Source organism: Perognathus longimembris, chromosome 13 (genome assembly GCF_023159225.1).
Source record: "Perognathus longimembris pacificus isolate PPM17 chromosome 13, ASM2315922v1, whole genome shotgun sequence".
In the NCBI taxonomy this organism is placed as follows: domain Eukaryota; kingdom Metazoa; phylum Chordata; class Mammalia; order Rodentia; family Heteromyidae; genus Perognathus; species Perognathus longimembris.
The window spans coordinates 28,729,216-28,801,304 of NC_063173.1; the positions used below are offsets into that span (position 1 = coordinate 28,729,216).

General features: G+C 36.4%; 1 protein-coding gene across 4 annotated transcripts; it reads left to right on the plus strand.

Annotated features, from left to right (window-relative positions):
* The first annotated feature begins 3,299 nt into the window (after positions 1-3,299).
* Positions 3,300-42,673, plus strand: Slc17a6 (solute carrier family 17 member 6). 4 transcript variants are annotated; one of them, XM_048359876.1, is made up of 13 exons: positions 3,648-3,733; positions 4,598-4,600; positions 6,339-6,591; positions 8,071-8,189; positions 24,664-24,778; positions 25,908-25,995; positions 27,894-27,980; positions 30,488-30,630; positions 33,625-33,774; positions 39,662-39,794; positions 40,494-40,604; positions 40,992-41,119; positions 42,220-42,673. In XM_048359876.1, the coding sequence occupies exons 1-13, from the start codon at positions 3,648-3,650 to the stop codon at positions 42,553-42,555; spliced, it is 1,752 nt and encodes a 583-aa protein (XP_048215833.1). In that variant the 3' UTR covers positions 42,556-42,673. The 4 variants fall into 4 exon arrangements, with proteins under 4 accessions (XP_048215831.1, XP_048215832.1, XP_048215834.1 ...); XM_048359874.1 differs by lacking the exon at positions 4,598-4,600 and having other exon boundaries at positions 3,300-3,733; XM_048359875.1 differs by lacking the exon at positions 4,598-4,600 and having other exon boundaries at positions 3,627-3,733; positions 27,894-27,984; positions 30,492-30,630.
* Positions 42,674-72,089: the final 29,416 nt, after the last annotated feature.

Genomic DNA, 72,089 nt, shown 5'->3' on the forward strand with positions numbered 1-72,089 from the left:
AAAACAAAAAAATGCATTTGTTCCTTTCATAAGATTAAACTTTCTAAAGGGAGCACATTTTCTCATATTTTTGTTTTTTTCAGTTTACTATTAGTCACTGAACTTAAGTAGGGTTGGAAAAAAAAATCTCAGAATTGGAGGAGAAAAGAATCTTGTGTCACTGAATAATTCATGAAAGTGTTACAAAAAATTGCAACCAAAGGCACAAGTGTGATTACTTACTTACAATCAGTCTTCATTTGTGCAAATTACAAATACTGAAGTGTATTTATATTAAATGGTTGATTAAAAGTTACAGGAAAGATAATCAGCAGTATGTGGACCCCAAACCAAAACAGCTGGGATCAAATTCTGTACTTGCAGTGGTTGATGGTGAATGTGTGATTTGATCAGACTTTGGCTTCCATCCTAGACACATTGAATTTTACAAGATCTTAAAGTGTAAGAAGCTGAACAGAGCCATGCTGTTTCTTCATCTTCATCACCAAAATCATGACTTTAGAAAATTCTTCTATTCAAATTTGCTGCCCCATGAAATAAGGATAAATTAAAAGTTATGAACTCATCTTGTAAACGAATCCACTCATAAATTGTAATCTATAATGTTAGTTCTACCCAATGAAACCTTGAACTGGGATCATTATTTCAGAGGGAACTTATCTAATGATGGAACTTAAGTGACTGTTAAAACTTGATGTAAGAGATTTGAATTAAATATGAGTGTCCAGAAGAAGCCAGGAGTTAAAAAAAAATGCACCCAGGGCAAATATCTAATTATGAGCTTTCTTTACCTAAAGTTAAATTTAGTATGCTTAAGATGGTCATAAAAAAAAGTCCATTATTTAGAATTTGAGACCAGACAAAGAAATTCTGTTGGATTAGTAAATGGTCTTTTGTATTGAGCTGCTTTAAAAATTAGATATTTATATTTAATAATTTTTACAATTTTTCCACACACAACATTTCCTCTTGTTCATGCCTTTGCTAACAATGTTTCCCTTGGCTTAATGGTGACTCTTCTCATCTCTACTGGGATGCCATCTTTTGCATAGGTCTACATTTCTTTTAAAGAATTGAGAAAGGTAATTAAATGATACCTCATATCTTTATACACACAAAAACTGGGCTATGTTTGACTTGGCTAATTTTACAATTATTTATTTATAATTGTAGTTATGTGTTTATCTCTCATGGAGCTTGTGAGATATTTCCTGAACATTCCAGACCTAGTAAAATTCTTGGCATTCAATGAACAATTTTAGAATGAATAAATCAATATTAGCACGTATTCTGATTCAAACCAACTCTATTAAGAGTGCAGAGGAGAGAGCCAGATGGCATTTTTGGTAAAAAATGAATGTGATTCTGTGATTGGAAAATTTTATTTTCATGCTAGATAGAGATATGAGTGAGTGAGTGAGTGGTGGACATGACCATAAGATGGTGGGTAGTTTTGATTTCTAAACAATTGGGGGAGAAACATAAGCAGGATTGCTTAGGAGAATCAGTTTTCCATTGCCATCTCAGATTCACAAACACATATTATGTTTTTTTTTTGAAATTTAATTCAAATGTCTAGAACTTAAAGTCAAGAATAATTCCCAGTGAATTAGGGCTAGTTAATTGAGTCACTAAACATTCAGAAAGTACAGATTGTTTTTGACAAGCATCTCTATGAGTCTTGAGTAGCTGGAACCTTATTTAAAAGGAAATGGCCTAATGAGTGCTTTTATTTTCAATTTCCTCATATCTGAGCTGGTTGTGTTCAAGGCATTTCAGAATCATTCATAAAAACATTCTTCTGAGATACTGTACTTAGATCCATGCTCCTGAGATTTAGTCCCATAGTCCCAACATACCATCTATTCACCTTTTTGGCTCAAATAACATCCAAGCTTTTGACCTTGGGAATGTGGTTCAAGGCCAAACTTGTTTTATAAGCATTTTCCTGAATGAGGTGAGTGTTGTAATTCATGGGAAAGACATTAATAATTAACATTAATTTAGCAGAGCTTGTTTCACAAAATGAAATAAATCCATTGAGGATATTCCTACATGGGTAAAACCACTTTTTTTTTTTGCATGACTCTCAAAATTCTGTCTTAGGAGAACAGAGCACAGAGAAGAAAAATAAGACTTTAATGAATTTATAAGAACATTTACATAAATATTTTAAAAAACATAAATTTTAAATTAATGACTAGTTCAACCTTGGAGACACTCATTTATTTGGTACATTGATATTTTCATATTGTAATTTGACTAAGTACAAAAGCTTAAAATCCTAAGGAGTTTAAGTTCAATGGTCAATCTCTTATTCTGGCATGACAGCTGTTCTTTTTGTTTTCTTCTCCTTTTCTTTTCTCTCCCCACCTCTTTAATTAGTCTCCCTTTGTTTTTACCTACCTATCTTCCTTCCTACTCTAGGTTAAATCAAACACAGGAACAATGTAATTATGCTATACATGCACCTACATTTTATATTCTAGAAGCTTCTCAGATTTAGTGAAATATGTTCCAATGTTCTTTCCCTGCAAAACTGTCAGAACTGGAACCGCCATGCTGGGCAAAACGTAGCGAAGTGGAAGAAACTTGTCAATTTTTAATGAAGTCCTCCTTGGCGAAGCACAGTACAGCGTAAACCTTGAGAGGATGACATCTTCCCACTTGGTTCCCATAGCATACATCCGTTCCTGAAGAGCCCCAGGACGATATTTGCACGGAGCTATCTGCCCAGCTCCCCTGGTGGGCAGAAAGTTGGCCACCGGGCTAGCCAAAAGCAGCATCCTGTTTTTCCTGACAGTCACGCTGTCCGTGGTGCTGAACCATTACCCTGAGACTAGCCCAGAAGGGCGCGGTCAGCGTTTCTGAAAATTCTTCCTTGAGGCTTCCCAAATTAAAACTGTGCATCTGTTAGTTACTCACGTCCTCAAGGAACAACTAACCTTCTCCATCTTAATTTGACTCTACCGCAGAGCTGAATTGCGCCGGCGTGATGGGAGGAGAGCAACAGTCAAGGAGGAAAAACTAACAGCGGCATGGCTCACCTGAGACTAGAGGTGCTCCCTTGAGTTTTGAAGGCGCTTAGCTGCTCACAGCAATGAAACCATTTTAAAAAGCAATATTATTTTGCTTTTGCCCCTACTAAAGGGTTCTGCAACATTTCTGGTTCCTCGGATTAAAAGCAAAAAAAAAAAAAAAAAAAGGTTGAGTTGCAATTAGTCTTTTTTTTTTTTAAATCGGGAAATTTGTTGTTCCTGGCCTTCCCCCCACCCCACCCCCCCCCCCGCGCCACCTCATGAATTGACTTCCAGGACAAGGAGTCCTCCGCACCCGCCCAAATACCATGGCATTGCGTGCGCCCTGAGCCACCGGATCCTCCCCCTTCCAATGAGACTTTCTGATTGTGTCTACCAACTCTCCTATTAGGAAATCCGTGGGTTGTATGCAGCTATTCCGTTGTATTCTCATCCTCACGCTCCCTCCCCGCTCTCACTCTCACTCTCGCTGGAGGCACACCAGTACCATTCCTCTGAGAAGAAAAGGCTCACATCTACCTTAAGCGAGTAAGACAATATGCGCAAGCCTCCTCTTTCTTAGCAATCATTATTTAAGACTGGCAGGACCGGACACCACTCTTTGCAAGAATGGAGTCGGTAAAACAAAGAATTTTGGCCCCAGGAACAGAGGGGCTAAAGAATATTGCTGGAAAATCCCTCGGCCAGATCTACAGGTAAGAGAAAGCAAACCATGCTTACCTGGGGCTCACCAGGAAAAAAATCTTCAGGGCCATTTCCGTAAAATCTTGGTTGCTTAGAGAGATTGTAATATGATCGGTAGGTCTTTTTTGCTGCTCTTTGCTGGAAGAAGGCTGCTCTAGAAACCTGCTTATTTATGCAGGAATGCTACACAAAATGAACCCATCTGCTTGGTGTATGTGTTTGTGTGTATGTGTGAATTTTATTTTGGTACCTAAGATTCCCATTTTTTCCCACCTAGGGCATAACCTCCTTGAAATTAAGAAATGACTAGCACCTGTTCAAGGAGTTTGTGTATGTGTGTTTGTTGATTCTTAAATCAAATAACTATCACAAGCCAACCCTTTCAACGTGAACAAGGAATCAGCTTCAAACAATAGTAGAGAATTAGCCATGCAATCTTCCTTTGCTTGTACTAAATGAAAAGGGATCAAAATATATTAATAATTGACAGCTAAAGTAGTTCCTGTCTCAGAAGCTAAATCAATACACATATATTTTTTATTTATTTAGTGTCTACTAGAAGTCTCTTTCATGCTTGGGAAATGTAACCATGCTGTTAAAAAAAACAACTGACATAATAATAAGTGGTTAAAAAACCATTCTGAAGGTACCAGAAATTATTTTTAAATATTATTCCTCTTTTAATGATGGCGCTATGTTATGCTTGAAATTGAATACATATCTTTTCCGATTTGTTCTAATAACACATTTTTTTGTTAAGAACAGGGATAAAATCAACAAGAAAGTTCATATAGAAAAGGATAAACGATTCCCAAAGAGCACTAATTTTCACATTTGGGAAATCGAAGCCTTTGTACATTTTCAGGCATGTAGAGGAGGTGATCAGTGCAATCCCCCGGCTTCCAAATCTCTGCATTTTGGTGGGCTTCACAGAAGCACCATCATCCACTTATGCCGCAGTCCATACCGCAGGGGCCCTGCAGTCCCAAAGCCACCCGCAAAGGGCGTCTCTTTCCCAGCCCAACTGCTATCAGGTGGCAGCTCAGGTGCAGAGTCCCGCTTTGCATCTATAGGTATACAAAGCCAATGGGAAAATATCAAGATAGTTATTATTTCTCCTTTCACAACACAAACAATTTAATGATTTTTAAGGCTGGAACTGAACTTCAGCAATATACCTTCAACGTAGCTGCAAATACCTTTATGGGATATTCCCCAGGTGATATTTTCTAGAATTTGGAAGTGCTTTAAGGAAGCCTCAGATTTCTTGGCAGCAACAGTACACGGAGCTGTTCAGCCTTGATCTGAAAATTTCATTTGCTTCACTATTGTGTGTGAGAAAGCAACTATGTGCGTGCAATATTTAAAAGGGCACACTTTTAAAAACAATTCTGTGGTGTATTTGGGGAAATATTTTCATATTGTAAGCTGAGAGGTGGATCAAATATTAAAGGAATCAATCTCCGGGTGCTATGGAGCTGTTATTTTTCACATTTTTTAAAGACTAGAAAATTCAGGATAGATTATGGATCATAGCAACAAAACCTTTTTTTATAAAGCCATTCCATCATTCTGCTTTTTCCTTCCTTTTCTCCTCTTCCCCCAATTATCAAAGCTCAAAAAGAATTGAAACAGAGTGGAATCATGTGAAATACTATAGTAATTTTTAAAAAGTGAAATCTTCTATCTCAGGGTGGCACATATTAACACCCCTTGCAGGGGTGGTGGTGGGGTGTCTCTCCTCTGTGTCTTTGGAAATAAGCACATGAGATTTTTCTGTGTTTATAATCCAGATAGTAATGACGCAAGATTGTGGATAATTAATTATTCATGTTCTAGCAGTAGAAAGCTGAGGTGTTGGCCATATGCTGCGGAGGCCTTTGTTTCCAACTGGAGTAAAAGAAAAAAAGAACTAAAAAGATGTGTAATGGGGAAATCAACCTTGATCCGGCACCCTGGGGCTAGAGAAAAAGGAAGTCGAGTGCTTGACCCTCCTAGAGAGATCCCTCGGCCCTTCCCGGCTTGACCACAGGCTAAGATAGGACTTCCCCCCCCCCCCCCCCCAGGGGAGTGAGGTGGGGGAGCGCGGGCTCCTCGGAGGGATGGATCTCCGCATTCTCACCCCCCACCCCGCTAAAGCTTCAGCTTGGTTGAGAAGGAAGGGGCAGCGCTGCCTGCCAGCCAGAGGCTGTGTGGGGTGGGAAAGACCCGGAGCCATTGCCAAAGTAAAGTGCCCCAGAGCCTGAGGATGGGAGCTCGGGAGGCCCGCCGTGCTAACCTCTTCCCTAACACAATGTAGACCTCGAAAGTTAGATCAAAGTGGCCAGTATCTAAATGGAGACCCTGGAGCTTGCATCCCAAGATAATAGGGATTAGATGCCTTAGCCTCGAGATCTTGGAGGCTATGGTGCTGGGGGAGGGGGGAAAGTTGAGGCAGGCAGAGCCCCCGGACCTTGCTGATGGGGGTAGGAGGGGGTTGAGAGGTTTCACCACTACCACTCCTCAGGCAGAGGCGGGGTCAGCCAAATTCTGGTCAGCCTCGCCCGGTCTCGGAAACAAGTGTTAGGGGGTGCCTAACCTTGGGTGCCTTTGCCTCCTCCTTACTCCGACGCTCAGGGTACTGGAGAAGAAGCAGGAGGGCGGAGAGACCATTGAGCTGACGGAGGATGGGAAGCCCCTGGAGGTGTCGGAGAAGAAGGCCCCCCTGTGCGACTGCACCTGCTTTGGTCTGCCCCGCCGCTACATCATCGCTATCATGAGCGGCCTGGGCTTCTGCATCTCCTTTGGAATTCGCTGCAACCTGGGCGTGGCCATCGTGGACATGGTCAACAACAGCACGATCCACCGCGGGGGCAAAGTCATCAAGGAGGTGGGCGACCACGGCCTTGCCCAGACACCCCCAGCATCGGTGGCCTCGCAGGAGGCATTCCCGGTTTGCACCGGGCTTATGCACGTGGCACGAGAAGCCCTGGGTTCTCTCTAGGCCAGTTTCTAGCCTAGCTTTCCCTTCCTCTTCTAGGAAGAGGAAATGAGCTCACTGCTTGCTGTATATAATGTTCTAGAAGCTGATGAGTGATAATGTCAATTAGATCTAAGTAGAAAGTTCTTTTTCTCTGTTAGTAGGAGATATAGAGTAACAATTAGTAGCATATCAGTTATTCTTCTCCACGACTTCCTCCAGATCCACCCATATTGAATAATCAAACAAACTGGAAATAGAAAGGGCTGCTGCGCGCTTGTTTGAGCAAGGCCTTTGAAAGGGTCCACCTCGCCTACCCCGCCGGGAATGCCCGGGTTCATAAGGCATAGACTCCACAATCTTACAGTGTTTGTATCGGGCAGTGGTGCCCAGTGTGGAGGTCACTTCAAAGTCACCGAAATCCGTGGGTTCTTTTGTTTAGGAACATTGGATCCTCCGTCCCAGTAAAACCCCGTTAGAAAACGGCTGGGAAGACAAATTCGGAATTACAAATTGGGAATTGAGAAGCTTGAGCACCATTAGGCTCTGGGGGAGCCTAATGGGGGCACTGGGGGAGAAGGGGCACCTTTGGTCTTAAAATTTATTGAAAAGGAGAGAAAAAATGGTACCAGTTCGTTTCTTCTGCAAGATAAACGATTGCCCCGTTCGGATGCGGATATTTTGGCCCCGTTTCTTTCCGGGTTCACTCCGCAGTGCTGTTTGGACTCCCTAGAGTTAGGTTTGACCTCCAGACATAGCCCTCACCCACAATCCTCTTCCTTAACTCCCCCAAATCCACCAAGCAACTGATCCCAACTCATTTTTGCTCAAACCCATCCCCGACGTTATAGACACGGAGTCTGTCGGGCCTGCCAGCCCACACTTTCCTTTCCCCAAATTAGGCCACACGGGGTGAATTTCTTTCTGCGAGCCACACCTGCTCAAATGTGCTGCTCAAGGTTTGCCTTGGTCAAATGGGTTCTGGGGGATCCAACAGGAGGCTTTACCCTGACCTGGCTAAGGGACATCTTCCCAACAAGTCTGAATTTCAAGGAAAAAGGTCCCAAAGAGTCCTCTTGTACTGATGCTACCTGCAGGGCAGGAATTGGAAAGCGAATCTAGGACCGCTGGCATAGTATTTCGTCATAAAACATTTCCTTCATGAATACAGCTTTTTTTGAGTTACGACGTTTTTGTTAGGAAACGAAAAATTAAGCCACAGGCATCCCCTCAAGCGCGCCCACCCCCCACTCCCGGGAAAGCAAGAAATGCCTGCATTTTTAGAGTTCTCTTTCGGGCTGAGGGCTCGACGCGAATCCTCGAATCTGACTCAGCTCTCCTCACACCACCTTATTGTTTTGTTTTCTTTATTTTTCTCTCACGTCGTAGAAAGCCAAGTTCAACTGGGACCCAGAAACCGTGGGGATGATCCACGGTTCTTTCTTTTGGGGCTACATTATCACTCAGATTCCAGGTGGATACATCGCATCTCGCCTGGCAGCCAACAGGTAAATGTTGAGGCGGGGGACAAGGAGTTGAAGGCTGGGGATTGGTGTTTGTAGCCATCAAAGACCGCTCCTCAGGGTTTGGGAAATCCTGGAAGAAATCCTGCAGTCCAGGATACACCACAAAGATTTAGGCTGGGTGAGTTTCCCACTTGCCTGTGAAATGCAGTAAACAAGTTCTCAAGAGATAGATGGTCGATTTGCTATAAAACAGGGTGGGAGCTGAGGCCAGATCTGGAAGTTCGCAGCAAAGACATGCTGTTGGGGTCGGGACAAAGTGGGATCGGAGGGTCGCCGCGTACAGCACCGCCACTGGCGCCTCTCTTTGACGCCCCTGCTCTCCTTTGTGCTGAATCCCTAGCAGGGCGCCAGGAATGCCCAGCCAAGAAGCCCGCCCAGATGGTGCTCCGAGTCTAAAGGATTTGTTTCTATGGTGGCAGGCGGGATCGCAGGCTCCCAGGGTGCGATTCCACCTGTTAATGAGCTCTGCTGCTTCGAGGCCTGGGCGGTGGAGAGGCGTTTCCGATGCGCCCCAGGTCCTCGCGCCTGGGGTGTAGTGGTCGCTGCCTAGGTCCTAGAGCCAGTTTCCCGGCAGCACCTGCCCCGCCCCCCAGCAGCGACACCTCTGAGCTTGAGCCAAGGATCCTTAAGTGGCTGTCACAGCAGCGAAGCCTGGCTATTGGATGGTGAGGGGCAGCTTTTCCCCCTTCGATGGGCATATTTTGATTAAAAAGAAAAACCCACCTAAACCATAGTTTTTCAGTCTGAAGTGTGGAACTCACAGTGTACATTCACTCTCCCGGCCCAGGTCTTGTTGATTAGAGACCTCAGACTAGGAGACAGTTTTCCGACTTCAAGCTGGCATTGTAGTGGGCGGAGGCTCTGAGCACTGGCTGTCTGGTAGTGTCTTTCTTTAAAGGATCTTCCCGCCCCCCTCCCGCCCGCCCCCCAGGCTAACTAACAGGCAGCTCCCAGCTCCATCCCCAGAGTCCTGCAGCCAGAGCCCTCTTCTCAGAGGCAGCAGGTCTTCTAGTCCAAAGCTCTGAGTCCCTAATCCCACGCAGGAATTCAAGGGAATTTATTTGACAGTTTTGGTGTTGTTTTTTTAATGCCAGAGGGCAGTGTATTCTAAATGTCCAGAGAACAGTGTTGGGTTAGCAATAATACCTTTTGAATATCATCCTTACCTGGCAATTTGAGCTGGTTCACACTTTGCTGGAGATAAACATTTGAATCAACTTAAGATGAAATGACTAACCATCTAGAGTCCAGTTTTATGACTCTGATAAAGAAAAATTGACAATAGGAGAAAAATATTAATTCTGTTTATTTTAATAATTTTGAACAGCTAAATTTTCATATTCAAACTCCTATTATAATTATTTCTATCTTAGTATTCCTAACACTTAGTGCCTAAAACACAATAAAGTGTCCAGGAAGATAATTCAAATGTACATATTGGAAATATCATTAATTGAAAGAGATAAAAATAATTCAACATAGATTTCACCCCAGACAACAAAAAATAAAATGATATAAAAATGCCATGTGCTGTAATATGTATTAATAATGGTGGTACCTTTAAGACCTGTTTCAGAGCCAGAGTCTTCAGCTTGCCAAATGCTAAAATGCTAACACGTTCCTGCCAGGAAAACTCACCAGGGATGTTTCCATCTTTTCCTCTGTGACTCTGGGGGGTGCGGTCAATAGACAGATTTTCCTCTTTTAAACAAATGCAAGCTTGTGATTATCTTTATTTCACATCCAGCACTGAAAATAAAAATGGCAAGTTAGGTTTTCATTTATTTAGTTTTATTCTCCTCGAAAAAAAGAGCATATGCATTTTCATATTTTTATTTGGGTCCAAATTCATTTTACTTTTCAATGAATATTCAAAGGAGAGGGATTTTCTATCTTCATGAACTGTATATGGTGTTCTCCATATCTGAGAAAGTTAAAATGTTGTGGTAATATGTTATTTATCATATAAAAATCCCATGGACATGTACCTAAGAATTTTGATGTAGTCTCTCTTCTTAAAAAATAATAGTAGACTATTACAAATACATTTGAAGCTTACTGGGAAAATTAGTATTAAACACATGTAACATGTTTTCTGACTTTGAAAGTAAGAAAAGTACATTAATCATATGGCTGTATATGGTGACTCACACCTGCAATTGCAGATACTTCAGAGGCAGAAGTCAAGGGATTATGGTTCAAGAGAAGCCCTTATCTTTTCCAACAACATCCCTATCTCTTTCAAGTAAAGTTTCAAATGGTTGGGCCCTTGCCTAACAAGTAATTGTAAAGCCCTTAGTTCAATCTCCAATATCATCTGAAAAAAAACAAAACATAAAGGGCTGGGGATATGGCCTAGTGGCAAGAGTGCTTGCCTCATATACATGAGGCCCTGGGTTCTATTCCCCAGCACCACATATACAGAAAATGGCCAGAAGTGGCGCTGTGGCTCAAGTGGCAGAGTGCTAGCCTTGAGTAAGAAGAAGCCAGGGACAGTGCTCAGGCCCTGAGTCCAAGCCCCAGGACTGGCCAAAAAAATAAAATAAAATAAACATAAACATAAATAAAATAATCATCCAGCTAAACCTATTATTAACATGTTGTAGATCTACAATGGATCCTAGAAAATTTTTTTATTAGAAAAACTAGGGAAATTTTGCATTAGAAAGCTTTCTATATGAAAATATGATACATATACAAAATTGATTTAAAACACACATTTCCTGTTGTGATGAATTTTTATTCCAAAATAGTAAAACAACAACAACAACAAAACTAGCAAAACCAACCTTCCACCTACAAGCATTGCCTGGCTATTCATATAAACTTCTCCATAGCAGCCATTTAGGAATAGAAAGCAATTGCCCCTGGGCAGATTCTTTTCCCTGTAGTTGAAAAATAAACTCACTTGGGAAACTGTTTGCCATCATTGCTATGGACACAAAGTAACTTGAGTTGTATGGAGAAAGTTCCTCAGGAGAGGCAGGCTCCTGATTATACTTCCTGAGAAATTTCTCAATGAAAAAGAAGCAGCCATGACTTGGCTTTTCCACATTTATTAAGCACAAAGAGCCCCTACTCTATGTCAGAATACAGATTCTAAGTCTTCTTACTGTCAAAGTCTGAGTCCTTTGGCTTTCTGGCTCACTGAGGGGAAGAGTTGGGGGAGGGGAGCAAAGAAGATGTTTCCCATCCTTTGTCCTTTGTCTTTCCTTAAGAGCTCCTGCATGTCTTAGGAGGAGAATTTAAGTCACTCCTTGGAAGGCCTTATAATAGGAAGACAAAAGAAGATTCCTTTTTAGCAATCTACAATGTTTTAAAATGAGAGAATATTTAATGTTAAAATGAAAAGACCATAATTAAATTTCTTTATAAATAATAGGAGATGGGGAGTTCATTGTAATTCAAATATTTGCAAATATGGAATTCCTCAGGACTGTTTGCCATGGTTTTAAGCCCTTGCAATGAAACCAAGCAAGCATTTGATAATAAGAAAAACATTTATTATGCATTTATCTATTATTTATTTATTATTTTGCCAAGGGCATAATAAATGGACAGATATACCAAAGGAAAGTTGATGAACACTATGGTTTTAATCTATAACAGTATAACTTGGTAATATTGCCTACACTCTATGCAAACTTTCTTGCCTAATCTGTTCCTGTCATGCTTTATTTGTGCTGTTTGAATTTTTAAATGGCACTTATCACCAACATCTTTCTTTTTTATATTTTTGTGTAATGTCCTCCTATTTCCTAGTAAATGTGAGCTTCATGAATATAGGTAATTTTGACCATATTATATATTTTTTGCATTGTCCTATTGCTAGTATAGCATGGCTCATGGTACTTATTGAATTAATTAAATGAACAACATAAGAAGATATTTTGGACCTTAATAGAAGTAAGACTTAAGCTTTAAAACCAAACTATGTGAATTTAGAATGATCAGGCTGTCCTGAATAAAAGAACAGAACAAATTATAATTTAATCTCTTTGGTCCTTGGCTTAGGTTTCTGTAAATAGGCCAGAGTGCCCATTTCACATGGTTATCTTTAATGCTCAGTAAGAGATATGCATAAAATCTTTTCATGTATTCAGAAGTAGGCAATTATCAGATGCTGTCATTCATTATTGTGAATATACTTTTAAATTTAGAAATGAATCTATTATTCACACAAAAGTTTCTAAATCTCATTTGAAGTCTTTTGAAGAGTTATACTAGAAGTATTTTCAGTCAAGAGTAGTATTAGCAATTCAGTGTAGGTACTCTTTAAATTCTAGGTAGGCATAAGCATACTTAGAAAAATTCATTTTAGATTTGTTTGTCTGTTGTAAGCTATGTTTCTTCCCCTTACACCTATCCTTTAGTCAGTAAGGTTATTTATAGTGTAAAGTTTTGTATTTTTAGATAGTTCTGGCATTATATTTTAACTCAACTTTGGTAAAGAAGAATTATATATATATATACACATATATTATCTATCTATCTATCTATCTATCTATCTATCTATCTATCTATCTATCTATAATTCAAGAAGAACCTGACAATTACATTTGGTTGCAGAGTATAGTAAACTCCCTTGATAGGAACCCAGGTTAAAGCTGGAGAGGGCTCATCTATTCCATTCCAACCTGCCCATTTTACAAATTAGAACAGGAAATAGAGAAGGAGAGAGGTGCTGACGTTTCCATTCTCCCCAGGGAATGGTGAATAGAGTTCAGATGTCTTATAATGTATGACAATAAGCTATCCCTGCAGTACATCTTTGCCTAATACTGGCTGCTGCAGTGTTACCATAGGTTTCAATAACAGGCTAAGCCATCTGCTCTCTGAATGGATGACCAACATCTATCATTCCCTAAATCCAGAGGAGAAATCCATGAATTAGAGACTTTAGCCTTTAGCAGACCCAAGGGATCCTTAGATTTGGGGTTTGTTTTGTTCTGTTTTGTTACACACACTATCTATGCATGCATGGACTATCTCCCAAACGCTATTTGCTCATATCATAAGTGATCCTGTTCTTTTTCTCTGTAATAGACAAACTCCACACTTTGATGATGGCCTATAAGTAGTAGAATAATAACCAGGAAAATACATTGCACTTAGGACTGTCTCCCTACCCAGCTCTTTTTCTAGCTTGAGTTTCTGGAAGATGGTAGATCTGAGCAAAACTGAGAGTCATTTAGACCTTTTGTTGGTTAAAAAAAAAACAGATTATTTTTCCTTTGGAATTTCACTAACATAATTCAATTCACTCTTCTGAAATATAGAAGGAAGTGATATTTTCTTAAAAATGGAAGTATCTAAATACATGGCTTAAAAGTTAATGTGCATTTTTATTTGTGAAATAAAATTTGACTGCATTCCAGATAAATATTCTGGTTTTACTGATTATAAGACAAATATCCCATGAGTTTGATTGTTAAAGAAAGAGAAGAAAAATGACATTTCAAGTGTAAGAACTTTTCATTTTAGGCGCAGAAACAGTGATTGTTATTACTTTTTTTTTTTTTTTTTTTACTGCTTTACCTCTTTTTTCCTTAACAGAAATCAAACATATGGATGTGCTTAATTTATTTGTTGGACTAGGTCATGGAATTGAATTCCTAAGACATACAGATAAGCATACACACAAATACATGCTCTCTATTTATCTATCACTTTTCCAGCTCTACATATCTATTGCAAGAAGGGGTTTCTTAAGTCTTTCAGTTAAACATAACTGCAAATATTTTTTGTTGAAAAATAATTCAGACTGAATATAAGCCTTGCTGCATAAGGCCACCATCAGCCTTGGTGGAAATTGTACTTAGTCACCTCCCCTTTAAGGCCAGAGATAATTCTTTCTATGGCATTCATCTAGCCACTTATCAGACCTCTAGCTTCCTTCTCATTGTGGGTTCTGTAGGTTAGGTATTTGGAGTAATGGATCCTACATTTTTCTGACAAAAGAAAATATCCTTTTCCACAGATTAATGATGAGTGTATGTATTTAGGTGGAGGTGGGGAGAAGTGTTCCAGGCATTAATGTGCTTTGCTGAGACCATCCTCTGTTCCCCAGTCCTGTCTGTCTCCCCTCCCTTGCTGTGGTTTCTGCTGCTTTTCAGCATTCCCCTCCTGCAGTGCAGCAGCAGCCTCTGGAAAAGAGAGCCATGATTTCACAGGAGTGAGTCAGGTGGGCAGCTGGTACAGCAATTCTTCCATTGCCATATGCCACCAGTGGGGCATTCTAATTTCTCTGTCATGAGTGATGAAGTCATTTTTACAGCTTAATGATGTACCAAGGGACACAGGGGGCTGGCTTGAGCCTGGGTAGTCCTTTTTTAATATGGGAATGGGGCATCAGATGTGACAAAAGGAGGCACCCAGACCCAGATTTGATTAGATTAAATAGATTAAACAGGCTGAATCCATCTACTCCTGCAGACCCTGTAGGAGAGGATTAGTTGTACACCTGGGGTGAGGAACACTAGGCTCCTTGTTAAATGACAAGCCACTTCCCAAATGGAAACTCATTGACTGAATGTAGAAAAAATGGATATTGTTGGAATAAGTGTCATATCACCAATGTTCCTGTCACTTCATCAGGGAAAATCCTTTGGGGCTGGACCTGCTACTCCAGGGTGTTTTTTTGCTCTGTGGCATAGATAGGAGTATAACTGCAAAATTCACAGCTAAGTCAATTTGGATAGCATTGGATGTTTATCACTCAGTAGTTGGTGATGCAGGTTTTCAGCAATTGCTCTTCCAAACATTTTTAGACTAATGTGAGGAAAAACCAGAACACTTATTCGATGCAGGTGCAACCAGAACAGACAACTAGGTAAAATGAGTGGCAATCAGTGCACACACAAAGACGTTCTAGGCAGTGTGAAACAGATAGCTCAGCAATAAAATGCCCTTCTTTCTTAATAGTAGAATATTACTGAGGATAGGAAGAAAGAGTATATGAATTATAAATCATCTTTCTAATTGCTCTACTGTTCATTTGAGGAGGCACTTCAGAACTGAATAATACTTACACATATATGTATATATAAAATGTTAGTTTTTATGTACACTTTCTTCCTTTCTTATGGACACTTCAAGAGGCAGGCACGCAGATACTTCTTTTACCCCTTAAAGAACTGAACATTTATTTGACTTATTTTCTAAAGTACTATAGGAAAATAAAAGGCAGAGCTAGGGCATACAATGTAGGATGTCTGATTTTCAATTATGAACTGATTTACTAAAGATATTTTAAAGTCCCTGAGCTAGTATATGACCCAATTCTAAGATAGATCCATAGGAAAGACAATAGAAGTATGGAATAATTTTAAGCTTCTATATTTTCTATTATTAGGCCTTTTGATCAGGGGACAAACTTGAAATATCTGCAGTGGTAGAAACTATTTTTAGAGCAGTCGTGCTGTAAAACTTACTTGTTTATGTCAAAATAAAACAATCATAGAGCAATAAAACTCATGTGAATATTAAGATGCTCCCACACAATCTGTTTCTTTGTATATGTTGAAATATTTTAAGTATGTCATATGCTTATGTTTTTATAATTTAGCATCAGATGAACCAAAAAAGTTAGTTATTAAAAAGCATATGAAATATGCACAAGAGGGGGTGGGAATATGGCTTAGTGGTAGAGTGCTTGTCTTGAATGCATGCAGCCCTGGGTTCAATTCCTCAGCACCACAGAAGTGGAGCTGTGGCTCAAATGGTAGAGTGCTAGCCTTGAGCAAAAAGGAAGCCAGGGACAGTGTTCAGGCCCTGCATCCAAGTCCCAGGACTGGCACTCTCTCTCTCTCTCTCTCTCTGTATGTATATATATATATATATATATATATATATATATATATATATATATATATATATATGCGCACAAGGGCCGGGAATGTGGCTTAGTGGTAGAGTGTTTGCCTATCATGCACAAAGCCCTGGTTTTGATTCCTTAGCACCACATAAACAGAAAAAGCTGGAAGTGACATTGTGGCTCAAGAGGTAGAGTACTAGCTTTGAGCAAAAAGAAGCCCTGAAGAGTGCTCAGACCCTGAGTCCAAGCCCCAGGACTGGCCAAAAAACAAAAAGCTCAATTACATCAAATACCATAGTGGTTGATATTAAAAGCATACTCTATTACATCTGATAACTGACCTCCTAGTTTATTCTTGAGAACCTCTGTTCTCAGATGCATTGGTTTCTATGCTGTGGTCAAACTAGCAAATTGAATGTGGTTTGTTGCCAAAATGGGTCATATGTTTGAAACCATCAGTTATCCTGAGTGAGGATTTACCCACCAGAGGATTCTAAAGTCTATCCCATGGTTACAACCTTCACTCCATTTGGTACAAGTAGCATAGTTTTATAGAATTGATAGGATGCCAGGCCCCGAATTGTAGTTTGTCTACTTAATGGGCTCAAGGAAAGTAAGAGTCAATTCACTGAAAAACACATTGTGATCAACAATATTCTGATGAAAGAGTGGTTGTCATCTAGGTATACTTCAGTAAGGAAAGTTATTGCTACCCTTTCTTTAAGGCCTTGACACAAAGTACTTTGATGCTCATTTCCTACAGACAAAAGTTTCTATGAATATCATGGGGATTGAGGAAAACAAGGCCTGGATTCCATTATGCAAGGGATATGAATAATAGATAATAGATAATAATAGATAAGGTAGGAGATCGCATACCCTTTTGGGCTTAAGTCTTAGAAATAGACCTACACTGCTTTTGGAACATCTGTTAGAGGAGACAAGTCAGGAAAAAGAAGGCTCTGTGTGTGTGTGTCAGTGTGCACTCACATGTGCATGTGCGAGCATGCAAGTGTGTTTAAAAGGAAAAGGTGAAGGGCTGGGAATATGGATTAGCAGTAGAATGCTTGCTCAGCATGCATGAAGCCCTGGTTTTAGTTCCTTAGACCACATAAACAGAAAATGCTGGAAGTGGCACTGTGGCTCAAGAGGTAGAGTGCAAGCCAGGAGCAAAAAGAAGCCAGGGACAGTGCTCAGGCCCTGAGTCCAAGAGCCAGGATTGGCAAAAGAAAAAAAAAAAAAGGAAAAAGTGAGAGACAAAGGGAGGAATAAATAGGTCAGGGTACTACCATAGGGGAGATTTATAATAGAATGTCAGATTCCTAAAATTATTGTTTGTATCCCATAAGATATTTTACATGGAATGTTGGAGTGGAGATCAAGAGACTTGTGCATCTCCATCAATCCTGCAAGATTTCTTTCTATATGGGAGAGAGAGTTTCCATTACAATTGTTCATGCGTATTAAGCAGCTAGAATTTCAGTATGATATAGACGACCTATGCATCCATGAAATAATATAATCAGGGAAAAATCATTCTGGAGAGAACGGGTGAGGAATAATAATCTCTGAAAAATACAGCCAAGAATGGGAAATTTCTTTACAGTAACAACCATCACTTATGAAACATTTCCTATGACACAGACACTGTTCCCTTTCATAATTGGTTTGAAGTGGAGGGATTTACCATTTCCATTTTACAGACTGAGCAAACAAGGCTTAGAAACTGTGAGTTTATGACTACTTGCCCAAGGTCATACCTAGTATAGTAAGATTATTGAACTTGTATTCCTAACTAATATTAGGTCAGGCTGTGCAACTCTCCTCAAAAAAGAACACAGAAGCTGTTCATTCAATCTGATCAGTGAGGTCAGTGAAAATGGATCCAAAGAATCTCTCTCTCTCTCTCTCTCTCTCTCTCTCTCTCTCTCTCTCTCTCTTCCACACACACACACTTGAATCATAGCGCCACTTCTGGCTTTTTGTATATATGTGGTGCTGAGGAATTGAACTCGGGGCTTCATGTATACGAGGTGAGCCCTTTACCAGTAGGCCATTTACCACCACCGCCCCCCCAGCCCATCTCTCAATCCAATCTCAATTCGCATTGATTGTTAAGGGCAAGTTCTGTTTTAGCAAGTGGTTCCATCGTACCCTTTCTTCTTTCCTCTCTAGTGAAAACGTACTCTGCAATATTCAGTTCTGTTTATTCTTGTTGAATACTCCCATATCTTTGCCTTTTGTGGTGACCTGGGACAGGACCCCACACTGCTAACCAATACATCTCACATGAAGTCTAGAAAGTCGCTTTATCACCAGGAAACTCATTAGAAATGCAGCTCCCAGACTTCTACAGACCTACTGAACCAGAAGTGGACACCTGGAAATTCATATTGTAATAGGCCCTTGGCTTACATGAAACCACCTTGCTAAATATTGTATCATTTTGAACACTATTTTCACCTTCAGATCTCCTACTTTTCCCATTTTCTTTCTTTTTCTTTTTTTTTTTTGGCCATTCCTGAGGCTTGGACTCAGGGCCTGAGCACTGTCCCTGGCTTCCTTTTTGCTCAAGGCTAGCACTCTGCCACTTGAGCCACAGCGCCTCTTCTGGCCGTTTTCTAGATATGTGGTGCTGGAGAATCGAACCCTGGGCTTCATGTATACGAGGTGAGCTCTCTTGCCACTAGGCCATATTCTCAGCCTTCCCATTTTCTTCTTGACATCCAGATTTTCTTGTCAAAATGAAAATCTCTTCATAAATGAAGCAGCTGTGGGTTTTAACTACTCACTTAAAACATAAGAAGCAAGTGACAGAATTCTATTGTCTCACTCGCTGCTCCTACTGTCCCTCATTCCATTAGACTTTCATTTTGTAAAGGTTTTGTATTTTATCTCCTGCTTCCATTTTACTTATTTATTTCTTCTTTTTTACCAGTATAAATTAACTTCACAAATGGATTTCTTTGTGGTATTTCCATGCATACATATCATGTAATTCAATCTAATTTGGCCCCAATTAAACCGGTCTTAGTAGATTTCATTATTGTATTTTTATACATGCATACAAATCACATTGATCATAATTGCCTCCATATCGGCCTCTTTTTCCCTCTTATGGGTTCCCCTCCCAAACTTTCCCTGCTTTATGCTCACATCATTTGTGTCTATGTGTGTATGTATGTGCCTCTAGAGTTCATGTATGATGAGAGTGAACATTAAATATTTCTCTTTCTCAACTTTCTCACTCAGAGAACATTAGTTCTTTGTTTCCATATTTTTTTAAAGAATGTGTAAATATGACATTTTTGTTTTCTATTCCTTGGTTAATGGCATTGAATATGACTGTATAGATTGGTTATAGTAAATAGTGCTGCCATAAACATGGAGAGCTGATTGATACCTCTATGTATGCTGACTACATTCCTTAGATATGTGCCCAAGAGCATCATCTCAGGGTTCTACATTACATCTGGTGTTTGAGATTCTTGAAGAACCATGAAACTGATTTCCACAATGGCTGCACTAACTTACATTGCCACCAATGGTGTATAAAGGTTAAAATTTTCTCCTTTGACTCTGTTAGAAGTAGTTATTACTATTATTACTGCTGTTAGTTAAATATAATAGGGCTTAGTGATTAGATATTTGGAACTGTCAACCAGATGGAGTAAATACAAACCAAAGCCTTCATATTACTTTCCTATTTGTATGCCATGGAAAATTATGTGAACCCACTGAGCCTTGGTGATTCCAGCAGTGAAACAGGGGCAGCAGAGCACTCTCAGATTCATTTTATGATCAGAAGTGGTTATTTAAAAAAATACAACCATGAGAAAGAAATCTTAATTGAAAAACCATCTTATCGTAGGCATTCTCGCCTCATGTTTTTCTTGGTACTTATTAACATACCTTTTTTGGTCCCCAGATCTCTTTCCTGAAGTTGCTGTTTTAAAAGTATTCTGCTGAGTGGATGTATTTATGCACTCTAAAGCAGATCTGGAGTCTGAAGTAGCCAAAGCAGCTATAAAACTGAGAAATACATTCATAGCTTAGAAACCATGATAGGTACAGGACTTTACACTTTAGTTTTAGTATTTTTTTTTGGTGTTAAAGAGAATTTAATTACGAAGAAAAATTTCAGTAAATTGTGCAGAAATACTTGTTTCTACACCATCCTAAAGGAAAAGGAGAGTTTTTGGAATTGAAAAGTTATAAAAGTTGGGATCTTAAATTGTAAAAATAACCAGAATGTCAAAAGTTCTAAAAGCAGAACTCATTTTGTGCAATGAACATAGGAAAGACTACTGTATAGATTTTTAATTTTTCTTTTTTCTCCTTTTAAATTAAGAAAAGCTTTGCTTAAGGGTTGCATACTTTTATGGAGTAAATCTACTCCTTTGGAGTAAAACTAGTGCATAAGTAGTTTCCAATTGTATTTAGCTTTTTCTGGTTGGAATTTGAAAAAAATGAAAACCTAAATAAAATAAGTGGAAGTTCCCTGACTATTCAGGTGAATATACAAAGCTTGAAGTAGTAACTTTATTTATTCCAAGTCACTTAGTAGATGTTGCTGGTTACTTTAGGGGATTAGTCTATAGCTAAACAAAAACCTGGCAATTGAATTTGTGACTGTAATAATAGGAAGCAAAGAGCTTTCAGTAGTTGGTAGCCTGCCCTTACTTACACTTTGCTTTATGGAAAAGCAAAACATGCACTGAACTTGAAAATGTTTCTTTATATCTTACAATCTATTTGAAGTAAAACTAGCTACTATTCTAAGGTCTTGTCTTACTCTTTAACAATCCTGACAGTGGAAATACATGCAGGTATTACTTACTCAACTCATATCATAAGTGGTGGAGGAATTAATTTAAGCTGTCTGGCTCTTTCTAAAGCCCATCTCTTAGCCATTTTAACATAATTGAATTATGCTTGTTATAGTCAGTATACTAGGCAATTCAGCCATTGCACTTTGGAATAATTTTGAAAAGTTACAGCAATAATAGAAAATTTCTTGTAATCTGTGCCCACAATCTAATCATTGACACATTTATTTTCATTCTTTAAATGCATGTATTTGTGTATGTCTTTTGACTCATTTGAGTTTTTTGCATGCACCGATTCCTTCCTGTATCTACATTGATTCCTTAGGCTCATGTCTCAAGTACACAGTTACACTGGTTGTTGGTCAAAAAAAACCAAACTGTCTAATAACGCTACTGGATTAAGATGAGAATCTAGAAGTGGCATGAGTATTGTATTTAGTCCTTGGTGATATGTGGTGTGTGTGTGTGTGTGTGTGTGTGTGTGTGTGTGTGTGTGTGTGTGTGTGTGTGTGTGTTTGGTGATTTGTACTTCTGTTTTCAAGAAATGTCTGTTCAGCTTATTTGCTCATTTCTCAAGCAGGTTCTTGAATTGGGGAGAGTTTTATTTATTTATTTTGCCAGTCCTAGGCCTTGAACTCGGGGCCTGAGCACTGTCCCTGGCTTCTTTTTGCTCAAAGCTAGAACTCTGCCACTTGAGCTACAGCGCCACTTCTGGCCGTTTTCTATATATGTGGTGCTGAGGAATCAAACCTAGGGCTTCATGTATATGAGGCAAGCACTCTTGCCACTAGACCATATTCCCAGCCCGAGAGTTTTAAGTTTTAACCATGACACAATGCTACTATGTTTTTGGTAACAGTTATATGAACTTTTTGTTTATTTTTATTATAATGATTTTTATTTTATTATTTATTTTTATTTTATATTTTACTTTATTTTTTATTTTTATTATAACAATGTATTAATTGTACAAATTAATGTTTGTCACTGTGACTACTTTTAATTTTTATTAGCACACAAGCTGTTTTAATTGTGACATTTTCATGCATGTATACTACCAATCTACCCTATGCATTCCCCTCCTATACTTATTTGTCTCTTAAATTCATTTCAACATGGTTTTTCTTTTGTCTTATTTCCAGAAGTATATCTAGAAGTATTTGGACCATACTCACTCCCATTTACCCTCCTTATATTCTTCTCTCAGCTGATATCTGATGTTTAGCAGAACCTGTTTTACTTTTTCATTGTGATACTTCTATGGATGAATATGGATGGGAAAGTAGATGAAGTGTTCTATAAATACAATCCCCTGGCATAAACCTCTGTTCTAAATAGAATCTGGCAATGTATTTTGAGAAGCAATGGATAACCATAAGCAAAATGAATATTTCAAGAAATTAACAAATTTAAAAGCATTTTGACATGTTATGATTATACAGTTATAAACACCATTCAAGAGAAATATGAACGATGTGAAATCAATCAGTATCTTATTTCAGGAATATTAGTATGAGTCAAGTAGGTTTGTAAATAATTTACTTTAATGCAATCCAGACTAGCTCTGAACTCTTGATCTTCCAGCCTCAGCCTCCTGCATTCTGGGATCACAGGCATGCATAATCATGTGCAGCTAAATATGTAAAGATTATGATTGAAATTTATAGTTAGAATCCAAATATGCATTGTAAACTGAATAGTGGAGCAACATTTTCATTTGTAAAAATTAATGATAGCCCTCTCTCACTTTTCAATAAGACAGAACTAGAACTAAAAGAAGTATTACCTAGGACTGGGAATATGGCCTAGTGGCAAGACAGCTTGCCTCTTATACATGAAGCCCTGGGTTCAATTCCCCAGCACCACATATACAGAAAACAGCCACAGGTGGCGCTGTGGCTCAAGTGGCAGCATGCTAGCCTTGATCAAAAACAAGCCTGGGACAGTGCTCAGGCCTTGAGTCCAAGCTCCTGGACTGGCAAAAAAAAAAAAAAAAAAAAAATTGTTTAACAACATTAAAAAGAAGGCATCACTTACATAAGTTTTAGTTCCTTTGTATATAATAGAATAAATTCAAAACACTTGTATCATTGGATTGTTAGGCAGTTGTGGAGTTTATATCATGTGAAATACTGTCATGGGGTTCTCACCAAGTAAATAAATGCTCATTAACTAGTGTTCTGGTTATAGCAGGCATACAACTAGTAGATCATAATTAATTCAGCTCTACTGGGGGATGATTTTGTCTTCCAGAGGATGTGAAATTTAACAATTGCTAGAGTCATTTTTAGTTTTTATACTTTGGGGTTAGGGACTAGCACATTACTGGCATCTATCTAATGATAAACTACAGAGATGCTACTAAGCATCATATAACATACCATCCAGGCATCTCAGAACAATGCTTATTCAGTCCAAGATATCTGTGCAGCAGAGGTTGAGAAATCTTAAGCCAGCAAATGGGTTCAACTCCTTTCTCACCAGCTTATGTGAGGACAGCACTGTAAGAAACTTTGGTCCAAAAGAGAAAAAGTGATGAGGGAATGTTTCCTTCATAGAAAACAAAATTCATGTATGACACCTCCAAAATACTTTTAGGAAGATATGTGTGTTGTAGAGATATGAATATAAAAGACACACACACACCCTCCAATCTTAGCATACTGTAATATCTTTGAATCAAAAGCAAAGATATATTTTCAGCAGACATGACAGAGGAAGAACGGATATGAACATCCACACGATGACGGACTGTTTACCTTGGTGGAGAAGGCAGATAGCAGCTGCATATATTTTCACATTTCTATGATTGATATAAAGTAGTTGTTCTGCTTCAATCCCTCATAAAGTCATTCATCAAATTCCAGCAGCAGGTTAATTAGAAACCAGGCTGTTGACAGTTACATTTGGATGTGCCTCTGGAAAAAATTAGAGTTTCTATGGGCCAACCAGTGTTGACTGAACTGAAGGACTGTTGTGTGATTTAGTAACACGTGTGGGACCCTCACAAATAATTTCATTAGGTGGTACCAAAACATCATTTCAAGACATCGCTACAAAAATTCCCCAGTGAAGAAATACTTTTCTTCCTCAGCGTGAAAATTATGTACACTTTTTCTTAAAATGATGGGACAAATGGACATAGCCTTTAGCACTACACTTCCTGCAAATATTTGCTGAATGGATGTGTTGATTTGACACCCCTTCCTAAAACTACTTAAAGATAATAAATTTAAACACAAACATTAACACAATAAAAATGTACTGTGAGATATAAATGTGAGGCTACTTAGATCATTTAAAATATGATTCAATTTATAAAACTTCTGTGTGTGTTAGTTTGCAAAGCTAAAAAATATGCATTTGCTATTTTCCCCAATATTTCTCCATGGCTATGTGCCAGGCACTGTGCTAAGTGCTGAGAATTTAATTAAGGTTGATGTTGAGAATAATCTCTTGCCCATAAGTAACTTACCTTGTAGAAGGGGATTTGGACCAAACACAAACAAAATGATTCATTAAATATATTCAGCTTGTAATTACATTGGTTAAGGAAGTATAATCCAATTTATTGGATCATTCTTGTTTTTCTTATAATGCAAATGAGGTATAATAACTTGTAGATAGTTCAGTAATACATTTACAATGGTCATCTAATCAATCTAGAGTGTATTTATTGTTGCAGATGTCTTCTTTAAGATTGTTTGCAATGGTTAATTATCCTAACTGCTGAACTTGACATAAGAAATTTGGATTTGTGTCAATAAAATGTTGACTCTTTTAAATAATATTTCTGTCTTTTGTATTTTAGGGTTTTTGGAGCGGCTATACTTCTTACTTCTACTCTAAATATGCTAATCCCATCAGCAGCCAAAGTGCATTATGGATGTGTCATCTTCGTTAGGATATTACAGGGACTGGTTGAGGTATGGAACTAAAAGAAAGCATCATTTTAAATTGGTGATATTAAGTAAATCAATTTATGTGTGCCTTTATTTCTAAATAATTATTGGAACAATGAAAATGTTAGATAAGGTATTGAAAGATTCAACCCAGAGCCTAGACACTCTTCCTCTAAGCTGCTAGTCTCTAGGAGCTTTAAACTAAGTCTCTCTTGGCCTTTACTCATGGTATACCTTTTTACTTTAATACTTCGTTGAGTATACTTTTATGAATACATATTATATATTATAAGAATATAAATAAGAATAAAAATATAATAGTTTTCTTTTTTTTGCCTTCAGAGTTTAAATAAAATAATACTTAAAAATTTGAGTCTGGGGCTGGGGATATGGCCTAGTGGCAAGAGCGCTGCCTCTTACACATGAAGCCCTGGGTTCGATTCCCCAGTACCACATATACAGAAAATGGCCAGAAGTGGCGCTGTGACTCAAGTGGCAGAGTGCTAGCCTTGAGCAAAAAGAAGCCAGGGACAGTGCTCAGGCCCTGAGTCCAAGGCCCAGGACTGGCAAAAAAAAAAAAAAAAAAGAAAAGAAAAGAAAAAAAAATTTGAGTCTGGCCTGCTTGTCATGCCTTCTCTTTACAAAGAGTATAGCAGGAATAGATAAATAGTATAAACTATTACACAACTGAAAAAAATTCTCTCACTCAAAAAAGGAAAAAAATAATGAAATAAAAGGCTAATAAATTTTAATACCTTTGATTTTAAATATTGTTTTCAAGAAGGGTGAGTTCCAATGATCTAAGACTTACATCGTCCTGATATATGGAAAGCACTGGACATACTGCCTCACAAGAAGAACTCCTAAGTTTCACAAACGATTAAGGATTTCAGCTAAATTTAATAATAAAAAGGTTTTATTTTTTGTTGTTATTCTAATCAGAGGAATCTGAAATGGAAAAAAGACCTCAAAGGTGAAGGCATTTGAATAGGTCACTAAAAAGACTTCATATTGTATGTGGTGCAGAGTGAAAACAGCAGCTTACTCTAACACCTGGTAGCTGTTTCAGAGGAAACAGTGTCAGAGAAGTACTGTGCTAAATTTCCAATGGTTCTGCTTCCTAAATGGTGATATTTTGTCTTCACCATCACAGGGTGTGACATACCCAGCCTGCCATGGGATATGGAGCAAATGGGCCCCTCCTCTGGAAAGGAGTAGGCTGGCAACCACATCCTTTTGTGGTGAGTATCGGATGTGGATGTAGTTATTGTGCCAAAGGTTTATGAAATTATGGCTGCAACTGAAAGAGTTCAAAATAAACTCACTTTAAATCTATGCATATTTGATGTAGAACACTGATTTTTCTATCACTTATTTTCATTTCTTTAGTTCTTATTGCTGGTTTTCAATCCTCTCTTTCTTCTGTGCTTCATATTTTTCTAGGAAATGATCCATTTCATCCAGATTTTCTCATATATTCATGGTTGAATTTTATAATACTATGTTATTATTTTCTTTAGCATATTCATGCTGTTTATTTTTATTATGATCTGACACAAATGTATACAAGACCAAGGATATAACTTCTAAACATGTTTATAAAGTATAAAGCATAAAGAATAAAAGGTTATAGATTTATGTTTGCAAGTATTCAATTTATTTTGAATTCTGGATGGTATTAAAATCAAAGCATGTATTAGAATTCATATTAGATAAAAATATGTTAGAATTATTGTGGGTGAAAGTGATAAAGTCCAAATCATACAACAGACTGCTTATAACAACCATAATTGAAATTAATATGGTCTCCACCTATTTTCCAAGAATTATTGCTATAATTTTGTGCTTATTAAAGCTATTATTTGTGAGAATTCTGAACTTACTGGTCTTTTGAGTATGGTTATTTATTTATTTATTTATTGCCAGTCCTGGGCCTTGAACTCAGAGCCTGAGTACTGTCCCTGGCTTCTTTTTGCTCAAGACTAGCACTCTGCCACTTGAGCCACAGCACCACTTCTGGCCATTTTCTATATATGTGGTGCTGAGGAATCGAACCTAGGGCTTCATGTATACAAGTCAAGCACTCGTGCCACAAGGCCATATTCCGAGCCCAAAGAGTAGTTTGTTCCTTTTTTTTTTTTTTTTTTTTTTTGCTAGTTCTGGGCCTTGAACTCAGTGCCTGAGCACTGTCCATGGTTTCTCTCTCTCTCTCTCTCTCTCTCTCTCTTTTTTTTTTTCGGTCAAGGCTAGCACTCTGACACTTGAGCCACAGCTCCACTTCTGTCCATTTTCTATATATGTGGTGCTGGGGAATCGAACGCAGGGCTTCATGTATACAAAGAAAGCACTCTTACCACTGGTCCATATTCCCAGCCCTTACTGGTCTTTTGAGAAACAGTGTTTATAGACTTCAGTTTCAACTTTTAAACTGGGAGCTTTTTCAGCTAATCTGAAACTAACAGCTTATAAAATCTTTTAGGACAGTTCATTGATTTAAGGTCACTTTCTTGACTATAAAGTACTCATGTTTTCCATTTTGATACTACGTCTGTAAGGAAGGAAATACATTTTCTAAAGTAGATAAGCGAGAATATAAATTTATTTTTAAATTTAGATATTAGAACTACAGTAAACCACAGTGAAAGATTAATATTGTTAATACATGTAGATCAAAAGTAGTACCATTCTTTTGATTTATCCTTTTAAGACATTATTTTCAGAATCACGTTTGATCAATTTTAAAATAAAGCCAACAAACACTACGTAAATCTCAACCTGCATGCCTCTGCTACTAAGAGAGGCAATACTTGAGCTTCAAAAATAGCCTTCCAGTGTCTAGCTTGTGTTGACCTACTCTGTCACCAGCCATTCTTAGTCTGTGCAGGACACAGGCTAACTAGCAATGTTCTTTTGTTGTTCTAAAATGTTTTGTCTAGGGTAGATGAGTGTTTTCTTCTCTGTAGTCCTGTGCTTTTGTGTCAGTATACAGACATGAATATAGGGGGATACATGTGAATGTGAGTGCATCTATGCCTGCATTTGAGTGTGCAAATATGTGAACCAATCAGATTGTATGAGATGAAGTCAAGAATTTGTAGCTAATTTTCTTCCTTTTCTTCTATCTTCCCTTCTCCTTTAGGTTCCTATGCCGGAGCTGTGATTGCAATGCCTTTAGCTGGTATTCTTGTGCAGTACACTGGCTGGTCTTCAGTATTTTATGTTTATGGTATGTTACATTTCTATAGGACAGCATTAAATGGAATGTGTGTAGGTTAAGAGAAACTGGTTTCTCTTATACTCAGAGATAGATTGTTGACTGTATTTCTGTGTGTGCTCACTTACTTTCTTCAAGAATATTTTCTTTATGGTCTCAGAAGAAGCAGAGAAGATATTCTATGTCCATTATTTTTTTCTGATTTGTTATTTTTTGTTTTAAAAGTCAGCGATAGCCTGGAACAACCACTAGTGTGAGGACTAGTGGCTCATACCTGTAATCCTAACTTTTAAGGAAGTTGAGATTTGAGGATCACAGTTCAAAGCCAGCCAGGGCAGGAAAGTCCATGTGACTCATCTCCAATTTACCATTAAAAAGCTGGAAGTGGATCTGTGGCTTAAGTGGTATAGTGCTAGCCTTGAGGAAATAAAAAAGTTAAGCTACAGAACTCAGGCTCTGAGTTCAAGCCCCAGGACTGGAATATACAAAAAAAAAAATGCATCACATTGCTTATGGAGATTGACATATGAAATGTATTTTATGAACTTGATCATGAGGGAAAAATTGTTATTTTGCTATGTTTCTTGGTTATTTCCAGATTCAGTTTCTCCCAGATTGAATAGGGGTAAAAATATGTAAGAAGGCAATATTAATTCAGAAAACTAAACTAATTCCTTGGAAATATCAGTAACTGCCTGTCTCAGAGCACATCTTATTCCTCATTTCCCCAGAATTAAAGCAAATATGCTCTGTGTTTAAAATGAAAAGTTAAACAATATATCTAAACAGGAAATAAAAGGCTGAAAGTTTACTACTTCAAGTACCCTAGTCTTTCTTTAAAAGCATTTTCTTAAAGAGTATGTGATAATAGTTTGTATGGCCATACATGAAATACCCTGACTGGAGCTTTCATTCATTACACACTTGGAGATATAATGAAACTATGAAGTAATAAATACCTATCAAACATTAATAATTTCTTTATAGTGAAAAAATATAGCAACTTACACATGAATATTTCAAGTTATCTTCTTTACTATTTATAATTGAACAAAAAATTCAAAATCAAAATATTAGATAATCTGAAAATATCATACAATAAACCATGCTTCTTTATTAACTGTAATTTGCTCTAATTTATTCTTTGTAATTGGGCTATACATTTAATTCATGTTTGAAAATTTAACAGATAAAACTTAAACAGTAGAGTAAGCTGAAAAAGCTAATAATGCACACAAAACAATAAGAGGACATATGACACTTTACTTCAGTTACTTAAGAAATATAATAATTATTGAGTTAAATCAATTCTCATGTCCTGGGTGCTTAATTTGAACTGCCTACTATGCTGGATGACTTACATATTATTATCTCCTTGAATGTTGCCACAATCTCATAAAGTTGAATTGCTTTTCCATTTGATATTGAGGGCTTATAGAGATTCTGTTACTGATTGGGTCATATATCTAAGGAGCCAAGATTTGAAATTGGAGATTTTTAGTTTATACTACAATATACAAATTTTCACATTGTCTAGACAAAATTATGTTTGCTTCCATGTTCAATGTACAATATATCAGCAGTTATGTATGGTATTAAGGAACATGTCCTTGAGTTTGAATAAGCACAAAATATTATAGTGTAAAATACTTTTAAATTTAAAATTATTTACCCAGGGGGAAATTGTTACCCAAGGGAAAATGAGAATAGTATGAAAGTAAACAAAATCACAACATGTTTCTGTTATTAGTGCTTACAGATTTATATTGAAAAATAAGAAAATATTTTAATAGTGAGAATTCTAAATAAATAAGATGATGAAAGGATGAGTAAACAATTTGTGGCCTTGGATTTTATAACTTTAATTTTCCCAAAGAATAATCATTAGATAATAGGATTACAGAAAATAAAATAGTATAAAATGAAACAGTATAAAATTTTACCATGTAAATTTGTAGCCCATTTTCATCTAATACTTCCACTTAGGATAAAATATTCTTATGGGTTTTGTTTAAGAATCTGTTTGCTAGGTCTGTAAGTGCACTCAGGAAATGACAATGAGCTATTTTTCCCACCAGAAATGCAGATTGTTTAAATATTCAGGGGAGGTAAATATGAAAAGGATTCAGCTGCATAAAATTATTTGAGGACAAGAATTTAATCTCAGTTCTTATATTTCCAGAGTACCTGGAATAGGAATTGCTTAGGGACAGTTTGCTGGACATATAAATACTTACAAACTACACCATTTGCTATTAACTTGTTGAAAGATTCTTGAGTAACAGTGCTGTCTAATAGAAATGAAGAGATACAGCCACAGGTCCAGCCTTCAGGAAACTTAAACTCTGGTGACAAGAGACAAGAAGCAATGGCTTATAGTCATTTGAACAAACACAAATATGAGTTCTCCTCATATAGAATTTGTTGGTTTTGAGATTATGGTAGTATTTTGGCATGTAACTGCTTAAGTGTTTGTGCTGACTTTCTTTGACTTGCTTCTTTTAAATTATTTCTCTCAGGAAGTTTTGGAATGGTCTGGTATATGTTTTGGCTTTTGGTGTCTTATGAGAGCCCTGCAAAGCACCCCACTATTACAGATGAAGAACGTAGATACATAGAAGAAAGTATTGGAGAGAGTGCAAATCTTTTAGGTGCAATGGAGGTAAGAATCTTATTCTGGTGTTTATTCCCATTCTTATTATCCATCTCATCATTGTTGGTGAACTATTTTATGTCTTTATGCAACAAAGCTAATCTGGTATCTATCATATATTTCTTTTGGATCCACCCACATTCCTTGACTCATTTAAGGATGACTCCAACATCCTCTAATCTGTAATTTCTTTTAATTCATTGTCGTGATGCTTGAACTCAGGGTCTGTCTGGACACTGTCCCTGAGCTATTTTGCTCAAGGCTGGTGCTACCACTTTGAGCCACAGTGCCATTTCTGGTTTTCTGCTGGTTAATTGGAAATAAGAGTCTCACTGACATGGTCTCACTGACTTTCCTTCCCAGGTTGACTTTGACTGTGATCCTCTTATCTCAGCCTCCTGAATAGCCAGGATTACAAATGTGGGCGACCAGTGCCTGCCTTCCTTAAGTATCTTAACATGGGACCTGAAATATAACTCCATCCATCAAGCAAGATGAGCTTTAAAATAGTTCACTATAATCATGATTTAAACAATTTTAATGAGTATTTAATTTTAAAATTTGGAAAATTTAATACCAGTTATGAAAATTTTGTTTATTTAAGTATTCAAAATGTAGATTTTACATATGTGCATTTATATTGTACATGTTCTAGGAAATACTGAAGCATTAGAATGCCAGTAATAGAAATTACATGGAAAATATTTTCATATACTTACCTTTTTCATAATAAAATAATACCATTAAGGCGTCTTATTATGAATGTCAAGTATTAAAAGATAATTTTCTGAAGCTTCTTGTAATTACTTGATTTCTTTGGATTTGTCTGCACTGAAAATGCAGTTCCATAATTCAAACTTTTCATTTCATGTGTCATCAATACATAGAATTTAACAGATAGCTATCAGATACTGCAAAAAATAAAGAGGAAAAAGCTAGTTTGCATAAAAAGTGTGACAAATAAATTGAGCATCTCTCAGTCACAGCCAACAATTTTTTTACACTGAAAGAGCTCTTTCTCCTTTTTCCCTCTCCTCCCTCCTCTCTCTCTCTCTCTCTCTCTCTCTCTCTCTCTCTCTCTCTCTCTTTTTTTGGCCAGTCCTGGGGCTTGGACTCAGGGCATGAGCACTGTCCCTGGCTTCTTTTTGCTCAAGGCTAGCACTCTGCCACTTGAGCCACAGCGCCGCTTCGTTTTCTGTTTATGTGGTGCTGGGGAATTGAACCCAGGGCCTCATGTATAGGAGGCAAGCACTCTTGCCACTAGGCCATATCCCCAGCCCCTTTAAATTTTTTTTTTTTTTTTTGCCAGTCCTGGGCCTTGAACTCAGGGCCTGAGCGGTGTCCCTGGTTTCCTTTTGCTTAAGGCTAGCACTCTGCCACTTGAGCTACAGACAGTGCCACTTCTGGCTGTTTTCTATAGATGTGGTGTAGGGCTTCATGTATATGAGGCAAGCACTGTTGCCACTAGGCCATATTCCCAGCTCCCCTCCTCTCTTTTAAATACTGTTTTCTCCATTCTAAGCATGCTTCCTATCTGGTCTGTGTCTTTAAGTAATTTTCAGAGAACACTTCTTGTCTTTGGCATTTTATCCTAGGTAAAAAGACTGGCAGCTTTGGTTGCTAAGCATATCTGAGCCTTTAATGAATAAGAAATTTCCTATGAAATATCATCCTGAAGTGAAATTTCCATGGTTAAAAAAAAGTTCCTACGATTTAGTTCCATGAACTTGATAGGTTAGCATTATAACACCCTTCCTGCAGAAGGAAGACCACTTAGAGTGGCCTGATAATTTGTCAGATTGGCTTCTCCAGAAACAGGTGGTGATGCAGGAGTGGAAGGGTTGGGCATGGGCTTACAATGTGCATTGGCGCCCCCTACCTGCCGAGGCTGTGAGCAGAATCTAAATACAGGCTAGTCTTTGGTTAGCTTTGAATTTAGCTACAATTTTTAGCTAAAAGACGGTCTCCATTAAAAGAACAACAACAAAAAAACTATTTTCCAAATAAAGTTCCAAATAAAGTTTTCTGGTCCGATTATAAGTGTGCTATGCAGTTGTTTCAAACCTATTTTTCTAATGTTGAGAGTGGATATTAGACAACATGTCAAATGTTGTGATAGGTATGACTGCTTCTCAAATATGACAACGTATTAAAAACCAATATAAAGATTTGATTTTATTTCAGTAGTCAAATTCATAAAAAGTTTAATATTTTAAATGCTGAAATCTTAACCTATAATTGATTATATACCATCTTAGTTAAGGATAGTGTAGTTAAGGATAGTGGCTAACTTACTTATTTTCGTAAGGATTAGTAAGAAATTTTAAAAACATTTTTTTCACACTATTGCAATCCATTGTCATGGATTTTAGGCATAAAGAATAAGCTTGGCATAGTGAAACAAATACACTGATAAAACAGCATAATTTGCAACTTTACATTTTTCTATAACTTATTGCTTTATACAGCTACTTACTTAAACCAATAATACACAGCTTAGTAATTTTAATGTCTCAAATATCATAAACAACTGGTTGCCATGTGCTAGGGCATGCTGGATGGGACACCCAGCTGTGTGTCATGTTACTTTTTCAGGTTCTGCACCCGAGTCACAGAACATTGATGACATTAACTATTCAGAGGACATAATAATATGTAGTGGCATAAATGACTTAAGAGAGAATCCTGAATCCCACATTCCTCATTTTTTTCTGTTCTCTTCATCTGAAATATATTTACAACATTTAAATGAAAATATTTGGGACCATGCCAGACTGCTGATTTGACAGCGATGATTTAGCTGAAACGCATGAAAAGTGCTTAGAAACCAGAATCTATGCTTTTGGAAATTGACACTCCATAAACCCAAACTTCTGCATAATTCTGAAAGCTACAACAATTTAATTGGGAAAAGGGGTTGATCTCTTATTTTTCACTTTTTCAATACTTTTTCAGATAGCTAGGGTCAAAAGTAGTCAAAATATTCTCTTTTGGGGATTTCAGAAATTCAAGACTCCATGGAGGAAATTTTTCACATCTATGCCAGTCTACGCAATCATTGTTGCCAACTTCTGCAGGAGCTGGACTTTCTATCTGCTGCTCATTAGTCAGCCAGCATATTTTGAGGAAGTGTTTGGATTTGAAATCAGCAAGGTATGTAACAATTGGCTTGTTTAAATGCTTGATCATTTTTGTATGTAAGTAGGTATTAAGTTTGGTTTATATTCCAACCTTCATTTCTTTACTGAACAATTATCTGCTGGGAAAGAGGCTAGGTTGTCTGACTGTCCTGACTATTCTACTACTCATATGAATTTCTCTCTAGTGCTGGGAATCCAGCAAAACAAATCTAGTCTTTCCCTTTCTGGAACTTTCATCTTAATTGTGAGCAGCAATGCAGCTCTTCCCTTTAAATCAATGTTATTTCATTTAAGTCTCAGAATAGAGCAAACATAATAAGAAGATATACTATTTTTTTTTTATCAAATTTTTATTATCAAACTGACGTACAGAGAGGTTACAGTATCATACGTTGGGAAGATATACTATTTGAATGAAATTATACATAGGAAAATGTACCTATAATTTTCAATCATTGGTAATTATCAATCTAACTTTTCTTCAGTGTTCTTAGAGGCCTGTTCCATTAATAGATGTAAGTTTGGCCAAAAAAATCAGAAATATTCTTATATTCTTTTTACTCAGTTTGTATTTTAGCAAAATTTGTTGAATATAATATATTCAGCTCATTGATTGAGACAAAACACGCAATTACCAGTTATATAACAACACGTTGAGTACCCTAGACACTTAAGAAATAAAATTATCTTGAAATTTTTTGTGAGGATAAATGAACTTTGAATATGACTTTAGGAGATTGTAAGTCTGCTCATTTTCACAGACTAGCTTCTTTGATTGGCTAGGTGGGAAACAATCATTTTTATTTTTCTGATGCATTTTTATTCTATCTAGTTATTTAAATGTACCTAAAATCACACTTGCAAATGACATCATTGAGGCCGTGATCATTTGATTTTGTTGTTAATTCTCTTTACTAGGCCATTCAAATTCAGGTAAATCATATATCCATTCAACCATTTATCAAGATTTACTAAATGCCATTTCTGTGCCAACCCCTTTGTTGAGCCCTGAATGCACTGGTTTACACTGGCACTGGTCTTGCCATTTCTCTTCGTGTCCTTACATAAGTCCAGCTGGGCTCTTGCTATTCATATTATGTCCCTGCTTAAAAGACTATGTGAAGCTTGGAACTGAAGCAAACTTGAGTTTAGGAGTAGCTATTCTAAGAGCTCTTTTGTAATCCCCGTTTCTAAGGAAACTGTGGTACCTATCCCTGGGAAGAATGGCTGCTTTCGACAGGGTTCCTCTTTCTGAAGCAGATCAAACATCGCAGGGTAGCCTTTGGAGCTCTGAGAGGTGTTACACTTCTCTGCAAAGGATGCTGGAGGTGTGAGTCCATTTTCATAATCTAGGACAAATATGACACTGAGAAGTTATTAATAAAGTGAGGTCTCATGGTGGGGGAGTGAAGGAATGACTGATGTTCATACAACTGGCCCTATATCCCCAATTAATTGAACATGCTTTAAGAAATAAATGATACTTTAAAATTTAATTTAATTGTCAAGGTGATAGACAGAGGGGTTACAATTACATATGTAAGGTAATGGGTTCATATTTGTGGTGAAATTTTATTTAAACTTCATAGGATAACTAATCCATATATGAATGTGTGTTGTATACACACATTTTATATTTGTATGTATATGCCAATACTTCACTGTGAAGCTTAAATCCAAAGCCACATCAAGTTAGATGCAGAGACCAGAAGCTTAATCTCCATTTCCTCCTCTATACATATCCAGTAAATCTGATTACAGTTTGGTGTGTATAATGAAAATCTTGCTGGGCACCGGTGGCTCATTGTTGTAATTCTAGCTACTCAGGAGGCGGAGATATGATTCTGGTTCCACGCCAGCCTGGGTAGAAATGTGAGGCTCTCAACTCTAATTAGTCACACACACACACACACACACACACACACACACACACACACACACACACACACACACCAGAAATGACCCTAAACATATACTACACATTTGTTATTTGTTTCACCTATTGTATTTTTAAATTAATATTGTGGATACATTCTACACAAAGAAGTTTGTCTTAAGAATTTGATTTTTAAATTAATTAATTCATTTTATACTGGTTCTGGGGCTTGAACTCAAGGCCTGGGCACTGTACCTAAGCTGCTTTTGCTAAATGATAGTGCTCTAGCACCTACCACAGCACTGTTTCTGGCTTGTGTGTATGTGTGATTAATTAGAGATAAGAGTCTCATATATATTTCTACCCCAGCTGGCATTGAACCACAATCCTCATATCTCAGTCTCCTGAGTAGCTAGAATTACAACAATGAGCCACCAGTGCCCAGCAAGATTTTCATTACACTAAACAAAAATAATCAAATTCACCTGAAATATGTATAGAGGTGGAACTGGAGGATTAAGTTTCTGGGCTCTGCATCTAAGTTGATGTGGCTTTGAATTTAAGCTCCACAGTGAAGTATTGGTATATACATACAACTCTAAAATGTGGTAAAAAATAAAATGTGATATACAACACCCATACATGACTATGAGTTAGTTATCCTATGAATATTACATGATATTTCACCATGAATATGTATTACACATAAGCTAGCTATACTAGTGAATTGTGTATATAGTAATATATACTAATATGTTATACATAATGTGTATAGTATGTGTAAAATAGAATATAATGTATAGAATGTTACTATATACTAATATGTAGAACATAACATATTAGTATATATTAACATACACACATCTTTGTATATGTATATTACATCTGTCTGTATCATATGAAAACTTTTTTTTATCCACTTGAGAATGAATTTATGGAGGAAGGCAAATGCAAGCATTAATGAACACTTTTAAAGGTCTGAATACAGAAAATATCACAGTATATATAGAAATGTTTTTTTAAAACGTTATATACAGGGGAGAGATCACTGATTGAGTGACTGGCTGCTCATTGCTTCCGGGTAGATTTCCAATTTGGGAAAACATATCAACTGCAGAGAGATGTAATCTGAATTTTGACCCTAAGAAACATAGAAGTGGGACCAATGTCTAAGATTCTGTAATTTTTATGCTGACTCAATTATAGATTCCAAAAAATTAGCTTATTCTCACAAAACCTTAAAAGAATGAACAAACTTGTGTGATTATCATCAGTAATGCACTCTGATCATCTGGCAACTGACTGCTTATGATAAGTTATCGAGTTTGAGGTGACATTTAAAACCATTTTCATGAAGTTTGAAAACTTCTCTGGGCTTGCCGAGATTATATACAGACTATATCCACATATTAAGAAACTATGATTTTGCGTACATGTAAATGCTAACCAGTGGTAAATGTTTCACCTTGTTTACTCATATGAATACATAATAAATGGAGGATAATTAAGTGAAGAATTTTTCACTTATTACGTGGAAGATGGAAATTGCTCAGTGACTATGTCTGTAATTCTAGCTACTGGGATAGATAGGGGATAAAGGTAGAAGGATAATGGTCCAATTTTGGCTCATGGCAAAGGGGGGCCCAATGTAAAAATAACCAAGTGAAAATGGATAGGGAAGAGGCAGATACATGTAGCAGAGTACCTGGCCTGGCAGTTGTGAAGACGGGGTTCAAAGCCCAATGCTGCCCTAAAAAGGTTTCTTTTGGAAGATGTTTCAAAATTGAGACAGTCCATGTAGGTTTAGGAAATATACCCACTTTCAAGCTTTTTGGCTGCCATATTGAATATAAATAGCATGGTTTGGGGCTAGGAGTGTGGCTTAGTAGTAAAATGCTTGCCTAACATGCATGAAGAATAAGAGCCAGGGTTTGCTTCCTCAGTACCACATAAACAGAACAAGCTGGTAGTGGTGCTGTGGCTCAGGTGGTAGAGTTATAGTGTTAAGCAAAAGAAGCTCAGGGCCATTGCCCAGGAAGCCCAGGACTGGCCAAAATAAATAAATAAATAAATAAAACCACCTCAAAAAGCATGTGTAGATGATAGTAGTGAGGCTTGAACTCAGGACTCGCATTCTTGCTTGGTTTTTTTCATTCAAGGCTCTACCACTTGAGCCACACCTCCACTTCTAGCTTCTTACTAATTAATTGGAGATAACAGTCTTGAATTTACCTGCCCTGGCTGTCTTCCAACTGAGGTCCTCAGATATCAGCTTCCTAAGAAGGATAATAAACATGAGCCACTGAGGCACAGTTTAAATATCTTTAAAAATGTATTTTACATACTACTGGAAAAAGAAGAAAACCACTGTCTTTTTTTTCAAGATGATATTTCAAAAGAAATATTTACCTAATATTGGTTGATTTGATGTCTTTTTCTGTTATTGGAGATTATTTTTATTGGTTATAAAGCTACTCTTGTTCACACAGAAACTGATTTTATATTTGATGTCTTTTTACCTCATATTTGTCGAGTCCTTACTAAATGTCCAACTTTCAGCTAAACCAAACACATTTACACACCTTGTCTTATTTTATTGTTTTACTTTCTTAGCACTTATCCTAATCAAATGAGTTAAGAACTCAGTCTTTATACTCAGAATTGGCTTAAATCTTGTCCCTGGCAAAAGCTAACCCTAAGTCTCATTTTCTTCATTTACTAATAAAACTTAAAAGTACCACTCTGTGTGGAAGAGATAGCTAAAAAGCCTGAGCATTTACTTAGTCATTCAGTATTTCAATTAGTCATCAACAATCCAAGTCATGACTATTATACTGCAATCTACATCACTGTAAAATGAAAAGTAATCTTTGCCTTACAACGTCATCAATCTAATTGGAAAGATGTATTTAAGCACAAATAGTAAACATCCAATATGTATCCACATTCATTCATGCTTTCTTTCCTTTTTTTCCTCTTTTTTTTTGTCTGATCCTCAAACTTGAACTCTGGGCCTGGGCATTGTCCCTTCAACTCATTTTGCTCAAGGCTAGAGCTATACCACTTGAGCCATAGTAGCACTTCTGGCTTTTTCTGTGGTTACTTGGAGATGAAAGTCTCACAGATTTTTCCTGACTGGGCTGGCTCTGCCTCTGCCTCCTGAGTAGCTAGGATTACAGGTTTCGATCCATATACTTAAAGATAGTATACCTATAAACATTTCCTGTACGTTTACACTGGATATATGTGGTAATACCCTACTTACATTTTATTTGTACTTTGTATCCTTAGAATACTTAGTAAAGGCTGTCTTGTCCATAATTAATGGTTAAAAATGTTTTGATGCTTTGGGATTAGGTTTCAGATTATTTTAATTACTATGAAATTAGTTGAGAAACTACATACCACCTTATAGCCATGTGACCACATATTGATCCTGACAGAAAAATGTCGTAAATTGGAGAACTGACTTGAATTACCTGGGCTTTTATTTTGTTGAAATAAATATATGTTATGAAAGTGTGTATATGTGTGTATAAATGCATATATACACACATTGTACATATATGTGCATTTATACAATGCACATTCAATTTAAACCTTATACATTAAAAACAAACTTTATAATCTTTTCAAGGTATGTAAAATTCATTTGTCCTTTTTGTTTCTTTTCCTTCTATTCTTGCCTCACGTTGAGGATAAATTTCAGCAAGCACATTTAAGAACATAAAGTAGACAAACAAGAGTGAATCACAAGGTGCAGGAGAGTTTATTCATGAATTCAAAACTTACTGAGTCCTACCAATATTTTTTTCAATAAAATAAAAAAATAGTTTAAATTTCCTTAAGTTTCATTGTTTATTCTGCAGAAGTCAGTGTTCATTCTAGGAATAAGTAGTCATTTGTATTCACCACATTGCTTTTTTTACACATAAACAGTTGATGGATTGAGAAAACCAGCCCCATTGAGCTGCTCAAATGTATGTTCACATACGTTTCCCCCCTTCTTCTTTTTCTTTGTCAGGTCGGCATGCTTTCTGCTGTGCCACACTTAGTCATGACAATCATTGTGCCTATTGGGGGACAAATTGCAGATTATCTCAGAAGCAAGCAAATCCTTTCAACTACTACAGTGAGAAAGATCATGAATTGTGGTGGTAAGTGGATACATCGCAGCAAAGACATGCATTTAGGCCACTAACTTTTCATCTACCTGAGTGAGTGATGCTTTTAACTGCATCAGACTACTTATTTGCAGCTAAATTTGTGTCAAACCATTTTCCCACGTTCAATTTTTCATAACTCTTTCATCATTGAATAATAATGTTATTTTATGTTTTAACCAATTTAACCTTTATGACCATTGATTTTTAGATTGTCTGAAAGTTAAAATATTAAACACATGAAGGCCTCAATAACCTCTGACATTTTTACAATTATTATTATTATTTTGATGTACATTTTCTGAACTAAAAGTTTTTTTTATAATACTTTATATCTTTATTTCATAAATTACAATGTCTTCCTTAATTATACTGCTTGTTATTTATATTTGCAGGTTTCATATTTTTTGATTCTTCAAATGTTTCATTTCTTCATAATCCTACTGCATTTTATAATCAAGTTTAACCTTGGCTCATCTAAAATCTTAAAACAAACATCAAAATAGCAATAAATTATGTCATGATTATTAAAATAAAAGTAAACACTGTGGACTTACATAAATGTGCTATCAAAAGCTCCCAGTTCCTCTACCTATGTAACTAAATCAAATGGTATGGGCATGTATAGCAGTTTGGTCTCACTGTCTAAATTATACAAATTCCTAAAATGTTTCCATGTGTTTATTTCCAAAGGTTTTGGAATGGAAGCCACATTGCTTCTGGTTGTTGGCTATTCTCATACTAGGGGTGTAGCCATCTCATTTTTGGTACTTGCAGTGGGATTTAGTGGATTTGCCATATCTGGTAAGATATATATTTTATGCATTTGTTATTATGATCTTGGTCATATAAGTAATATGATCAATATGTATATATGTAATCTTATAGACAATCAAAACATTTAGATTTGTTACTATTCATTTACCCCCTATTTACTGTGTTTTCCCTCTGTTACTGCTTATTGCTTGTGAAGAGAACCTTTTCACGCTGTGAGGTGAACATCTCATATTAAGTATTGGATGACAAAACATACCTCATTCCATTCCCATTATATCTTTTAGCTAAATGATGAACAAGCAGCTGTTGAACACATGTTATATGCCCAGTATCTTTTAAGGAGTTGTGTGGTGATGCTTTTTATATCATAGAGTTTTATGATTCCTTTAGTAAAAGCTTGTATGTGTATTTCAGGCTTTAATGTGAACCACTTGGATATTGCTCCAAGATATGCTAGTATCTTAATGGGCATTTCTAACGGCGTTGGCACATTGTCAGGGATGGTTTGCCCTATCATTGTTGGTGCGATGACAAAGAACAAGGTAAGATAGAAGAAGATAGGAATTCCGTCATCGACGATTCTCTGTCATGGCTGGGAAAGAGTTATTGTATTCTCCTTGTTTCTTCTAAGTAAGAAAGATAGTTGTGGCCTAGAATAAACTATTTCTCTAGGATCTGAGATAGTCCCCTTTCCCTAATCTATAAGCAAGATGTTTCTCAACACTTACTTATTTTTCAGAGTAGGGCTATGTATATCCTATTATTCATATTATCTATGTGTGACAAAGAAAAGAACTTTCCCTCGTAGTTATTAAAATAGACAAGAAGTTTGCCCAGCTTTATTTGCAAACCCCAATTTATACTAATTTCCAGTTGTCCATAGGCAAATATTATTGTCAGCAATTTGTCCTTTCATGTATATATAGAGGATCAAAATTATGATTAAACAGAAAGAAATAAAGGAAATAAGTGAGAATAAAAGTTAATGTAATATACACTTCAGAGAGAAACAATATGTTAGCAAAAGGGTAAATCCTGATTCCTTGTTGCCAGCTTCTCTTTTAGTTTGCAAGTAAAATGTAAGCCTCAGGAAAGTCTCAAAGCCTGGAAGTTTGTCTCAAAACAATACCGCTAATTTGGCCTCTTCCTGCCAACACAAGTGTATAAAGAGTATAAAGGGGAAAAAAAAAACCATATGTAAAGGTGGCTTGGAAGCTTCCATGTAATGTAATAAAATATTCAATTACCCTAAAAAAAAAAAGATAATCCAATGGCAAAACCAGGTATAGGGAGATGGACTGGAGGATCTTTAGTTCCAGACCAGTCTCAGCTACAAAGGAAGAATTTGCAATTCTTATAAGTAAAAAGATAAATCACTGGAAATGGAAAGGAATTATTGGTATCTACATAACCAGCAAGATATAGATGTGCATGAAAGTTTATTTTACCAGTAGCATAGTGTATTAAATAATAAATAATTTTGCATAAAGATTCTGGAAGAGCAATGGCTTTATATAATTAGGTCTTGGCTATCCCCAAACATAGCATTTCACCAAAAAAAAAAAAAAAGTGCTACAAGTTTTCCATCGTGAGGCACCATCGTGAGGCGTCTATTATCACAGTTCATTTTCTGTCTCCACAGTCACGTGAGGAGTGGCAGTATGTCTTCTTGATTGCTGCCCTAGTTCACTATGGTGGAGTGATCTTTTATGCAATATTTGCCTCAGGAGAGAAACAACCATGGGCAGATCCTGAGGAAACAAGCGAAGAAAAGTGTGGCTTTATCCATGAAGATGAACTTGATGAAGAAACAGGAGATATTACTCAAAATTATATAAATTATGGTACAACCAAATCTTATGGAGCCACAACACAGGCCAATGGAGGTTGGCCCAATGGTTGGGAAAAGAAGGAAGAATTTGTACAAGAGGAAGTACAAGATGCATATACCTATAAAGAACGAGATGATTATTCATAACAAATCTAATACGGGGTGTACTTTTAGTGATTGTGATTAAATTAATTGTGATTGCACACAAATATAACAAAGAGTGGTGTAAACAATGTAAACATATCAACCAGGCAAGTCTTGCTGTAAAAATGAAATTCAAACAAACCCATGAAATTACCATCAAGTGCAATCTGTAGAAGTTGTGAAGTTCATCTTTTCCATTCAGGCCATCATTCTTCCGTTTGTGATTTAAGGCATCAGTGTAGAAACAAATAGTTTTTCATTGGATTCATGAACTAAAACTCATTATCATTTAATAAAGCACAACTACAACAGTTGGCATATCTCATCCTACAGAAGTTAGGAAGCCAAAGCTACTTGATCATGCAAAATGCACTTATATATTTGTTACACTGTATTGCAAGATATCATGCAGAAGTCCTGTTTAAGTGATACTGAAAATTTCAAATTGGCTACATTAGCTGTTGGTAATATTTAGTAAGTTTGAGAACTAAGATGTCTTTCAATTAAAGAAGCATATGGTACACTAACAGCCAGCAAATTGTACTGACCAAGCAGCTCTTAGAATTAATTAAATAGTTTGGGATATTTTGTGTGCCTCAAAAATGCATATCTTGCAGTATTTGTATGAAATGCTAGGGCACAAACACTTATTTTTGTGAAAGAGAATTTGTAAAGTGAGGGGTATGCTTCATGTTCTTCCATTCATTACCTGACAGTATAAAACACTTTACATTTCAATAAAGTTCAACTTTACATGTAGCATATTACAGAAATTTTTGCAAAAAGAAATGATAAAAATCAATAGACTTCAATGTATTTTTATTACAACTTTGTACTGGTTGTAACTTACATTAGAAAAAATATATAAATATACACGATAAAGAATCTAAGAAAGAATTTATTATGAAAATATAGCCCTTAAAATGCAATGTTAACACCAAAAAGAAATAGAAAAATGACTTAGAGTCCTTCTTTAACAATTGCATATTATATGAAAATTGTGCCACAGAGCTCTATGTAATATGGGAAAACAATAGAGATATTATAAGTAGAAAATTTTATTATTTAAAGTCCCATAAAAAGATATTTGTCTTAGATAGGACAGTAAATTATATTAAAATTATATCTATGTCTATATCTATATACCTGTATATCTTATACATATCCATTAACACAAAAACATAAACAATTTTCACACAATACCAAATATAGCATACACCTAATGTTGGGTTAGGGGACTGCAATTTCTACTTTCATAGAGTCACAATTTTAGATGAGGAAGAGGTATTTTGCTTGTCATTTCTTAATATAACTCAACAGGAATTGCAACATTTGTGTATCAAGCAATAAGTGCAATGCATAAAATTTCCTCTGTGTATAGTAAATTCATTTTGCTTGTAGTAGCTGTTTGAGTATTTGGAATGACTATTTTCATTGAAAAAAATGCTAACATCAGATTTCTTTATAATGTTCTAAAAGATACTAATGCATTTCCCAAGCCAACACCAAATATTATAGGTGTATTTAACTGTCTGTTCTGGATATTTGGTCTGTTCCTTGTATTGTGCTAGTAGTGACTGGAGGCCCTGCTACTGCAAGTATAAAACATAAAGTTTGTTTTTTTTAAAAATGCAAATTCTTCTCAACTTCAAGAAAATAAAAAAAAATACTTTATGCTTTGTGTCTCAAAGTAATATCACGTGATCATAACTTTGTTGTGTTGAATAAAAATATGTGGACTGTCATTTTGTGGCATCAAAAAGTGTTAATAAAATGCTCTATTTATCCTTTTGTTAAAAAACACATTAATTTGGGCTTAGTTTGTTTTTGTTTAGTTTGTGGATTTAATGTAAATGTACCTTGTGGCTACTAGAGTGAAGCTAAATTTAAGCTCAAGAGTGACAGCCACTTTAGCCTCTTGGGATTTAATGGAAGCACATAATATTCTCTAGATTGTGTGAGATGTAGTTCTGTAAAAAGAATTTTAAGCTAAGCAATAGTTTTCTGAGTTGAGCTCCATCTTCACAGTCAGTATTGTCACAGCTGATGCTGAATTTAGAGGAACATTGGGAAACAATCCGGAAGTTTTCAGATCAATACCATGACATCACTTTCAATTCACACCTAACCTATGTTGGTTATTGGAAGATATTTTTTTGTCATTGTTTAGTATCTTATATAGCTTCATAATGACCCGCCAAAGTATACATCTGCTAATTTTCAGGTTACACATGAAAAAGAAAGGGAAATTTAGACTTTAAATGAGTTTGTCAAGATAAAATGGTACTGTGGTATTATATTAAAATATCTTAATGAAGCCAATAACCAGTAAACTGAATACTCAATAGGCTAACTTTGTCATTATAAAGGTGATTAAATTAACCTAAGGTCCTTATTCTACATTTGTGAAGAAAGGGAGATATGTAACTAGTATATAATAATCTATATATTTTGTATGTGTAGTATATATAGAATCTGAGATTTGTGGAACTGTGCTACTTAAAGGACTTTTGGCTGACATTTCTTACTTACAGATGAGGACAATTAAGCTGAATATAGAAACTGACTTGATGAAGAAGAAATAGATGGATGGTTACATATCAGGTTATTATTAAAGTAATTCATTAGGTAATTATTTATTGTTTAAATCATGACTCCTATACCTCACTAAAATAAGCCACAGAGTTTTGTCTTGTGGGAAGCGAGGGGATGTATTTCCCTTCCTTTCCTCTGCATAAGGAGGAAGATAGAGTGAAAAATGTCAGGACGAATGCACAGTTTCCCCAATTCTATAACATCCCCCAACCATACAATATTTACATTGCTTGTCTCCTTCCTTCCATCCTTCATTTTCCTCACTTAATCTTTATTATCATATATATATATAATTTTAGAGTTTTCAATATATTTACCCATACATTACCTCATTAACTCTTGTATCTGCTTTGTAAAAATGAAAGCCATATCTTGCTACTAGCAACTCTGTTTTCTACAAAAGGAGGCCAGGTCTATGAGAATATATTATATTTTAACTTCCTAAAGTTTCGTTTTTTTTTTTTTTTTTTTTGCCAGTCCTGTGAATTAGACTCAGGGCCTGAGCACTGTCCCTGGCTTCCTTTTTGCTCAAGGCTAGCACTCTACCATTTGAGCCACAGCTCCACTTCTGGCCTTTTCTGTTTATGTGGTACTGAGGAATCAAACCCAGGGCTTCATGCATGCAAGGTGAGCACTCTACTGCTAAGCCATGTTCTCAGCCAACTTCCTAAATTTTCTGTAGGCAAGGGTGAAGCAGAATACAGACTATGTGTCCCCCATGAGAAAGTACATTCTGTTTCTTTTACTCCTAAATCCCTTTATTATCCATCTAATTAAAAATTACTACTTCACTGGGAGCTTCATTAGGTAAAATCAGTGCTCTACTAATAAAGGTAATCAATCAATCATCCTGCTGTCTAGAGATAAGCAAACAGTTCTGGAATTTCTTCCACTAAAACACAAAGATAATTTACACATAGATTCATAATTATACTCAAATTAACTTTGCACCTTCTATTTCTTCCACCTAACCATATATGGCAATATATGGCATGTGAACTACCTATTTTTTTTTTTTTTTTCTTTTTTGGCCAGTCCTGGGGCTTGGACTCAGGGCCTGAGCTTCTTTTTGCTCAAGGCTAGCACTCTGCCACTTGAGCCACAGCGCCACTTCTGGCCGTTTTCTGTGTATGTGGTCCTGGGGAATTGAACCCAGGGCCTCATGTATATGAGGCAAGCACTCTTGCCACTAGGCCATATCCCCAGTCCCTCTATTTGTTTTGAAGTTATTTTAGTTTGTCATTCTATTCCATAGCACAAACCATAGTCCTATGTAATATAAAGAGCTTTCAGGTAATGTTAGGCTGCATTTATAACAATGTTCCTGGAAGATCATAAAAGAACTAAAAATTTCCTTTGGCTTAGTGACAGAATAACCACGTCAACAGAAACCATTACTCCTCAGTGGATGGTGAAGCTGGGGCAAAAAAACCTACTGTGCTGCCAGTCATGTAAAACTGCAGTATACTCTATCTTTCATATTACATGTACATTATGTACATACTACAGTTACTCCAATTTGTATATTCACTTTATAATATAGTGAACCAACACATTACTGTTTACTCTGTTTATAAAACTGTTCTTTTAATATTGCTATAGAGTTTACTACTGGCACTGATTTTTAAAAATACATGTTTTCTGTTAGATAATATGTCATATTACTCCAGCAGCTTTGATATCTGAGTTTATTGTCTCTTTTGAATCATCAACAGTACATAAGTGATTGGTCTAGGCCTTGTCAATGTGTGTAAGAAGACTTTATAATGTTTACTCAATGACAGCTTTTCTAAATGATATATTCCTCAGAAAATATCTCAACCATGGAATAACACTTATTTTTTAGGTAGTCTATTTATCCCAGACCTCATTTATAAACAATCTAGTTATTTCCAATATTTGGCTACTATACCCAGTGGTGTTACAAACACTTCCATTGGTTTACATGTGTACTATCTTCCCTCTCTCTTTATGCTGTATAGCCCTTGGTATGAAATATATATACACAACTTCAACTTATTTTATTTTTTTTGGTGACCCAGATGTGATATGAACAACTTCAACTTCTATAGCAACGATGAACTGTCAGGTTTTTGTTGTTCCTGAGTTTGCCTATAGAGAATACCACTAGGAATTGGATTCAGTGAGAGTCATTTCTGAACCTAATGTGGTGTGCACTAATGCCTAAGTGCACAGGCAACAATTGAAGATGAAATTACATGGAGCTCTGTGTTTTCCTTCTATGTTTCTTCTTCTAGTAAGCCTAATGAAGAACATTTAGAACTAGGGCTGTTTGTTAATCTGGCTTGTTCATCCACAATCATTTTTTTTTTTTACAATAAGGTTTATAAAGTACCCACAGGAGGCGGGATACTAGGACCCAGTGGTGAGAAGACAAGCACTATTTCTAAGGAGCCTGCACAGCTTCCAGCAGCCTACAGAGGAAGATGGACCAGAGAAGAAGCCGTGAGACCTATGGCTGTCACTAACAATGCCAGAAAAGATTTTTCTTAACCATCCAAACTCCCAACCTGCACACTATCTTTAAGATACTCCTTGAGTTCTTTTCTTTTTTAACTTTTCAGGTAAGGACTCTTCTTCTTTCCTCAAGAACTTCTGTGCTATAGGAATTTGAAGATATGGGAGAAATCAGCACCAATTGCCTCCCGTGGTATGATCTTTGTAGGAGGGGAGGAAGTCTTAAAGTCTAAGAGCATTCACTCTTTTCTGAACATTTCTCCCTGTTATATTCCTTCCCTGGCCTTCCCTCTCTCTACCTTCGTGCATTCTCCATTTTCAACTTGTTCCTTTCATCTTCAAACTACCTGTTTAAATTTTAACCACCACGAGTGGCTACTGAGATTTGATCCTTTATTTAGTGCTGCAATTTGAAGACATTTTTATTCCCTTATCTAAAAATTTCCCCTGCCTCATTTAGGATCTAAAAACCAGATTTCCATTCAGCTATGTCAAAACAGATTTACTGGTGAAGGCAGATCTAATTTTACCCACTCTCTTAAAATGTTCAAACCAAATCTTCTTCTGAATGGAGTCATGCACTTGAAGGGTGCAGAATTTGGACACATCCCCCATTTCCTCCTGTATTTTGTGACATTTCATGAGTGAAATTCTTGGTTTCCACCATGAGCGAACAGTATGTACAACTCTGTCATTTTATTATGTCACATTTGAGAATATGTTTCATGTTTACCTAATGTATATTGTAAGGTATCTAATGTATTCGATTATTATTTACCCAATGTACCTTGGAAAAGATCCTTGCATTTCTAAGACTTTGAAGAATTGTTTACATGATGAGTTAGTTCAGCACATTAATGAAATATGACAGGACACATAGCTGTTCACCTTTTCTTCTTTGGTCACCTGTTCTTCCTTAGCTTCCTGGAGGAGACCTTTGATTTTATTTTAAACAAGGATATAAAAAAGGGGTTTTCAGGAATAATAATAGAAACACACACATACTCATTTAATGTTGTCAATAACTTTCTGTTGTACATACTGTGATAAGTTTAGTTATATAAAGAAGGAACCTTTTACACATGCTATTTACAATGTTTAACATAGATTAAAAACCCAATAAATACTTACTGGATAGAAGAATGAATGATTATAGTTTATTTACACAGCAAATTATAGAGGTATGCATTATTTTTCACATTGGATTTATTCAAAAGAAAGAAAATGCTGAGCTCTGCATGAAGGTGGAATAAATATTTCTTTACCTGATAAATGGAGGGTAGGCATAGAGGAAGACTCCACATCATTAACACATCACATAAACATAAAACCATGGTATGCTTGGCAAAAACAAAACAAATGGTGGAGTATAAGTTGTGCTTATAAGCAGATATAAAGCCAAATAGGATTATGAAGCCAGTCATTCAATGCCTAAAAGTTCACATTAGTGTCCAGGCTGTATCATATAATTGAAATAAATTTAAGCTGGTTCTGAGATCATCAGATCTGTCTGTCAGAATGTTGTCCATGAATTGGGACAGATAGACAAGAAAGCAACTTTTGCACAATTGCTGAAAAAGGCAAGGTAGGCAAAGCTGATGGACTATGGGTTTTTTTCTAGATGTCAGAACAAAAGTTTGGCATGAACATTCCTTCCAGTACAACTCAATACCCAGAGAATAATGTGGATGACCCAAATATAAGGGGAAAGGCATGAGTCACATCTTTCATAATGATTCCAAAGCAGACTTACCTCTCTGTGTACAGAAAGAACTACACATAGTATTTACTGTAAAATACATTTCTTTTCTTCTCTTGGAATATCCAGTCTCAAATAGAATGGTTATACATAGGGAAATGAGAAAGTACAAATATTGAATTTACTTTCTCTCTCACACTTTGGAGCATATTTGTTCTAGAGATATCTCCAGCTTAGTGTCTTTTCTCAAAATTTGAAATGCACTCAAACCAGGGAATATAGATTCATCTTAATGGTAATTTCAGATGGTGTCTTCATTCTCTTTGTTATTTTCTTCACTGGATTTTTTTTTTCTCTTGATTGAATAGATCTTCTCCCCTTTCTTCCTTCTTTGTTCTTCCTTTCTCCTGTTCCCTTCCTGCCATCTCTTCCTACCTTTCCTTCTCCTCACTGCTTTCCTTCCTTCCCTCTTTCCCCTCCTTCCTTTCCTTCCTTTCTTCCTTCCTTCCTTCCTTCCTTCCTTCCTTCCTTCCTTCCTTCCTTTCTTCCTTCTTCCCTCCCCTCTTCTCTCCTCCCCTCTCATTTTAACAAATCCTACCTACAGTGACCCTTTCTCCAGAGAAAACTCATGCTCTGGCATTACTAAGGGTTAGGATTTCAACATAAATATTTGGAAATTGCAATGTAGTACATAATAGGCTTTCTCTGGTCTTAGAGATCTATCAGGCTCTTAGCTTTTATTATTTTATTCAATTTGTGACCACAACACAGTTGCTCTTAATGTTAGCTTCTCCTTTCCTCTCTTTTATTATGAGTAATTTGCCCATCCCTTTTAGGCTTGTATCAGTATGTTCCTTGGTTTCCTGGCATTGTCTTGAACTGTGAATGAATGTGGTCATGCAATTTCCTTACACCATAAACATCACTTTTGCTGCAATGCCAACAAAAGCAATGGAAAACATGAGCACAGATTCCTAATGGTGAGGAAGATATCACAGAGACGCCAAGATGCCACTGTGTTGACAAGAAGTCTGTCTGACAAGACACGTTGTCGATTCCCTCAAGGATCAGAAGGCAGAAGTCCTGTATCAAAGGGCAAGAAATAAAATGAGCACTGGAGACAAGGACATAAAACAAGTGTACTTGGCTGTGTGACTGGATTTCCAATCATTCAGAAGTCCGATTCCCTACACTTGGTGATTTTTATTTCCTCTGTAGTCAATGTTTAACATCACTCAGAAAATTCAGGGAAGGGATTCAATAGAATAACAACTTTAATCTTTACAAAAGGTACAACTTTTTTTCTTTTTAAGTAATGTATTTATTTGCAAACAGCATGTATTAAAGCCAGGCCTGGCAGCTCAGAAGTGTACTCATAACTCCTTGATGGAGATGAGGGCCTCATGCTTCAAGGCAAACCCTGGGAAAAAGAAGTTGACCAGATTTCCTCTCAACCAACCATTGATTAAGTCATGTGCCTGTTATACCAACTACAGAGGAAGCACAATGAATGGGTACAGAGGTACACATCTGTCTTCTCCAACAACACGGGTAAACCCAAGTGGGAAGATCATAGCCCTGGCTGGCCAGGCATTGTAAGGCCCTACTCAAAAATGTTTGGAGCCAATAAACCTATTAGGAAATGGGCAAAAGAGCTAAAGAGAGACTTCACAAGAGAAGATATAAAAATGGCAAAGAAACACATGAGGAAATGCTCAACATCCCTGCTAGTAAAGGAAATGCAAATAAAAACAACCCTGAGATACCACCTCACCCCAGTTAGAATGGCCTATACTCTGAACTCAGGAAACAACAAATGCTGGAGGGGCTGTGGGGAAAGAGGAACCCTTCTCCATTGTTGGTGGGAGTGCAAATTAGTACAACCACTTTGGAGAACAGTATGGAGGTTTCTCAAAAAGCTCAATATAGACCTACCCTATGACCCAGCCATATCACTCCTAGGCATCTATCCTAAACAGCAAAACCCAAGATATCAAAAAGACATTTGTACTTCCATGTTTATCGCGGCACAATTCACAATAGCCAAAATATGGAAACAACCCAGATGCCCCTCCACAGATGAATGGATCCAAAAAATATGGTACTTATACACAATGGAATACTACATAGCGATTAGGAATGGTGAAATATTGTTGTTCGCAGGGAAATGGTCAGAACTCGAACAAATAATGTTGAGTGAGACAAGCCTAGAACACAGAAAACAAAGGGGCATGATCTCCCTGACATATGACTGTTAACAAAGGGAGACGGAGAGACAGTAGAGACCAAGACTGTGAATACTGTATATGTTCTTGATACATTGTATATTGTATATATGTCTACCTGACCTAGACAAGGGATAGAAAAACAGGACGTAAGATATCACAAGAAATGTACACACTGCCCTACTATGTAACTGTACCCTTTTTGCACAACACCTTGTAAAAAAATTTATGTTCAATTAATAAACAAATAAAAAAATGTTTGGAGCCATGAATCAATTGATAGAGTCCCTACTTGGTAAGTATGAGAGTGATCTTAGTACCTGAGAGAAGAATAAGTAATTGTGTGGATCTCAGTATGAGATCAGTAAAGTATGTTATGATTGAACATTTAGCTTGAAAATCAAACAAAACCAGAACTCTTCTAAACCACTTAAGTACTAGTTCTATGAAAAACATTTCATAATCAAACTGGAAAGCCCACTACTGTCTCCATGTCCAGCGTTCTTGTTGAAGAGCTTCGCTTAGCCTTCCATGCCTCGAAGAGTCACTCACCAGGCCTTGCTGTATGAGGTGTTGGGAAGCCAATTCACCTGCAGGCCACTGCCTGTGCTGACATTCAAAATACCTGCAGCAATCTTTTCTTATCCAAGATGAGATGAGTTCTGAAAGCATATCCTTCTTTCTGGATGCTGCTGCTTCATTACAGGTCACGTTACTTGGCACACAGAGTTCTGGCTGAATTTTTGCCCCTGATGGAACTCTTAACCTGGCCTATTGGTATGGGGAGGTTTTACTCTAACTCTCCACAGAGGGATGGGATGCTTTCATTTTTCCTTTAGATGCTCACAGCACACATCAAGACAAGCTAAAGTTCTTAGCAAAGGTATTTCATGGAAAGAATTCAGGATTATGAAAACAATTTTTAGATGGTCACTCTGGGGACTTCCGAGCACAAGGTTCTGCAGAAAGCAAGCATGTTCAGCAAAGGAAGGAGAACATTTAGTTGGAAAGGCACAGGAAAAATACAGTGATCAGCCAAAATAGAGCAGAAGTACCTTTATCCCAGAAGAATTGCTCATGTGGAAATGATACTTACTTAAATTTTTTTTCTCCATGAAATGGAACCATCATTTCCTATGTGAAGTATCACTTTGCGGGGAGGGGGTTATGTGTTGTCAGACATAAGGAAAACTTAATGCAAGCTGGATAAAATGTTGTCAGGACAAAAACACGTCCTTAGGCTTGCAGTAAAGTATACCAAGGTGAGTGCATTTTGGTAAAAGTGTTGTAGATAAGAAGTTATAGGAATCACATTTGAAACTTCCTTTTAAAATCTCTTATGACATCCATGTCCTACGTGTCAGTGAGATCCAAACTAGGAGTATGAAAGGGCCCAAGATGGCATTGCCACCTGTTGAGAGATTACTGAGTCATGGCTGAAAGCAGTGTGTGTCTCTATTAAAGCATATTTAACTATCCTTATGTGAGAGAGAAACCTTTATGTGACACAATGTAAAGCTGCTCATTGAATATAAAATTTGATGCATCACATTTACTTGGAACAAAATCGGAAATAAAACAAGAAGATATAAATAAAAAATATTGTGAGTGATTGATCCTGGGTTCTCAGGTTATTGCAATTTAATCTAATTTTATTTTACTTTTCCTAATGCCCTCTCTCATTTGTTTTTATATTTTTTGTTTAAATTTTAATTGTTATTAGAATGGTAATGTACAGAAAAGTTACAGTTGCATAAGTCAAGTAAAGGCTACATTTCTTTTTTGGGTAGTGTCATCCCTTCCCTCCTTCTCTCAAAGTTTTACCACCTACCCACAAGTTTTTCCCCCATCCACAAATCATAGAGTTCATTTTCAACATAGTGTCCAACAAGTACCACTGCTGCATTTGTTCATAATTTGTCCCTCCATTTGTGTGCCTCCCTTTATACTCTCAAGACATATAAATGAACAAAGAGAACACAAAGAAAAGAAAGCAAAAACAGCAACAAAAGCACAAAAAAGCCTCTTGGGGCTGGGGATATGGCCTACTGGCAAGAGTGCCTGCCTCGGATACACGAGGCCCTAGGTTCGATTCCCCAGCACCACATATACAGAAAAAAACGGCCAGAAGCGGTGCTGTGGCTCAAGTGGCAGAGTGCTAGCCTTGAGCGGTTAGAAGCCAGGGACTCAGGCCCTGAGTCCAAGGCCCAGGACTGGCAAAAAAAAGCCTCTTGTTTCCGTTTCCTGGAGTTCATTTTGATAAAAATAATTTTGGATGATCAGATGCACACCATCACTGTGCATTTCTTTTCCACTCTGAAGAGATATTTTAATTAAAAATTGTTTTTTTTCTGAGATTAGAACAATTTCTAAAAGAAAAACAAACAAATGTCTACATACAAAAGTTCAGGAAAGGCTGAGTAGAAAATTTTTTGGGATTTTTAGTATCTTTCTGAAGCACAGAACATAAAAGGGATGACTGATTTAAAAGGAGATGATATAAGAAAATTCTCAACCGTAAGATCTCCATTTGGAGATTTAGAGAACTTTCATATCTTTAAGCTGTTCTCCATGAAGGTCTATGATTAAAAAATTATTTCTTAACTTTGAGACAGATTTTAGTATGTGCTTTGAAATGAAGGAAAGCCTATTTAAATATGTGAGAGGTGATAGACCTCACACACATCTTTTAGGCAGTTAAAAACCAAAAGCTTGATTTTTAGGTAAGGATTCTGTGATGCAGTGTGACCAATCCAGGGAAAAAATGAGCATCTAGTACAGCACTTGGATTGTGGGCTTGCTTGTGAAAAATACAAGCATAATGCCTTCTGTGGCTTATCCAAGATCAATATTTGCCCCTTTCTCATCTCCTTCAAGGGGAATCAGAAGCTAGCAGGATGATTTGGAAAAAAAAAAAAAAAACAACAACCAAAAACCAAAAAACAACAGAGGACTAAGACTTATTTACCTTGCTGTCCTTCTGGCTTGAATGTGTCTGTGTTCACAGATGCCACTGCCCCACTTTCCTTTTTAAAGAACAAGACAAGATCCAAATAGTTAACCATACTTTTCTGTTTGTATTCCATCATTTAGTACATAAACATGGCCCTTGTGTATATGTACCATATTTTCTTGATCCACTCATCTACTGGGGGCATCTGGGGTGGTTCCATATTTTGGTAATGACAAATTGTGCTGCTATGAACAAAGTTGTGCTGATGGCTTTAGTGTGGTCTTGTAATCTTTTGGGTAGATGCCCCAAAGTGGGACTGCTGGGCCATAGGGGAGCTCTATGTTTAGCCTTCTGAGGACCCTCCACACTGCTTCCCAGAGTGGTTGAGCAATTTTACATTCCCACCAAAAGTGTGTAAGGGTTCCCTTTTGGCAACATCCCCTCCACCATTGTTATTACTAGTTTTTCTTATAATGGACATTCTTACTGGGTGAGGTGGAATCTCAGTGTTGTTTTAATTTTCATTTCTTTTATGGGAAGTGATGTAGAGCATATCTTCATGTGTCTCTTGGCCATTCTCATTATATATGCACAATGAAATTCTATGCCTCTATCAGAAAGAATGACACTTCCCCATTTGTAAGGAAATGGAAGGACTTAGGAAAAAATCATACTAATTGAAGTGAGTCAGACCCAAGGAAACATGAACTTTATGCTTTCCCTCATAGGGAGTAATTAGTTCACCTCTAGGATAGTCATAGCAGAAGATCACAATAGCTCAATAGCTATGTACATATGAACACATAAGATGATGCTAAGTGAAATGAACTCCCAGTTATGGAAATAAGTGGTTTACCATTGTTGTAGTTATTTTCAATATGCTATGAGAAACCATACCTTTTTTTTCTCTCTTATATTCCCTTCCTGTGGTTTCACCCCTATTACTATAACTGATCTTAGTATCATGTATATATGTGTATTGGAACTAGGGAAGGGAAAGGGAATACCATAATCGAGAGACAAAGGGTAAAAAGACAAACCATTGCAATAGCAATACTTACAAAACCAGTAGGTTTAAACTAACTGTACAACTCATGGGAGGGGAGGGGAGGGAAGAAGTGGGGGGAAAATGAGGAAGGAGATAACAAGTTGGATAGGAATTTTACTTGCCTTACATATGAAGCTGTAACCCCTCTGTACTTCGTTTTGACAATAAAGACGATGAAAAAGAAGAAAAAAACCATGGCCATGTGAAGTGCTTACCTTGAAGGCCATATACAGTTAAAACATTTCTTATGAGAACAAAAAAGACAAACACATTTTAGGAGTTATCTAGGATTGCATCCTAAGTACAGAAGGATCCTGGACAGTTAGAAAAGCAGAAAGGGGGCTGGGGATATAGCCTAGCGGCAAGAGTGCCTGCCTCGGATACACGAGGCCCTAGGTTCGATTCCCCAGCACCACATATACAGAAAACGGCCAGAAGCGGCGCTGTGGCTCAAGTGGCAGAGTGCTAGCCTTGAGCGGGAAGAAGCCAGGGACAGTGCTCAGGCCCTGAGTCCAAGGCCCACGACTGGCAAAAAAAAAAAAAAAAAAAAGAAAAGCAGAAAGGATAAGCAGAAACAACCAGATAGGACAGGAATAAACAGTAGGAAAAAAGAAGGAAAGTTGAAAGTAAATTGACAAGTCACTATATATTACATATAGCTAATTGGATATTAAAATTGGTGCTCCTAAAAATGTCTTCATAGTGCGCGTATAGTAACTTCCAAAGTCATAAGTGAGTGACGGAACTCTTCAAGACATTACTATGTATTGAAAAATGGACTGTGAAATGACTTCAAAGGAAATCTTCCTTGGAGTGACTGAGCATCTGACCTACCATTTTTACTCCTGTCAGTTGGGGCACATATAGAAATTACATCACTTTCCTTCTTACATTCATCAACCCTGACTGCTTTGAGTTCAATAGCTGGATTTGCTATTTTCCCTTGCTCCCAATTTCCACTCCTTTTCCTTGCCACATCTCTCCTGTTATAATTTATCTTACTGTGACCTTTTGATAAGCTTAAGGACCACAGAGATTGTGCTCTTTAAATACAAGTGTGTATACTTAAATAAAGATTTGATTAAGACAGTTTAAAGTTCAGTCATTTTTCAGATCTGCTTGGTGTGAATGGTATTGCCAGTAAAATCATGATCAAGAGAAATTTCCTAATTCATCCTTACCCTCACAAAATTATGGGTCTCTTCTTGCAAAGAAAGTTAGAATGGAAAATAAAGTCTAGGCCCCAGTGAGACAGAGAATATTTTCTAACATATCTTCTCATTTTTTCTTGAAAAGAATGGCGTGTGTTAAAGTTATGCATCGAACAGTTATGTCCTGAACATCTAATGACCACAAGACAATCCGGGATTTAAGTCTATAATCTAATGTCATTTCTTACTAAGTTGACCACTTCTGTCACAAGAGCAAAGTGTTTCAAAAAACTCATCCATAAATCCAAGCTAAGAACAAAAACTGCACACACTTATATTATAGGAACTGTGAAGATTCAATGTAATTTCTATATATAAAAGGTCAAGGACAGGGCCTGACACACTGTAGATACTAAAAAAAAATGGGCTACTCAATAAATGAGGGCTATTTGTGTAAAATGGTGCTATGTCTTGGGGATCAAATGACACATGATATGATTGTTGGATTTGAAGACCTTTGATGAGCCAGTACAAAGAGCATTCAACTACACAGACAAAGTGTTAGAATAACTTATTTTAGATGGGATTTCAAGTCTGTCAGTTAATAAAACCGAAATAAAAATAAGATTTCTGAGAATAGGTTTTGGTAAAAGATAATGAGAAATGGTTAGTCTGTGGGAGAAGGTGAGAGTTCCATCTTAGTAGACCTTGTCAAACTAACAATGTTGCTGAAGGTCAAGGAGAAGTTGGGTGACAGCGATGTTCTTCACTTTCTTGTCTTCTCATTTTCTTTAGTTTTGTAAAGGTGTAAGTCTGCAGACATTCTAAGAAATAATGCAGTTCACTAATTCATTTTTTCACAAATTCTTTGAATCTAACACTTGCATTTGTAGAAAACATGTTTAGGAAAAAATAGTCTATGAATAAGATATTCTTCACATTGGAATATAGTAAAAGAAAATAAATGAGTTTATATATAAACATTTTGAATGTTAGCAACAGTGGCTCTAATTAACCCAATGACATTTACATAATATTCTAGGATTTAATCCCTTCAGATGTCAAGACTAACCGTAGCAATATTTACAACTTGACTTTGCTGTAAATAAAAATAACGAAGGAATTATACAATTTGTGAGTGGGAATGAGAGGGAAAAACTGGGAGAGAGCAAGGGAAGGGATGACAATGTCCAAAATGAAAAGTGTTCTTTACCTGACTTATGTAACTGTAACCCCTTTGTACATCACTTTAATAATAATAATAAAATTTAAATTGAAGAATGAATAATCAGTTGACATTTTAACTCATCTCACATGTGTGTAAAACAAATAAAAAATTTCCTGTTATTAGGCAAATAGAAGTAACATGCATGTGTATGTACAGAGCCAGATCATGACCAGAAAATGTTATAATCAGCTGATATTAAAGCTGTTCTATACATTTATATGGGTCTATTTACCATGTTGAAGTTGGAGCTATGGTTTCTAAAAAATACAGAAGAATTAAGCAAATGTAGCTTAAACCATAGAGTCATTAGTCACAAAAGCAAACACTTATAAATTGTACTTTACTTAAACTGAACATATTTTTATTAACAGGATCTTGTAATGGTTGACTTGGGTCCTAAAATTGTCACATCTGCCGAATGAGCAAGTGCTGGAGTTCTTATGCATAGCATTAGGAAAGGAGTTAAAGATGCTTCATTCCGGGCTGGGGATATAGCCTAGTGGCAAGAGTGCCTGCCTCGGATACACGAGGCCCTAGGTTCGATTCCCTAGCACCACATATACAGAAAACGGCCAGAAGCGGCGCTGTGGCTCAAGTGGCAGAGTGCTAGCCTTGAGCGGGAAGAAGCCAGGGACAGTGCTCAGGCCCTGAGTCCAAGGCCCAGGACTGGCCAAAAAAAAAAAAAAAAAAAAAAAAGATGCTTCATTCCATACTTGAAATTTGCTAAAAGAATAGACCTATGAATAAATCTTCCCATCATACACAAACAACAATGACAGAGCTGGAGTATAGTATTCATTATCTAATATGTATGTATGTATATATTAACATATCCAACATGTATATATGTATATAAAATATCAAATTTATACCTTAATCATATGCAATGTTTGTCTGTTCATGGTAATAAAGTGTTAGCATTTTACATGTTTAGTTCAAATTTGTTTTTTTTTTTAAATTTTGTTTTATTTTGTGCTGGTCTGGTGCTTAATGTCAGAATCTGAAGACTGTCTCAGAGTTTTATTTTAAGGGAGTCAATAATCAACCCTTTGCCTATGTGCTAAATTATAGTAGCACATTGTGATTGATATATAATTATTATTACTAGTTGATGAAATCTCCTGCCTACCTACTTTCTTTGACTGAAGTCCACAAAATGACTCTTGAACTTAATCTGGCTCTTAAGTTCCTGACATTGCCATAGTGTGTTAATGATGCTGTGATGGTCTCCTTTTTGAAATTCTCTTTATTGAGAATGACCCCATCCACAAGACTTTTAGTGCTTGAGTGGTTATATTTAGATTATATGATCTTAACAGGAGAATAAAACTGCATAGTCTACTGTGAATATATTGTCCAGGAGAAATACAAGCATAAGATTCATTTTCTCTTCTTGTCTCTTTATTCCATTCTTTTCTTTTTCTTTTAAAAAAATTCTTTCTTTCTTTATTGTCAAAGTGATGTACAGAGGGGTTACAGTTTCATACATAAAGCAGTGTGTACATTTCTTATCTAACTTGTTACCTCGTCCCTCATTTCTCCCCACCTTCCCTCGTCCCATTTTATTCCCCCTTTTTTCTTTCTTTTTACAATCTAAAAGTTAGATACAGATATTTAGTCATAGAGATAGGCAATACTGTTACAAGATAAGAGCATTTGCCAACATTAACCTATCCCTAAGAAATATAGAGGAAAACAAGAGACTTTGCAGAAGTAGCAGGCCTTCAGAAAAGTTAATAGAAATTATATACGCCTAAAACCACAGGGTATTTCGACCCAATAGGAGAGAATAAATATAAGAAATTATACGGACTTCTACCTTCTTTCCTGTTGCACATTTTAACAAGTTGATAAGAAAGCCTTGAATCCCTTTTCTTTGTCACTGGTGGAAAGTTGAAAGCTTTCTGAGAACTCTCACCCAACCCATAATAAACCCCAAAGCCCCATGCCCCTTTGGTGTGTCATTTTAGAAGTGTTTAAGAACCTATCTACTTTGATTATAATGCTCAATTTTGTGAATAATACATCCTCTCAGTCTCCTTATTCATAACTATAGTATTATTATTCACAACAACTTAACCAAATTTTGGATAGAAGGTCCAGTCTTTTAGTAAGAGTGGAAGAATGGGAGAGAAGGACACACACACACACACACACACACACACAGCACATATAATTTATATGGCATGCACATATTACATTTATCATTCTAGATGTTTATGAGATTGCTTCTGTGTCCTTACTGTAAACTCTATTTTGTCTAGATTAGTGACATAAGGGTTTCAAAGCAATTCCTGAGGATGACATGGGATGACCTCTCTTTGCACATTGGGCACAATCACTGTAAAGTATTAATGCCTCTTCCCAGAGCTCATAATTGTTCTTTACTAATTTGATCACATTGAATTTTTGTGCCTAGCACACCCAATAAATGACCATTTCTTTCATCTTGTTATTTTTGGTTATATGAAGATAATAAGTGCTCAAATAATAAATTAAGCAAAGCCACAAGAAATACCTAACTCATAGGTTCCCAGAGTAAAGAGTGGAAAATGGGGACACCATGTCACTGGGATTGAAATGATGCTACCTCCATCCCTGGGGGAATCATAGAGTCATTCCTTTTGGCTGTCAAGACTTGCTGTTAATTTTGTCTGCAATTGCCAGCAAAGTGCAGGAAGATATATGAGGATGAATTATTGATTTTCACTTGCATTCTGATTAGAACAGGTTTGCAGCATATTTCCAAGTAACTCTATTCATCTTCAGGGTAATAAATACAAATACCAGTTTCATTTATCTCTTGGACTTAGCACCATTCTGATAAACTGAATCTGTAAAACAACAACCATTTCCTTATATAATCAACAAATAAAGAGCTACTGTTAAACAGATTCTTCTAACATATTAAAAATTAGAAATAGCAACTTTCAGTTTGGGGGAAAAAGAAAGCAGACTCATGGAAGGTGAACAAGAGTTGTAGAGTTTGAAGTGCAATCAGCCTTGTAAGCTTGAGAATCGAAAGCTTATTCCTGTGGAAAACATTGCCAAGGGAGATGGAAGAATATATTCTTGAAGTGAATTTGATTTTCCACATTATGAAAGCCTTGGTTTAATTCTGTTAATCGGCTGTGTGCCCCCATCCCCCACCCCACAAGAAGAAAGGCACCATTTTCCTGTGTTCCTGAGTGAAGCTGCACTACTCTAAAAGCACTCGTCCTACACAGCTTTTGTTTGCCATGTCCTCAGTAGGGCTGGAGAGCTCTTGTACCTTCCTTCCATTTGCTTAGGAGACAATACTTTCAAAGAACACCTTGATAGCTACTGGCGACAAAGCAGACCCCTCACTGCTGAGCAGCTGTTTGAACCTGGTTCCAATCCATAGGTGGATTTGCTCTTTTGGGACTTGATTTAATAAGGATAGCGACAGACTCACAGCTTCCGAACAGTCCTCTAGTCTAAAAGAAGCACATTTTAACACAGGTCCTAATAATTCAAAATGATTTCGGGATGCTCTCCCTACAAAAAGGCATGTTTTCTTCTTTTGCAAGCTGTGAAGCTAGGATTACTAAGTGAAATGCACACATTGAAAAATGATCCTACCTGATAGCTCATTTGTAGGCTTGATACCGGTGGCTCTTCCATTGTCTGAGACATTTTGTTGGGAAAAACGTTTGATTAAGTGTTCATTAAAAATTATCTTAAAGTGTAAAAATTCATTGTTTTGGTGTTTATGCAGGAAAATTTGCACTATATTCGAATATAACCACAGTAATGTGTAAAATCAGTATGTCTTTAATACAAATGTTAAAAGACAAAACTATTCCTAATAGTACTGCATATACTTAACTTCTTGAGTGACATGTACTATAATTAGGCATAAATTGTGACATCATAATAATAAAAGTAGGGGAGTGTTGTAAAATATTGAGTTTTTAAACGTGATTATAATTGTTACCAGGTGAAAATAGACAAAACAATGAAGGTTTTTTTTTTTATGTAAGCCTTGTGGTAAGCATAAACCAAAAATATGTGATGGATACAAAAAGATTTTAAAAGTAAGTTAAAACACACTACTAGGAAAAATATCACCTCATCACAAAGAAAGGCAGTTAAGAACAAAAAAGCCTACAAAACTATGAATAAAATAACAGTAGTGTGTCCCAACTAATTAGCAATTACCTTGGAATTTAACTTTTAAATACCAAATAGAATGCAAGATACAGACAAGATGTAATGCATACAAGAGATATTTCTTTAAGGATAGGGATAAAATGAAAGTGAAAGACTGGAAATACAAGTTTCATGCAAACCAAAACAGAAGAGTACATGGGTATCTATATTTAAACAAATAGGCTTTAAAACTGTAAAAAGAGAAAAGATACTTATTTTATAGTAATAAAGGGTTCTGGCTTCTTTCACTTAGTATAACTTTTTCCAAGTCTTTCCATTTCCTTACAAATGGGGCAATGTCATTCTTTCTGGTAGAGGCATAAAGTTCCATTGTGTGTATCTACCACATTTTCCTGATCCATTTGTCTACTGAGTGGCATCTGGGTTGGTTCCATATTTTAGCAATGACAAATTGTGCTGCAATGAACATTGTTGTGCTGGTGTCTTTATACTAAGTGAAGTGAGCCAGACCCAAAGAAACATGGACTGTATGGTTTCCCTCATAGGGAAGAATTAGTACAGGTTTAGGCTAGCCATAGCAGAGGATCACAAAAGCCCAATAGCCCCAAACCCCTTTCTGTGGTTGTCCCAGTACTATCACTGTATCTCATCTGAGTACCCTGGATACTGTATATACTGGTATGAGAAGTAGGGAATATCAAAGTTGAAAGACAAAGGATAACAATTCAAATGATTCCAAAAGCAATACTTACAAAACCATATGGTGTAAACTAACTGAACAACTTATCGGGGGAGAGGGAAAGGGAGAGGGGAAGGGGGAGGGGGAGGGGGGTTGAGTGAGGAGGTAACAAGTTGTATAAGAAATGTACTCACTGCCTTATGTATGAAACTGTAACCCCCTCTGTACATCACTTGGACAATAAATAATTATTCAGAAAAAAACAATAAAGGGATCAATTTTGAAAAGAGCTGTAACAATTGCAAATAAATATGTAAATATATACACACACTCATTAGAGCTCCTAAAAATCTAAATATGAGTAAATCCACAGAGAAAGAGAGACAGGGAATCAACTCAGTATTGTGTGAGACTTCTACTTCCTTCCTTCAGCAATACAGAAATCATCCTTAAATATAAATAGATGGAAAGATAGATAGATCTACCGATAGACAGACAGATAGACAGATAAGTAAATAAATGTTAAAATAAATAAGAAGGGATTGGACTTAACATATATTTAAGACCATGAAATTTACACATATGCAGAAAATTCCATTTAATAATACCAGAAAACTCATTCTTTTCAAATGGGTATGGAATATTTCCCAGGACAGATAATATGTCAGAATTCAATATTAGAAGCAAAAGAGGAGGAGGCATTATAATAGATACCAGAGGAACACAAAGAATAATGACAGACTATTATAAATGAGTCCTGGCTAAGAAATTTAATCTAAAGAAAGTCACCTACTACCTGTATACCCACACACATTTGTAACTTGCCATGAGTGACTCATGGAAAAACAGACATAATGAAACAGATCATGAAGTAGTACAAACTGTTAAGGAGATTTAATCAGTAATAGAAAGTCTCCCATTAAACAGAACCACATAAGATAGTTTCTCTTCAGCGTTCTACCAAACATTTAAGGAACTAAGGCCAGTCCTTAAACTCTTGCAAAAAATTAAATGAAGTAGCACTTAAGAAGGTTATATGGAGTTAACATAACCCATGGTATCCAAAGCCAAACAAAAACAATAAGAGAAAAGATGAGGTCAATATCCCTGACACATATATATGCAAAAATTCTCATTAAATTCAAGCAAATTGAATTCAATAGCACATTCAAAGGATCACTCACCATGTTTTATTGGAAATTACAACTACCATGCAAGAATGGTTCAATATATGCAAAACATTGTCAGTATTCACAGAATGAAGATTAAATCCATACACTCAAATCAATAGATGTAGAAAAGGCACATGACAATACTCAACATTTGTTCATGACTGAAAAGCACTGAACAAATTGGGTATAGAAAGAATATAGCAATAAAAATCATATGCCCTAAAGCAATACGTAACATCATACTTGATGGCAGAAAATTGAAGCTTTAGTAACACAACCAAGAGGCCCATTCTTAACATTTTATTTAATGTCGTACTGGTAATTCTCTAGTTTAAGCAATCGGAGAAGAGAAAGAAGTAAAAAAAATAATCTCTATAGCAAGGGAAAAAATTAAATTGTTCCTGTTTATAAATGTTGTAATCTCACACAGAGAAAAATCCTAAAGATTACATGATAAAAAAAAAAGAGATTAAAACATATAAGTTAATTCAGAGAAGTTGAAAGAAACAGAACCACTTATGGAAGTCAGGAGCATTTCATTGCTGAAAATAGTGTTTAGTGTTCCAGCACTACCAAGCAAGCAAGAGGCCCTCAGTTCAAAACCACAGTATTGTCTCTCTTCCACTCACCATCAAGTCAATAACATTTCTCCACCACCTTCTCCTTCTCCTTCTCTTCTTTTAATACTTGGGCTTGATCTTCAGGCCTTTTACTCTTACGTGGCCTTTTTTGCTCACTGCTGATTCACTGGATATAAGTATCTCATGGCTTTGTTTTCCCTGTCTGGCTTCAATCTTGATCATCAGAGCTCAGTCTCCTGAATAAGCTAATGATATAGATGTTAGTCATAATATCTTGGTACCAGTGTGCCAAGCTAGTAGCATTTCTATACATGTAAAAAAAACCTAAACAAATAAAAATATTCAAAAAATCAAATAAATAATTTCATTTAAAATGGACATATATACACTAAAATCACTTACAGTTAACAAAGTAACCAAGGATGTGATAACTGTACACTTAAAATTACAATGACCTGGCTGGGAATATGACCTAGTGGTAAGAGTGCTTGTCTCCTATACATGAAGCCCTGGGTTCGATTCCCCAGCACCACATATATAGAAAACGACCAGAAGTGGTGCTGTGGCTCTAGTGGCAGAGTGCTAGACTTGAGCCAAAAAGTAATGTATCCAATGCCTAACGTATGAAACTGTAACCTCTCTGTACATCAGTTTGATAATAAAAATTTGAAACAACAAAAAAAGAAGAAGCCAGGAGCAGTGTTCAGGCCCTGAGTTCAAGGCCCAGGACTGGCAAAAAAAAAAAAAAATTACAATGAAGTAAACTGAAGTAAATAGAAGAAAATGGAAAAATATCTCAGGTTCATGGATTAAGTATATTACTGTTGTTGAAAAAATCTACAAATTATGTGCATATCTATCATAACTTCATGGAAAATTTTAACGTAAATGAAAATTAGAATTTTAAGGAACCATATAAAATCCGAAACAGCCAAAATGATCTTCAGCTAATGAGTACAACTCGTAGAAGTACTCAACTCAACTTCTCAATCTACAATGCCATAATGATCAAAATAAGACAGCACACATAGACAAAATAATAGACCAGACAGCAGAAATAATTGCACACTTTTCCAGTCAAGTTATTTTCAGCCAATCTTCTTTGAAGATACAGTAGGAAAAGGACAGTGCTATTGATAACTAATGTCAATAAAAAGTGCAAAATAAAGTCACAGCAAAATATAATTTCTCATCTATTAGTGTGGCTAACATAGTAAAGATGAAATTTAGCTTGAATTGGGGAGAATGTGGAGAAAGGTGTAGGAATTTTAATTAGTAAGTCATTATGGAAAGTAATATAGATGCTCCTCAAAAAATTGATAGTCGCATTTCAATATAATGATTATTTATATTATAATGTAATTATAAATCTATAAATTATTTTTAAAAAGCTCTTCCAGTCACAATATAAATGCAGTTGAAAGTTATTTCTCTTTGCAGGAATCTCACCATTAGATATGTGTAAAATTAAAATGAAATTAGCACATCAGATGGACATTTTACAATAGCTAAGATACCTAAGATACAATGACACTGATTTCACTGAATAGATAAAACAGTATACATACACTGACATTTGTACTCATTCATACAGTTAGTAGGCAGCCTCAAGAATCCTGTCCTTTGTAGCAATGGTTCAAACTAAAAATATTATGTTAAACAAATGCCTACACTCTCACTGTGTATATATTGAAAAAAAAGAATGTCATAGAATCAGAGGAAAAAATGGCAATTACCAGATTCTGAAAGAAGTAAGGGCAGGAGTGAAGATAATATGAAATGTTCAACATGGTGGTTGCTCTACTATGTACAATATGGTGATTTTTTTTAATGAAAAGCATTATGTGCTTCAAAATCACTAAGAAAGCAAAATGGTTTAATTCTCCCAAAATAAATTTGTGTACTACATACACCTTTGGGTTATATATGATTCAAAACTTCATTTTGTACTAAAAATGCAGATGATGTTTATTTTTTAATTTAAAATTTAAAATGCATCTTTTTAAATATTAAAAAACCTTATTTGTATTTACTTAATTTTGGAAACTTTGGACTACATTTTCAATACTGTACATTTACATTATTTTATTTAAAACATATGTATTCATTCATACATAGACCTCTTATATGTACTTAAAAGTGAAAAACTAAATATTATTCAATAATTATTAGTCTGGAGGGAAAAGTCAATTAAGAATAGCATTTATTCTTGGAGAGTTCAAGGAAAGGATGTCTTGACTTTATGAACAAGATATTTTATTAAATATTGTTACATTGGCATGACTTTACCTCAGTGTTTATCTTTATTCCATGTGTTCATCTCACTCTAAGTCATAGTGGTAGGTTGACCTGAAAAGTTTCATGGACATTTGGTGAAGGGAAATAGGAAAAATATAAAGGCAATAGCATGGTAGATAAAAGGGAGAATTGAGAGAGAGAGAGAGAGAGAGAGAGAGAGAGATATCCAGCCATATCCTAATTTATCCTGGTTCCCCCAGTTATTAGATGACTGACTTGGATAACCACTTACTATTTTAAAGCCAGTTCCCTCATAAAGTAAAATATAGATAATAGTCATATATCATCATAAACCAGTAAGTGAGATAGTACATGCACAGTGTTACTATTGCTATTAACTAATAGTTATGCACTGTTAGGAGGTCTAACGAGCAATGAATTGGGTAGTTAAAGAACTACATTGTAAAACATGGCAGTCATGGACCCATAGCTAGTTCCTGGATTAAGGGAAATCAAGAGATTCAAATACCATCAGGATGCTACTACTTTTTATACTTATTTCCATTTGCGTGTATATGTTGTCCTCTGCCATTGATACCAGCTTTGTGCTCCCAGTAGAAAGTCTTAGCCTCCCTATAACACCCTACGTAGTCAGGGTACCAATGAAGACTGGCCTGCTCAGCATTTGAGCTGTTGATGTTGGTCATTATGGGCATTTAAAACTTAGTATTTTTTATCACCCAGACATAAATCTGATTTCTCTTTGATGGATGGAAGAATTTTGCACTCTGGCAAGGTGAGGAGCAGCTCATTCCTCTCTTCCTCTAGTGTTGAGGACAGACAGAGTTTGCAAGTAATACTTTCTTGAACACGAAAGTCCAGAACAGAACTCAAAGATAGGAATTTTTTAGATATTTTAGGTCACATCACTTTGATATAATTCCATTTCCCATGTCTATTCTATATTATCCCTTTTCCAACAGAGAATAAAAAAAAATCACACCTCTAATGCTAGAAAATGACTTTCACAAATGGAGGCTGCTTTTTAATAACCTTTGGTGGTGTTCATCCAACCTAAACCTACACAACTCAGTGGAATTTAAAAAGAACTGATGCTATGATTCTAAAAATGGTTGTGGGGAGACTGATAGCATCTTTCTTTTTAAATAGCTGCATTCTGTGCCTCTTAGGTGAGTGAAAAATTAATAGATGGACCCAGCCTGAGTTGACTTAAGACGTTCCAATTAGCGTTTCATAATGATAGTTTGTATGGTCCAGGTTTGTTGTTTAACATGCTAGATGAATCCCAGTGGAAAAATGTGTATTTGTTGTTCCAATAGATGGAAGGATAAAAACACTGGTAACCTTGTAGAAAACAAAAGAAAGATATGCATGGTGTATGCGAACGCATATATATATATTCAATTATCCATTTATTTATTCATACAGTAATTATTGAGACAGAGAGAAATTGTGATTAGTGGGGAAACACAAGCTCATTAAAAAAATACCTATCAATTGCACAAATAGTTTCACTGTGGAATTTCTATACATGCATTAATATAACTTCGTCAAACTTACCCCTTCTGTTATTTCTTTTTATCTCTTGCCTCTTTTAAATTTTAATCACTTTTATGATTATGATTTTATATGTGCATATAGTCATATTTTAGTCATATTCAACTCCACTCTTTCCTTCATTTTTCCTGTCCCCATTTTACTTTGCTCCCAAAAGACCCAGTCTCACACTCCTGTCATGAATATTTCTGTAGGAAGAGCAGTCATTATTCTTTCTTTGCCTGGCTTATTTCACTTAGTCTAATGTCTTCCACTTTCAACCAGGTTGTATAAATTCCACAATTTACCTATTCCTCTCATTCTTCTATAGACACTTCCTTGTTTGATAATGATGAATAATGCTAAGATAAACATAAGATTGCAAATCTCTCTATGAAGTGTTTATTTCATTTCCTTTGGCTAAGTACACAGAAAGGGACTGAGTTCTTGATACCAGAGCCCTGGCTGTAAGGCCAGGCTTAGATCCAAATGCTCACCCACATTAAGACATAATATGTAGAGAAATATTTGCATCAGAAATATGTAATTTTAGCTAATACTTTAAAAACCAATTCTGGCCAAAAGTAAGGAGAGGAATTCTTATTTTGCACTCATCTTACCTTTAGCAGTGTTGTAAACTTTGAACAATTGAAACAAAAACTAGGAAGTATAATGTCATGGATAATTTTTCTCTTGGAAGATGAGTCTGTTCTCTGGCCTCAGGCATCTCAAAAGTGTCTCATTTCCTGAGACCTTGATTTTTATAGTCCTATATAGCATAGTAGTTCTATTTTTAATTACTGAAGGCTTTTATGCTGCTTGTCATGGCTGTACTCATTTACATTTCCACAACCTGGAAAGTCTCTCTTTTCCCCTCACCTTCATCAACATTTGTCCTTTCTTTTCTTTTTTATTATAACCATCCTAAAAGCTGTGTGGTAGTATCACACTGTGGTTTTGATTTGTTTATCTAATGGTCGAAGATAATGAGTGCTTTTTCATCATGTGGAACCACAACAGATCTGAGGGTCCAAACCAATCCTGAGGAGAAAGAACAAGTTTGGAGATACCACTTTTCTTTATTTCAAATTCTTTTACGAAACATTAGAAATCAAAACAGGATTGTGTTGTCATAAGAACAGACACATAAATGTAAGTAACAACTGAAATAAACTCAAGCATAAACAAGTCAGTCATATTTGATAAAGATACCGTAAATACACAAAGAGAATTGTTTGTTTAATGAATGGTGTGAAGAGAACCATACAGCCATGTAATGGGTCTTTCTTGTTGGACCATGCACAAAATTTATTCAAAACAGATGAAATACTATTTCTTTGCTGGTACCTGGATTTGAACTCAGAGCCTACACTTGCTCACAAGGCCGGTACTCTATCATTTAAGGCATATCTCTACTCTGACTTTGTGATAGCTATTTGGGGAGTAATGGAACCTCACAGACTTTTCTTGTTGCCTAGCTTTGAACTACAATATCCCAGATCCCTGCTGAATAGCTAAGACTCCAGATGTGAGCTATCTTTGCCTGGTCATACAAACTTAATATGGAATTTCAAAACTATTAGCAGACAACACATGTGAGAAGATCCTTCACTCCTTTTTTTGTTTGATATGTGAAGAGAGACGCTGGCAACAAAAATAGATATAAACAAGGAGAATTTCATTAAACAAAAACTTCTGAAATTCAAAGGAAATAATTCACAAAATGAAACGACAGCTTAGGGCTTTATAGAAAATGATTTTAAACAGCATACTTGAAAGTGTTTAATATCTAAAACAAATAAGAAGCTCTTTTAATTCACTATAAAAACCCAAACAAGACAAATAGCACCATTAAAAATGGACAAGAAACCTAAATAGACATTTTTGAAGTCAAACATAAAATAGCCAGTAGGTAGAGGAAAAGATGTTGCAATCTACCTGCAGCCCATGCTAGTGGACTGGAAACTCAGGTAGTACTTATATGTTACAATTTTGAGACACAATTTCTTCTCAAAATAAACTTTAGATTTTGCTCTTATGGAAGAAAATCTCCTTCATTTAATGTTAATAGATTGTAAACACAATACCATATCTACAAAATGTCTTCACAGCAGTATCTAAAGTGCTGTTTAACCAAACAACTGGACCCCTACAGCAACTTGACATAAAATTAACCACCACCAATAATAACAAGGGTGCTGAAAGTCCTAATTATTTTATTGTATTTGTCTTTATTATAATCCCAATTCCTGTAACAGTGCCTGGAATTTGAAAGGTTCTAAAAATACAATTGTGCTAGGAAATGCAAGAATGAATGAATGAATGAAAATGTCATCCTGATAACTGTTTTGTATGAAAAGACTAACATACTAAGTACAATGCATTTGGCCAAATAGCACATCTTGGCCTATGAGAAACCCAAGTACTAACTGGTTCTTTACAGGTTTAGAGACTAAAGAATACTTAGTTAATATCATTCCTGAGTAATAGCTCTTTGATTAGGGCAGAAACACCTTTAAAATATCAAGTACATATCCATTTTCAAATGAATATTTCCAGATTGTTGCCAAAATGTATACATTTAGCTTAAAGGCCATTACAAATATATTCCTTCTATGGTACTCCTTTCCATGGTACAAGGACACATTTAGTCCCATACTGGTTATCTTTCGTGTGTGTGTGTGTGTTTGTGTTTCAAGAAGTCAGTCCAATTTTCACCTTTCTCTCAGTCTTATTCATCTCTTAATTCAAAGAATGTTCATTCTTCATGAAAGCTTCACAGAGTAGGAGGTGACAGGCAGAAAATTTATATCCTAAAATTCAATAAACCTCTTCTTTTATGCAAAAGAAGCCTGTAGGCTTGCCTGGAGAATGGCAAGGCAAAGTAGATGAAAACAGTCCTAGTTTCTCTTCCATCCACTGTCCTACAGCAGTCTATGCTAACAAGAATCAAATTATTCAGCTCTCTTTGGTTGTTCATAAATCAAGCTTTCCTAGAGGTAATAAATGAAAGTGGTATTTGTTTGCATCTCAGCTGCAATCTCTGTTCAGTAGCTTGCTTCCGAATGGTTCTTCCTGGGAAAATGTGCACCCTTCTCAAAAATGACAATTACATTTGTTTCTGCAGCACTATCTCAGAAGAGAGTTTGCCCCCTGACTTGCAATTTACACGAATCAAACACTGGCTCACCCTAGGTCGCCGAAGTGTCGTTTCATAAGTGACATCAAGGACATCAAGCTTTTCACATCCCTTCACCATGTCTCCTCTTTTAATGTACTTTCAAATGTTTGATGGAACATGGTTAAGTCATTAAACACTAAGGACAGAAACTGTAACTGCAACAATATAAATATGGTCTGATATTTTTGGATTAGTAGAGAAACATATTTAGCAAGCATTAATAAAATTTAACATTTTTTTGTTAATTATTTACTTTTGTAGGTTGTGGGGCTTGAACTCAGGGTCTGCATGCTATCCCTAAGCTCTTCTGCTCAAGGCCAGGGCTCTACCAGTTTGAGCCAGTGTCACTTCTGGTTTTCCAGTGGTTAATTGGAGAGAAGAGTCACATGGACTTTCTTGCCATGGCTAGCTTTGTACAGTGCTACTCAGATCTCATCCTCCTGAGTAGGTAGGATAACAGATTGAGTCACGAGCACCTGGCATAATGTTTTCTATAGGAAATAATGCATATATGTGTATCATTGCATGTTGCTAAAGCATTAACTTACTAAATATTTAGTGATCGCTGTATACATGCTTGGCATGTGTTAGACTTTAAAGTTTCAGGTCCTGGCAACA

Bases quoted from the DNA above. Each gene is read 5' to 3' on its own strand.
- Slc17a6 (XM_048359876.1), top strand. From the start codon at position 3,648: ATGGAGTCGGTAAAACAAAGAATTTTGGCCCCAGGAACAGAGGGGCTA. The intron at 8,190-24,663 runs GTAAATGTTGAG...TTTGTATTTTAG, and splicing joins TCTCGCCTGGCAGCCAACAG to GGTTTTTGGAGCGGCTATAC. The intron at 33,775-39,661 runs GTATGTAACAAT...TTTCTTTGTCAG, and splicing joins TTGGATTTGAAATCAGCAAG to GTCGGCATGCTTTCTGCTGT.